The sequence below is a fragment of the Tachypleus tridentatus genome, chromosome 1 (genome assembly GCF_004210375.1).
Source record: "Tachypleus tridentatus isolate NWPU-2018 chromosome 1, ASM421037v1, whole genome shotgun sequence".
In the NCBI taxonomy this organism is placed as follows: domain Eukaryota; kingdom Metazoa; phylum Arthropoda; class Merostomata; order Xiphosura; family Limulidae; genus Tachypleus; species Tachypleus tridentatus.
Window position 1 is genome coordinate 180,722,840 of NC_134825.1, and position 70,085 is coordinate 180,792,924.

The 70,085-nt window shown below is 33.6% G+C and overlaps 2 protein-coding genes across 2 annotated transcripts; both read right to left on the bottom strand.

Moving 5' to 3' along the window:
- Window positions 1-21,865: 21,865 nt before the first annotated feature.
- On the bottom strand, window positions 21,866-46,588 carry LOC143233804 (uncharacterized). Its single transcript, XM_076470493.1, has 7 exons — window positions 45,982-46,588; window positions 45,101-45,349; window positions 40,795-44,892; window positions 36,004-36,129; window positions 29,390-29,568; window positions 24,056-24,154; window positions 21,866-23,313 (listed from the first exon to the last, which is right to left on the bottom strand). Exons 1-7 carry the CDS (start codon window positions 46,586-46,588, stop codon window positions 23,170-23,172), a joined length of 5,502 nt encoding a protein of 1,833 aa, XP_076326608.1. The 3' UTR covers window positions 21,866-23,169.
- LOC143233808 (uncharacterized) lies at window positions 46,588-57,122 on the bottom strand. The gene is made up of 5 exons (XM_076470508.1): window positions 56,970-57,122; window positions 56,493-56,546; window positions 53,416-53,530; window positions 48,601-48,730; window positions 46,588-47,929 (listed from the first exon to the last, which is right to left on the bottom strand). The coding sequence occupies exons 1-5, from the start codon at window positions 57,120-57,122 to the stop codon at window positions 46,588-46,590; spliced, it is 1,794 nt and encodes a 597-aa protein (XP_076326623.1).
- Window positions 57,123-70,085: the final 12,963 nt, after the last annotated feature.

Genomic DNA, 70,085 nt, shown 5'->3' on the forward strand with positions numbered 1-70,085 from the left:
ACACACTGATGGGCATTCCACACACATTACTATGTACTCTGTAGGTCAAGTCAAGACACACTGATGGGCATTCCACACACATTACTATGTACTCTGTAGGTCAAGTCAAGACACACTGATGGGCATTCCACACACATTACTATGTACTCTGTAGGTCAAGTCAAGACACACTGATGGGCATTCCACACACATTACTATGTACTCTGTAGGTTACAACAAGACACACTGATGGGCATTCCACACACATTACTATGTACTCTGTAGGTCAAGTCAAGACACACTGATGGGCATTCCACACACATTACTATGTACTCTGTAGGTCAAGTCAAGACACACTGACTTCAAAATCAAGAAATAAAAACATTTCTTACTCAAAACTTTTGTTTTATTAGTCCTGAAGCAGAACACTTTGACCCGTGTATTGTTCAAAATAGATATAGGGTCTCCAGAAGTGTTCTGCTGACGACGAACACAAGATATTTGTATGAAGTTTTAGTTGACCAGAACTCAGACTTTAACAACGAACTTATATACTGTAATAGTAGTGCTAATAAAGTCAATTTTGTGAAATTATTTTATTGGGCGAAACCACTTACGAGAATTAAAAGACAATAATCAGTATTTAGTGAAACTAATTTGTAGATAAATAATAATTATTTGAAACATGTTAACCCTCATACACACGGTGGGGGTCAAAAATGGGCCCACTTGTGTTTAAGTTGTTATAGAAATATCAAAGGTGTGACTTTCGGGCCTAAAAATGTACATAATTTAATCTATACTAATAACATACTATACTAATACGTTTAACAAATACGTTTAACATGTATTTTATGCAAATGGGGTATTACACCCCTTGTCTAATGTCGAAATTCACGTTTTCCACATTGGGGGTCATTTTTGACCCCCGTTTAAAAAACTCAATTACATATCTGGTAAACAATCAATTAATATATTGATATGAAATTTTGTGTTCTAGAACATTCTAGAACACTCTATAAATGTTCTCGAGTATTCTAGAATATTCTTATCTACGTTGCATAGAGAGCCCTCAATCGATGATGAATCAGGAAAACCTGAAATAATATCATACTATAACTCCACCAAAGGAAGAGTCGATACACTAGACCAAATAATTAGATTCTTTTCCACAAAAAGAAAGACCAGAAGGTGGCCAATGGCACTATTTTATAACATTCTTGATGCTGCCGCATACAATGCTTACCTTCTCTATAGCCAGCGCCATCCAGAATTCGCATCAAAGTACCAAAAAAGAGCAAGACGTGAATTTCTGAAGTTGCTTACTGATGAATTACTGCCTGAAGAAGGTACAAATGAGGTGATCCCTCCAAAAAGACAAAAAGTTACTGAAGAGAACGTTAGGAAATGGTGTCAAATATGCACACGTGATTCAAGGAAAAACACTTATTCAAAGTGTATCAAATGTAGTAAAATGGCTTGCAATGACCATAAAGTTACCCAGAGTGTATGCATAAATTGTATAGAATAAATATTTTGTCCAAATATATACTTTGCTTATGTGAAAATAAATTTTTTAAATATTTTGGTGGGGTCAAAATGACCCCAGTGTGGGCAACGTAATTTTTTTGAGTGTGTACTAGGGTTAAACGTTGACAAAATACTGCATAAAGAGTTTAGCCTCACATGCTAAGCCTAACTAATAGAGTATCTGAAAGAAATTTCTAGAAGGATAGTGTTAGACTAAAACAAGGTATAAACTAGCGGGTTTTTATGTTTCTTCATTAACTGAAGTGGTAACACTGCTATTTAGATTCTTTAGCTACCATGACGACCCAGAAGAACTTTTATTTATCGAAATTTCTAGAAGGATAGTGTTAGACTAAAACAAGGTATAAACTAGCGGTTTTTTTATGTTTCTTCATTAACTGAAGTGGTAACACTGCTATTTAGATCCTTTAGCTACCATGACGACCCAGAAGAACTTTTATTTATCGAAATTTCTAGAAGGATAGTGTTAGACTAAAACAAGGTATAAACTAGCGGGTTTTTTTATGTTTCTTCATTAACTGAAGTGGTAACACTGCTATTTAGATTCTTTAGCTACCATGACGACCCAGAAGAACTTTTATTTATCGAAATTTCTAGAAGGATAGTGTTAGACTAAAACAAGGTATAAACTAGCGGTTTTTTATGTTTCTTCATTAACTGAAGTGGTAACACTGCTATTTAGATTCTTTAGCTACCATGACGACCCAGAAGAACTTTTATTTATCGGTGATAAAAAGAGTGAAGATTATTTATTGGCTCTTTTTTATTTAATCACCAGTGCAGGATCTAAAGAGAAATTGTCTTAATTTTCCTGGTAATAATGTCACCAGAGCGATTTAGTTAAGGAACGTTTCGTTTGTAAGTAAAAACACAATAAAGACGTATGGTGTTTTAATAAGTAGAACTGGACTTGTTAACTTTCTTAAAAAATCACGAGTTTATTACTTATCTAAACAGAAAGGAAATAACACATTGTGCTGATGAATGTGACTGGTGGCTTTTCTTTGTTGTTTATCTGAGCCGAAGACAAGATTTACTTCTCTGTGCCTTAATTAGATCTGGCTGAAAGTGTGTAACATTAGCCTGTTTTTGTCTCTCAGTCAGATGTAACACGTAGAAACTACAATACGGTTATCTAGGTGGCTACTAATTTCTTCATCGAATTCCACGATATGGTGACGAACATATAATGCTGCTATGTCTACTCAACCCTATGTGTAACATACTAAACTCTCTGTATAATGTCAATTCTGTGTATGTCTACTCAACCTTATGTGCAACATACTAAACTCTCTGTATAATGTTGTCAATTCTGTGTATGTCTACTCAACCTTATATGTAACATACTAAACTCTCTGTATAATGTCGTCAATTCTGTGTATGTCTACTCAACCTTATATGTAACATACTAAACTCTCTGTATAATGTCGTCAATTCTGTGTATGTCTACTCAACCTTATATGTAACATACTAAACTCTCTGTATAATGTCAACTCTGTGTATGTCTACTCAACCCTATATGTAACATACTAAACTCTCTGTATAATGTCAATTCTGTGTATGTCTACTCAACCTTATGTGCAACATACTAAACTCTCTGTATAATGTCAACTCTGTGTATGTCTACTCAACCTTATATGTAACATACTAAACTCTCTGTATAATGTCAATTCTGTGTATGTCTACTCAACCTTATGTGCAACATACTAAAGTCTCTGTATAATGTCAATTCTGTGTATGTCTACTCAACCTTATGTGCAACATACTAAAGTCTCTGTATAATGTCAACTCTGTGTATGTCTACTCAACCTTATATGTAACATACTAAACTCTCTGTATAATGTCAATTCTGTGTATGTCTACTCAACCTTATGTGCAACATACTAAAGTCTCTGTATAATGTCAATTCTGTGTATGCCCACTCAACTCTATGTGTAATATACCCAACCCTCTCCATAATGTTGTAACTCCTCAGTATGTCTACTCAACCCTATGTAACATACTAAACTCTCTGTATAATGATGCCAATCCTCAGTATGTCTACTCAACCCTATGTGTGAGATATACCCAACCTTCTCTATAATGTTGTCAATCCTTCAGGTGTGTGCTCAACCCCATGAATAACGTATACATCTATGTGACTTAATTAATGTATGTTTTCAATGAAGCATTTAGTTCGTGAAAACGTATTCAACTCCATGTTTTAATATATGTTTTGACGGCAAATTTAGGTTTATTTATTACAGACGCTTCAGGCTAAAATAATTGAGTAAACGTTTGAAGTAACTGAAATTGTTCTTGATGACTGACAAAGTATCCAAGTGGAAACAGAACAGAAATGTAATTACTCTCCTTGAGTAAGTCCAATAACATTGAAGATTAGATTTTCCTTGGATCACAACTCTCAAGACTTTACTCTCTAAAGACTCTGATTTATCTTTTAAAAGTAAAAATGGTCTAACATGTAAATATCATAATTATCACCTAAAAATTATAATGATTTAAAATCAAAGATAACAATGATTTAAAGTATAAAGATAATAAAGGTTTAATATCTATTGTTAATAATGATTTAATGTATAAAGATAAAAAAAGACTTAATATGTATTGCCAATAACCATGTAACGTATAAAGATAATAATAATTTAACGTTGCAAGATATTAATGATTTAATATCTATTTGTAATAATGATTTAACGTATAATGACAATAATGATTTAATATATATTGGTAATAACCATGTATCGTATAATAATCATAAAGATTTATTATCTATTGTTAATAATGATTTAACGCATAAAAATAATAATGATTTAATATCTATTGATAATAATGTTTTAACGTATAGTTTGTTTGTTTTCGAATTTCGCACAAAGCTACTCGAGGGCTATCTGTGCTAGCCGTCCCTAATTTAGTAGTGTAAGACTAGAGGGAAGGCAGCTAGTCATCACTACCCACCGCCAACTCTTGGGCTATTCTTTTACCAACGAATAGTGAGATTGACCGTCACATTATAACGCCCCCACGGTTGGAAGGGCGAGCATGTTTGGCACGATTCGGGCGCGAACCCGCGACCCTCAGATTACGAAGCGCACGCCTCAACGCGCTAGGCCATGCCGGGCCATTTAACGTATAAAGGTAGTAATGATTTAATATCTATTGGTATTATATCTATAACCATGTAAAGTATAAAAATAATATTGATTTAATATCTATTGGTAATAACCATGTAAAGTATAAAAATAATAATGATTTAATATCTATTGGTAATAACCATGTAAAGTATAAAAATAATAATGATTTAATATCTATTGGTTATAACCATGTAAAGTATAAAAATAATAATGATTTAATATCTATTGGTTATAACCATGTAAAGTATAAAAATAATAATGATTTAATATCTATTGGTAATAACCATGTAAAGTATAAAAATAATAATGATTTAATAACTATTGGTAATAACCATGTAAAGTATAAAAATAATAATGATTTAATATCTATTGGTTATAACCATGTAAAGTATAAAAATAATAATGATTTAATATCTATTGGTTATAACCATGTAAAGTATAAAAATAATAATGATTTAATATCTATTGGTTATAACCATGTAAAGTATAAAAATAATATTGATTTAATATCTATTGGTAATAACCATGTAAAGTATAAAAATAATAATGATTTAATATCTATTGGTAATAACCATGTAAAGTATAAAAATAATAATGATTTAATATCTATTGGTAATAACCATGTAAAGTATAAAAATAATATTGATTTAATATCTATTGGTAATAACCATGTAAAGTATAAAAATAATAATGATTTAATATCTATTGGTTATAACCATGTAAAGTATAAAAATAATAATGATTTAATATCTATTGGTTATAACCATGTAAAGTATAAAAATAATAATGATTTAATATCTATTGGTTATAACCATGTAAAGTATAAAAATAATGATGATTTAATATCTATTGGTTATAACCATGCAAAGTATAAAAATAATAATGATTTAATATCTATTGGTTATAACCATGTAAAGTATAAAAATAATATTGATTTAATATCTATTGGTAATAACCATGTAAAGTATAAAAATAATAATGATTTAATATCTATTGGTAATAACCATGTAAAGTATAAAAATAATAATGATTTAATATATATTGGTTATAACCATGTAAAGTATGAAAATAATAATGATTTAATATCTATTGGTAATAACCATATAAAGTATAAAAATAATAATGATTTAATATCTATTGGTTATAACCATGTAAAGTATAAAAATAATAATGATTTAATATCTATTAGTTATAACCATGTAAAGTATAAAAATAATAATGATTTAATATCTATTGGTAATAACCATGTAAGGTATAAAAATAATAATGATTTAATATCTATTGGTAATAATCATGTAACGTATAAAGATAATAATTATTTAATATATATTGGTTATAACCATGTAAAGTATAAAAATAATAATGATTTAATATCTATTGGTTATAACCATGTAAAGTATAAAAATAATAATGATTTAATATATATTGGTTATAACCATGTAAAGTATAAAAATAATAATGATTTAATATCTATTGGTAATAACCATGTAACGTATAAAGATAATAATTATTTAATATATATTGGTTATAACCATGTATAGTATAAAAATAATAATGATTTAATATATATTGGTTATAACCATGTAAAGTATAAAAATAATAAAGATTTAATATCTATTGGTAATAACCATGTAACGTATAAAGATAATAATTATTTAATATCTATTGGTAATAACCATTTAACGTATAAAGATAATAATTATTTAATATCTATTGGTAATAATGATTTGAAGTATAAAGACAATTATGATTTGAAGATGATTATAATTGAAAATAAAGTATGATAATAATCACTTACTGTTTAAAGATAACGATTTATCTTTTAAAGGCAATAATAGTCTAACATGTGAATATAATAGTTATTTAACATCTAAACATAATAATGATTTAACATTAAGGATAATAAAATCAAAACTTTATTTTATATCTTGTATAATTGTCACTAGAAAATCAAAAACAGACAAAATATGCACCTCGTGGAAAACATTCTTCCTTCCAGCACGTGCAAGTTTCGAAGTAGACAGGCTTAGTTCATGAGTGTTTATGGTATATTAAGGGTGACGTATTCGAGGGTTGAGAGAATCTTGAATCTTACTGGTTGTCGCTCGGGACGAGTTTAATTACTAATTAGTGTTAAATTTCGCTAAGTACTGGTTCTATAACCCGTTTAGAAGTGTCTCAATATCAGATGAAGAACCATGAAAGCTTGTTCAGTTATATGAAATAATGAACCATCAAGCAGTAGTTATAGCTCCAAAGGAACAAGCCAGTAACAGAAGTACATCCATTTATATGGTGTCAAATTCCATGTCTTTAAAAGCTACATTTTGGAGTAACTACCTTTTATGCTTGCTTTGTACCAGCGATAGGAAAACTAGAACTTGTATCCAGTATGTAATTAGAAAATATTACTTTACTATTTTGATCATAAACGACACACTGTATTCTTCATAAAGCACACACACTCTCTATATTCGACGTACATTTTAAGCAGCAACTCTTTCATTGTTGTTGTAATATTTGGTCATCTCACCTCACTGTTACAGGTAACTTGGAATGATAGTACGTTTTACAAACAAAACAATGCTCTTAAGATAAAAACACGAAAATAAAGAACACAAAAATAATATGATAATAATAAACTTGAAGAAATTCAATTCATGTCTACTTTCATAACAAAAACCTTAAAAATACACACACAGGTCTGTTCTCAGAGCACAAATTATTTAAAAAAAACATAAAAATATTTAGAGCACAAAACTGGAAAACACATGACCTGAAAAACCAGAAAAAAGATATGCTCTCAGAATAGAATGTCTGAAAAAGAGACCACTAAAAATTACAATACAGAAGTACCTATAGAACACAAAACATAAATTTAAAACATATAAATATTTATAGGACATAAAACATAAAAGTATTTATAGAACGAAAAACCTAAAAACATAAAACATACAAGTACTCATAGGACATAAAAGCTAAAAAAGCAAAACATAGAAGTTCTTAGAGAACAGAAAACATAAAAAATAAAACATATAATTTGTGTAGTAACATAAAACATTCACATTATGTATTAGTGTAAAATATTCAGTGTATATACATATAATACCATTAATATAAAACATTCAAACTGTATATACATATAATAGTATTTATGTATTAATATAAAACATTCAAACTGTATATACATGTAATAGTATTTATGTATTAATATAAAACATTCAAACTGTATATACATATAATACTATTTATGCATTAATATAAACACATTCAAACCTTACAAATTCAATAGTTTTATAGGCCAATCTAAAGGATTTCAAATTCCAAATAAACGTTTCGCCTTCTTCATATCAACTAACAGTAACACTGTATATCGAAACGGAAAATATGCACTAAATCTATAAAACAGACCACCATAATACGATGTTTAAAGTTTCATCTTAAAACACAATTAACGAAGAGCTAAAAACACCAATTGTACTTTAAAAGAGACGATTATAATTTGAGGTTTAGAATTCACCTTAAAGTTAAATAATTACGGTTGGCGGACTCAGCGTTTATTATAGTTTAAAAAAAGGCTTAGGTACACATAAGATAACAGCTCCGGAAGACATTGACAATGTGACGTCCTCAGATCTGAACTCTCCACGATAAAGGTATCTAATGTTGATTTCCTCACGGGTCAAGAAGCATATCCTCGTCTTGACGTCCATTTTGTTTTCTACTAAAACAGAGACTCGATGTCAAGGATGTGTTAAACACGCTACCAGTGTGTAGTTATGTTTATTACTAGTGTTTCTAACTTAAACCTAATGTTGTAAAATGAAAATATTATCAAAAACAACATACTATATCCGATTCTTCTTTGAATAATGAAATTATTATTTTTGTGAAACTTGTCCACAGGATAAGTATATACTCATTATTTGTTTGTTTTTGAATTTCACGCAAAGCTACATGAGGGCTGTCTGCGCTAACCGTCCCTAATTCAGCAGTGTAAGACCAGAGGGAAAGCAGCTAGTCATCACCACCCACCACCAACTATTGGGGTACTCTTTTACCAATGAATAGGGGGTTGACCGTCACATTATAAAGACCACACGGTTGAAAGGGCGAGCATGTTTTGTGTAACAGAGATTCGAACCCGCGATCCTTAGATTACGAGTTGAGCGCCTTAACACCTGGTCATGCTGGTTTGTTTGTTTTGTCCTGGCCAGAAGAATGAGCATTAGTGCACGCTAATGAGTTGAACGTTAAGGTCATGTAGTGAAGCCTCTATTAATATAATAATAATTATTAATATAATCTGTCATGAAAGAACGTCGAAGTAACTTCATTAATTGGTGAGATTATGATCAGCTAAGTGAACGACCGTACAGTGAAATTTTCTGTCTACAGGTGAGATTATGATCAGCCAAGTGAACGACCGTACAGTGAAGGCTCTCTGTCCACAGGTGAGATTATGATCAGCTAAGTGAACGACCGTACAGTGAAGTTTTTCTGTCCACAGGTGAGATTATGATCAGCTAAGTGAACGACCGTACAGTGAAGTTTTTCTGTCCTCAGGTGAGATTATGATCAGCTAAGTGAACGACCGTACAGTGAAGGTTCTCTGTCCACAGGTGAGATTATGATCAGCTAAGTGAACGACCGTACAGTGGAGTTTTTCTGTCTACAGGTGAGATTATGATCAGCTAAGTGAACGACCGTACAGTGAAGTTTTTCTGTCTACAGGTGAGATTATGATCAGCTAAGTGAACGACCGTACAGTGAAGTTTTTCTGTCCACAGGTAACTGATGTTAACATTTTTTTGTAATGGACTATAAGGTGCAGGAAGGAATCTGTCACCAAGCTGAACAACATCTTTGTAACATGATCTGCAACACGTACATAGTTTTGTACAAAACGAAAGGAAGGTTCAGTATTTCAATGTAATCGTTTTGTTTTAAGGCCTAGAACAAGCTAATGGGGAAAAATAGCTGTTAGACTCACTGTTATTCCAGACTTAAAAGTAATGTTTGAAAACGTAAGGTTACCAGTCATTCAGATTAGGAGATTAAAATATCAATCGTACAAGTTCACTTGGATTAGGAGATTAAGAGATCAGTACTGCCTATATACAACAAGATATTGTTGTATCATATAATTTATCTGTTTTTGTACAGTATGCTGTCTGTATTGGTCACTAGTGTTCTTTCGGAAGACATTATCGTATGATATACTTTATCTGTTTCGGTATAGGAAGCTGTCTGTATTGGTGACTGGTATTCAGGAAGAACATATTGTTGAACGATATAATTTATCTGTTTCTGTACAGGAAGCTGTCTTTTTTTGGTAACTAGTATTCAACATGAAAACATTGTTATACCTTTTCTCTCATTTCTTTGAAGAGAACGACAATTAACAGCATTGTTTGATATTTATCATAAATGTGTATTTTGCTGACATCAGTTTAATGTTGTTGTTTACACAATTAATTTGTTAGTAAAACCACCTTCAAATGTCGAGAAATCTGGACTATTGGTATGAGACAAGAACATGCAAAAGTGACGGAATATGTTATTACTGTAGCACTTGAACTGTAAAGTTACTAATCTGTCTCCTGCACTACGATTTGTCACAAGATTTTTAGGCACGAGTGATAGTTGTACGTATTTTTTCATAACATCTACGCTTTCGCTTCTTACCTATCAGTGACCTCTTTCGGATTGTTTACACCACACGAGCCAAGTTGTCAATTTTATTACGTAAAAGAGACGTTATAGAAAGTTCCGATGTGATAACACCGTTTTGTAGATAATATTGTAGATAATTTACGAACTTAAAGATCTATTTTTTCACTTATTACCAAACCTACGACCTCTTCCATTATAACGATCTGACTGATAGAATCTTTCAATAGTAAGAAAGTGGTGTAACAATATGTCATGCGAATTCATTAATGAAACGAGTGATTAGATATTTTTTCACATTATAGAGTATTAACAGAAGTCTTCAGTTAATGCTTACCACGTTAAACGATTTCTTGTCTATTAATTTAAAGTAAATACTTTAAACTATTTGCATTAAAGCAACTAGATTAAAATCTCGCTGACCCGAAACTTTTAGCGACAGTCGTTTGGTTTGGCTTTATCATAGCGCCATCTAGTATTCAAAGTGCATTAGATTTAATATGATTTAAATTAATTGTAAATCTGTTCTTTATAATTCACTTACCAGAATGTTACTGTTAAAGTCACCCGAGCTAGGTAATTTTTAAACATGGTAAATAAAACTGACTACATCTTTTTAAATAATTTGTTACTTATTTCTCTTCAGTATTTAAATTAACTAGCGGCAAAAGTTTGACTTACTGATGTTTCTTTCACCCATCAAGTCAACTGGAATAAATCAAATTATTTAAGCTAAGCCTCGCTCTGAGGAAATAATCTTACAGGTAACATATGCATTTTGAGTTGTAAGACTCAACCACTTATTTAAGAATAGCTTCGAAAAATGAAAACAAGAAAAGAGAAAATAAAAATAAAAAACGTTTTTAGCATTTAACAAGGAAAATGTGAACACTATGAAATTAACCTAAATACTAGCTCGTCAAAAGTTTGATATGCAAACGCTTATATCGGCCATATCAAAGCGAATGTTTGCAGTTATTCGCAATGACGGTCGTGCAACTCACTACTGAGACCTCTTGTTGGGCATTTCCTACCCTGTTTAGGACTTCATTTTGGTATGGTCTTAAACTTTTGACCAGCTAGTATTTAGGTTAATTTCATAGTGTTCACATTTTCCCTATTAAATGCTAAAAATGTTTTGTTTTTTTTTTATTTTCCCTTTTCTTATTTTCATCTTTCGAAGCTCTACTCAAATAAGTGGTTGAGTCTAACAACGCAAAATGCATATTTTTTCTTTATGTTCATTGGCCTTAAGATTTTGGCCAGCAGTGTATATAATACATCTTTATATATACGGTACATCTATATATATATGTTACATCTGTAGATATATGTTACCTATTTATATATATGTAACATCTGTAGATATATTGTACATCTTTATAAATGTTATATATATATGTTACATCTGTAGGTATATGGTACATCTTTACATAAATGTTACATCTGTAGATATATGCTACCTATTTATATACATGTTACATCTGTAGATATATGGAACATATTTATATGTATGTTACATCTATAGATATATTGTACATCTTTATATATATGTTACATCTGTAGGTATATGGTACATCTATATATATATGGTACATATTTATATGTATGTTACATCTGTAGATATATGTTCCATCTGTAGATATGTTGTACCTTTTTATATATATGTTACATTAATAGGTATATTGTACATCTTTATATATATATGTTACATCAATAGATATATTGTACATCTTTATATATATGTCACATCTATAGATATATGTTACCTATTTATATGCATGTTACATCTGTAGATATATGGTACATATTTATATGTATGTTAGATCTATAGATATATTGTACATCTTTATATATGTGACATCTGTAGATATATGGTACATATTTATATATATGTTATGTCTCTAGATATGTGTTACATCTGTAGGTGAAGATGGAACTGGTGAATAATTATTAACGTGATCACATAAAACTGGATAAATACATTGATATGAGTCAAGAATATATTTGTTTCTTAATTGTCAGGTGGTAAGTTATAGAAGAGAAATATTTGCTGGTTAGGGGTACTTATAAGATTACAGAAAACATGTCCATAAGGCGGTAGGGGTCAAATGACCCCCACTTCAGAAAAACCATATGCTCTCAGAGGGGGATTGAAGAAAAGAAGAGTGGGAGAAAAGGAAAGAAAACATGGAAGGAATATTGGATCGGATAGAAAGAAAACATGGAAGGAATATTGGATCGGATAGAAAGAAAACATGGAAGGAATATTGGATCAGATAGAAAGAAAACATGGAAGGAATATTGGATTGGATAGAATGAAAACATGGAAGGAATATAAATCGGATAGAAAGAAAACATGGAAGGAATATTGGATTGGATAGAAAGAAAACATGGAAGGAATATGGATTGGATAGAAAGAAAACATGGAAGGAATATTGGATCGGATAGAAAGAAAACATGGAAGGAATATTGGATTGATAGAATGAAACATGGAAGGAATATTGATCGATAGAAAGAAAACATGGAAGGAATACGGATTGTATAGAAAGAAAACATGGAAGGAATATTGGATCAGATAGAAAGAAAACATGGAAGGAATATTGGATCGAATAGAAAGAAAACATGGAAGGAATATGGATCAGATAGAAAGAAAACATGGAAGGTATTGGATCAGATAGAAAGAAAACATGGAAGGAATATTGGATTGGATAGAAAGAAAACATGGAAGGAATATTGGATCGGATAGAAAGAAAACATGGAAGGAATATTGATCGAATAGAAAAGAAAACATGGAAGGAATATTGATCAGATAGAAAGAAAACATGGAAGGAATATTGATCGATAGAAAGAAAACATGGAAGAAATATGGATCGATAGATAGAAAGAAAACATGGAAGGAATATTGATCGATAGAAAGAAAACATGGAAGGAATATTGATCAGATAGAAAGAAAACATGGAAGGAATATGGATTGGATAGAAAGAAAACATGGAAGGAATATTGGATTGGATAGAATGAAAACATGGAAGGAATATGGATCGGATAGAAAGAAAACATGGAATGAATATGGATTGGATAGAAAGAAAACATGGAAGGAATATTGGATTGGATAGAATGAAAACATGGAAGGAATATGGATTGGATAGAAAGAAAACATGGAAGGAATATTGGATCAGATAGAAAGAAAACATGGAAGGAATATTGGATTGGATAGAAATAAAACATGTAAGGAATATGGATCGGATAGAAAGAAAACATAGAAGGAATATTGGATCGGAGAGAAAGAAAGCATGGAAAGAATATGGATCGGATAGAAAGAAAACATGGAAGGAATATTGGATCGGATAGAAAGAAAACATGGAAGGAAAACGGATTGTATAGAAAGAAAACATGGAAGGAATATTGGATCAGATAGAAAGAAAACATGGAAGGAATATTGGATCGAATAGAAAGAAAACATGGAAGGAATATGGATCAGATAGAAAGAAAACATGGAAGGTATTGGATCGGATAGAAAGAAAACATGGAAGGAATATTGGATCGGATAGAAAGAAAACATGGAAGGAATATGGATCGGATAGAAAGAAAACATGGAAGGAATTTTGGATCGGATAGAAAGAAAACATGGAAGGAATATTGGATCAGATAGAAAGAAAACATGGAAGGAATATGGATTGGATAGAAAGAAAACATGGAAGGAATATTGGATTGGATAGAATGAAAACATGGAAGGAATATGGATCGGATAGAAAGAAAACATGGAAGGAATATTGGATCAGATAGAAAGAAAACATGGAAGGAATATTGGATTGGATAGAAATAAAACATGTAAGGAATATGGATCGGATAGAAAGAAAACATGGAAGGAATATTGGATCGGAGAGAAAGAAAGCATGGAAAGAATATGGATCAGATAGAAAGAAAACATGGAAGGAATATGGATCGGATAGAAAGTAAACATGGAAGGAATATGGATCGCATAGAAAGAAAACATGGAAGGAATATGGATCGGATAGAAAGAAAACATGGAAGGAATATGGATCGGATAGAAAGAAAACATGGAAGTAATATTGGATCGGATAGAAAGAAAACATGGAAAGAATATGGATCGGATAGAAAGACAGAGAAATCACAGTAAGAATATTAAGTTTAAAATTTAACTTTTCTTCACTCATTTCTTTACACAATTGACCACTGGATCGAGCAAGATGATGCACTCACCAGTGTAATTCTGTATCTTTTTTTTTTCTTTCACGTCTCGTTATGGTTGAATAATGAATATGTAGAATTCCTTTTCTAAACAGAATAAAAGTTTCTTTTCTGATAATTAATATTTATCTGGTGAGAAAGTTGTTTTATAAGAAAAATACTTTTTCTAAGTTTTCGCATTTTAATTGGATAATAAAAAGTTGTTTTGAATTAACCACAAAGCTACACAATGGGCTATCTGTACTTTGCCCACCACGGTTATGAAAACCCACTTTTTAGCGTTTTAAATCCACAGAAATACCGCTGAGCCACTAGGGGGCGTTGTAAAAGTATTCTTAACTCTATTATTAAATGTTTATTTTGATCTAAAATATATTTATGTATTTATATTTTGTGAATAATTTAATAATATTTAGAATATTAATCTCTGGTCATCATTTGTGTGTGTGTTTTCTTATAGCAAAGCCATATCAGGTTATCTGCTGAGTCTACCAAAGGTAATCGAAGCCCTGATTTTAGCGTTGTTAATTTGTAGACTTACCGCTGTACATCTTTTGCGTACTTTACGCCATTTTTTTTTGCATATTTAGCCTGACCTGAATATTGAATACTGATTTATTTTTTAAGACTACACTACTACCTTACTATCTTACTACACTACTACCTTACTACACTACAACCTTACTACACTACTATCGTACTACACGACTATCTTACTACACTACTACCTTACTACACTACAACCTTACTACACTACTATCGTACTACACGACTATCTTACTACACTACTACCTTACTACACTACAACCTTACTAGACTATCTTACTACACTAGTATCTTACTACACTACTACCTTACTACACTACAACCTTACTACACTACTATCTTACTACACTACTACCTTACTACACTACTCATATTCAGTTCAATGATTTTTCTCCCCATTTTTGAACTAATCAGTTTTTACCTTTTCCTGTTCTAAGTCTTTTTCGTAATAAGTACAAAGATGCTGGGAAAAGACACGCACGCGATTGTCACAAAGTCATATGCCAAAATTGTTACAAAGTCATGGACAATGACTATAGAAACAGAAATATACAAAGACCCCACAGTGATATATTGAAGACCGGTAGAAGTTCAAAGTTTTCCGCTATACCAAAAGAAGATATCAAATTTTTTTGTTCTAGTCTATCTACATCATCATTTGTGATGGAAATCAAAATAATGAAGAGTCAGTAGAAAGAAGTATAGACTGGTTGAAATTCTCAAGAAATCAGTTTGACTGACTCAGTTTTGACAAAAGTCGAAAGCACTGTTTCAAAAGAGGCACACGATTTTCAGGAAGAAACTCTTTTGGAAAAGGTGGAACCTCTCAGAGTAAATTGTGATTCGTCCAGTAACGATTCAGGTGATCAAAATGAAACTATTCAGAAAGATCAGTCGGCAGAAAAAGTTAGTAGTTCAAAACCACATCGGGTTATCTACAGGATTCGCCGACCATTTCACGCTAAGTGGTATATAAAATTCCCTTGGGTATCTTATCATTAAGATTCTGATTCTGCAGCTTGTTACCCTTGTGAAAAATTTGCTCCAAAATATTGTAAGACATTCACATTTGTTAGAGATTGCTAAAACACGCTAAAAGTGTAAGCCATCAAAATTCAATGATAGCATGGATCCGTTCAAAAGCAACAGAAATTCGCCAGAGCTCTGTACTAGTTCAAGCCAAAAAACAAAGGGAAAATAAAGTACAACTGAGCAGACTTTATCTTTCAGAAGTGATAGAAACAAAACATTGCCATCAGGGGTGACCATGAAGAAAGTCTTAATGTATGTGATTCTTATGATGTAAATTTTCTTCAACTTCTACACCTGCAGAATAAGAATCTTCCACGGTTTAAGGAAAAGTTCACAAAGCTTGTTGGTCGACATAAACAATGGTTGAGTTGGGAAAATTAAAAGCTGATGAAGTAAAATCCAGTGTTCCGTCATTGCAGATGAAACCATGGATGCCAGTCATGACGAGCAACTTTTTCTCTACGTTTGAGAAAGTGTCATTAAAGAAAAGTGTTTAGGTTTGGTGAAGCCAACAAAAAATAAATTGATTACAGGAACCACAGGGTCTCGATCTTTCTTTGATAGTTGGCCAAGAATACGACGACACCAGTAACATGAAGGGTGAACATGTTGGGCTTTAAAGTCTAATCAAAACTGTGTCCCCCAAATCACTTTATGTCCATTTGTTTTGGTCACTTGCCTAATCTTGCCATTCAAAACACTAAAGATCACAGAGGATCACACAAGGAACAATACAATCATTTTGTACACAAGGAACAATACAATCATTTTGTACACAAGGAACAACACAATCATTTTGTACACAAGGAACAATACAATCATTTTGTACACAAGGAACAATACAATCATTTTGTACACAAGGAACAATACAATCATTTTGTTCTTTTGTCGAGGGAAGTTTCAAGCGCTACCAACTTTTTAAGGAAATTCAAAAAGTCACTGAGAGAAAGTCTCAGAGTGAGGCCTAATGGTCCTTAAGACATGCCGTAGCGGCGGCATTGAAGAAATGCATTGAAGCTAGAATTATCTCCTTAAAATTGTTTCAAACGATACCAGCACTTCGGCCACGGGTAAAGACCTTTTCGTTTCAATCTGTAGCTTAGAATTCATCTTCACTCTCCTAATCCTGGAAAAAAATGTAAGTGAAACTTTGTTTTTTTTTCAACTTACCTTTAATCAGAAAAAATGGATGTCTTTTTGGTGAGAAAATCTGCTGATGCAACAGTCAACAACCTTAAATCACCAGAGACAAATGAAAAGTTTTCGAAGCCACAAATCTGATGAGAGACATAAAAGAAATAATTACTGAAGAGCAAGATATTAGTTTCAAAGGACTGACCACTCCTCGCCGCCGAATACTGACAGAACGTGCCTTAGAACTGTATATGCATCTGCTACTGCAAATTTTGATTGTCCAACTCTTATACAACAGACGCCATCTTCTTTCTCACTGTTCAAATTTTAAAGAGCAAATTCAATCTCGTTTCGACGAAAAGTGATCAAAATATTTTTGTGTCATGACGTAACGGTTTGAACACCAAACACGCCATTTCAGCCGTGGGGTCGTTATAATGAGTGTAAATCCTCATAACGTAACGGTTTGAACACCAAACATGCCCTTTCAGCCGTGGGGGCGTTATAATGAGTGTAAATCCTCATAACGTAACGGTTTGAACACCAAACATGCCCTCTCAGCCGTGGGGGCGTTATAATGAGTGTAAATCCTCATAACGTAACGGTTTGAACACCAAACATGCCCTTTCAGCCGTGGGGGCGTTATAATGAGTGTAAATCCTCATGACGTAACGGTTTGAACACCAAACACGCCCTCTCAGCCGTGGGGGCGTTATAATGAGTGTAAATCCTCATAATGTAACGGTCTGAACACCAAACTTGCCCTTTCAGCCGTGGGGTCGTTATAATGAGTGTAAATCCTCATGACGTAACGGTTTGAACACCAAATATGCCCTTTCAGCCGTGGGGTCGTTATAATGAGTGTAAATCCTCATAACGTAACGGTTTGAACACCAAACATGCCCTCTCAGCCGTGGGGGCGTTATAATGAGTGTAAATCCTCATAACGTAACGGTTTGAACACCAAACATGCCCTTTCAGCCGTGGGGGCGTTATAATGAGTGTAAATCCTCATGACGTAACGGTTTGAACACCAAACACGCCCTCTCAGCCGTGGGGGCGTTATAATGAGTGTAAATCCTCATAATGTAACGGTCTGAACACCAAACTTGCCCTTTCAGCCGTGGGGTCGTTATAATGAGTGTAAATCCTCATGACGTAACGGTTTGAACACCAAATATGCCCTTTCAGCCGTGGGGTCGTTATAATGAGTGTAAATCCCACTGTTTGTTGGTAAGAATCGCCCAAGAGTTGACGGTGGGCGGTGATGACTAGCTGCCTTCCCTCTAGTCTTACCCTGCTAAATTAGGGACGACTAGCGCAGATAGCTCTCGTGTAGCTTTACACGAAATTCAAAACAAACCAGACCATAATGTAACCATGATGATGTCTCGTTACTTTGTGACTTTCATGAACTGAATAAGAATCAGTTATCTTCAAGAAGAAAGATTCTGGTTGGTCTTCTGGATCATGAAAAACAAATTCCCATTTGTCTTCAGGATATAATTTGTCAAAATGTATTTCTGAGAATGGCATTTCTCAACTCTTTCCATCTTATTATCAGTTGGAAATATTCAACACTGTTCCAGCCACATCCTGTTCTGTTGAAAGATCATTCTCGAATCAAAACTTACGTTCTATAATTGGATAAGAAAGACTGTCTCATATCGCCATTTTGATAGTGAACGGGAATGCACAAATTTTGTGATGAAGAACAAAATGGAAGAGATAATCAGTGCTTTCGCTCATCAGAAGAATCATGAACACTTATTGCATCCCGCGCTGGTACAGCGGTAAGTCTACGTATTTACAACCCTAAAATCAGGGGTTCGATTCTTCTCGGTAGACTCAGTAGACATCCCGCTCTAGTTTTGCTATAAGGAAACATACACACAAACACTTATTGCTTATTTCAATTGTATTGGGTCTTTATGTTACATGCGTTAGAAAAATAAAAACACTAGTTGCAATGAAACATTTGTTTACGGTTTTTGATCCTTACAATCAGATATATGTTCTTACTTTTTCGGAGTAATCAGAGTACTGAAAATTCATGCTTCATTTTTTTAATTCTAAATAATAAAGACATGATGTTACTTTTTCGGAGGGGTCAAGGTACTGACCTCCAGTTGGGAAATCTGCCCTGCGGGCGTGATATGAAATGCATATTTGTTAATAATTTTTATTGTATAAAATTTAACTGAGAAATGTCGGATAGTTTATTGTATAAAATTTAACTGAGAAATGTCGGATAGTTTATTGTATAAAACTAGGCTTAGGAAGCGAGAGTGTATAAATTAGATTAAAAATTGTTTGAAGGACGTCTAATTCAATAATTTAAGATTATTCTCGACCTCAAGTTCGTGTTATCTGTTGCGAATTATTTTCTACCTCAAACTAAATTTTTGAAATTAACAGTTTCGAAGTTGATTCTTAATCTAATCTAACATTAAAGAATTTCAAGATTTCTGGAGTCGCAACTTAAAACATAAGAGAAAGCTACGTCTCTTTTTTTTTTGTCATAGCTTCTTTATTAAAGTGTATCTCACAGAACTTGTGAAGTAAGTATTGTTAAAAACGCTAATCATAGAGTTACCGTGTTAGTGACTATGGCTAGGCCTCATATCTACCCGGGCCCGGCATGGCCAAGCGTGTTAAGGCGTGCGACTCGTAATCTGAGGGTCGCGGATTCGCATCTCCGTCGCGCCAAACATGCTCGCCCTTTCAGCCGTGGGGGCGTTATAATGTGACGGTCAATCCCACTATTCGTTGGTAAAAGAGTAGCCCAAGAGTTGGCGCTGGGTGGTGATGACTAGCTGCCTTCCCTCTAGTCTTACACTACTAAATTAGGGACGGCTAGCACAGATAGCCCTCGAGTAGCTTTGTGCGAAATTCAAAACAAATAATCATATCAAACTATTAAAATTAATTTATTAAACACTATGCAATTCTACCAGTAGTGACATTTTAATATATGTATTATATTTCGTATACAGTCGTAGTCTGTTTTTTTTATTCTATGACATACTTAAACAGTAATTTACCTGTAGTGTGTTTCGTACAGATATTACGATTCAGCTCAGGAAATGATTACATGATAGTCACTTGAGTGTTTCATTTTAAACTAGAGGCTTAATCACTTAACTAAAGAGCTTGAATTTAAAAGTAAAAGTTTTTATTAACAAGGATCCATTTTGAGTTTTCCTAGCTTACACGACACGATATGAATTGATGAGTGTCTATCTTTCAGCTAGGACTCGTTGGTTAACAAACTATTGTAATTACTAACCCTAACAGTTATTTTAATTAGCTTTGAAATAAGAATTGATAAGGCTGCATATTTATGAGGAAGGCGGTTTTCTATACTCATCTCAGTACTGTATTAGCTATATAACCATGAAACAGTAAACGTACAGTTAATAACGGCTTTTATTTAGTATATTCATAAGTACAACAAACATATTTATGCACCAATCACACACCTGCTCTATATTATGTACAGTATAGCGGCTTGCTGCTTACGTATTCAGTGCATATAGTTTTAGTAACTGTTACGAACGGGTAATACGAAACTGAAAAATACTGCTTTATTCTAGAGTCAATTAAGTGTTTGAAACGTTTACGATTGATGTTAAAGGATTATAGAGGGTTCAGTAAAGCCATCTTCTTTTATATATTTTACTTATTTGATGTCTCTTCACTTAAACAAATATCACAAAACTGAAATCAGAATTTGCACGAAATATTAAAAATAACCGTTAGACTGCGCTATACAAAAAAAAAAAAAGTGACCGTGCTACATTCTAGTGAGTTGGAGAATATTCCAACAAAATATTAAAATATGAACATAACATTAAACTATGTTGTTTTCAGAACAAAGTACATCTTAACAAAATGTTAAACTATGTTTTTTCAGAAGAAAGTACATACATGTCCGCACAAAATACATACGTTTTTAACCAAATGTTAAACTACGTTGTCTTCAGAACAACGCACATGTTCGAACAAAATGTCAAACTATGTTCTTTTCAGAACAAAGTACATGCCCGAATAAAATGTTAAACTATGTTCTTTTCAGAACAAAGTACATGCCCGAATAAAATGTTAAACTATGTTTTTTTCAGAACAAAGTACATGCCCGAACAAAATGTTAAACTATGTTCTTTTCAGAACAAAGTACATGTTCGAACAAAATGTTAAACTATGTTATTTTCAGAACAAATTACATGCCCGAACAAAATGTTAAACTATGTTCTTTTCAGAACAAAGTACATGCTCGAACAAAATGTTAAACTATGTTCTTTTCAGAACAAAGTACATGTTCGGACAAAATGTTAAACTATGTTCTTTTCAGAACAAAGTACATGTTCGAACAAAATGTTAAACTATGTTATTTTCAGAACAAAGTACATGTTCGGACAAACTGTTAAACTATGTTCTTTTCAGAACAAAGTACATGTTCGGACAAAATGTTAAACTATGTTCTTTTCAGAACAAAGTACATGTTCGAACAAAATGTTAAACTATGTTCTTTTCAGAACAAATATATGCCCGAACAAAATGTTAAACTATGTTCTTTTCAGAACAAAGTACATGTTCGGACAAAATGTTAAACTATATTTTTGCTCTGTACAGAAGGTTTTTAAATTCCCACATGTTTCATGTTAACTGGACTGTTGTAATATATATATATAATCTTAAAACAATTTTAGACTAATAAAACTACGTAACTGTTTATTACTGTAAAACAGTATTATTATTTTTTCCTTATTTGTGAGTTATTGAGTAAAGAAACCCTAACACAACTTTATGGACTGTTGATACAACTAGTCCTTAATACAACTTTATGGACTGTTGATACAAGTCCTTAACACAACTAAATGGACTGTTGATACAACTAGTCCTTAATACAACTTTATGGACTGTTGATACAACTAGTCCTTAATACAACTTTATGGACTGTTGATAAACTTATCTTAACACAACTTTATGGACTGTTGATAAACTTATCTTAATACAACTTTATGGATTGTTGATAAACTTGTGTTAGTACTTAATGGACTGTTGATACAACTAGTCCTTAATACAACTTTATGGATTGTTGATAAACTTGTGTTAGTACTTAATGGACTGTTGATACAACTAGTCCTTAATACAACTTTATGGATTGTTGATAAACTTGTGTTAGTACTTAATGGACTGTTGATACAACTAGTCCTTAATACAACTTTATGGATTGTTGATAAACTTGTGTTAGTACTTAATGGACTGTTGATACAACTAGTCCTTAATACAACTTTATGGATTATTTAGAAACTAGTCTTTAATAAAAAGTTATGGACTGTTTTAAAACTAGTCCTTATTATAACTTTATGGACTAACGTTACAAAACCGTGCAGCAAGTCTTTCCTGGAGAAGAAACATTGAAGTAAAATGATATTATAAATGTATTACTACTTCAAAAAAGTTAGAAACAGCCATTTTAAATCTGAACGAAACTTCTGGAAACTCGGGTCGTTATTTTCAACGATTTCATCAGTTTTATTTTACACCTGTTTTTATTTTGTAACAGTTTCCGGAACTCCTGATTTTTGGTTTATGTGATATTTCGCGGACATTCTTGGTGTTACTCTATAAAAATATCGTGCCACATTACACCATCTTTTATGAGTGGTCCGACACCCTGGTTGCTGTATTTCATCACGTGTGAGCCTCAGTGAAATGTATTTGGACTGATTATTCTTAATTAATTTGTTAAAAATATAAATGAAAACGTGTTCGCATTCTATTTTTAGCAAAAATATACGAAAATATAAAAGTACCAGAGGTCAGTAATGTTTTGTATAAGCAGTAGTTGAAATAACTAACAACTTAGTTCTTTAATTAAGGTCAGGTGAACCGGAATGAACTACATGGCACTGATGAAGTGGACATCTCTCAAGGTTGACCCCAGAGCTGATTGTTCTTCGTTTCTCGTGAGGGTCACTTGAATCTTTTTCTTCATGAGCTCTTCACGTAGTGCCTTCACGTCCATCTCGGCTTGTATTCTCAACTGTAACAACACGTTACATTGTCAACTATATATAGTGAAGTCAGCTATGATCACAACTAAGGCCTAAAATATTTCTTATTGGCTGTAATTATGTATCATGGTGCACTTACCAAATTGTTCTAAGTGGCATGGTGCACTTACCAAAATGTTCTAAGTGGCATGGTGCACTTACCAAAATGTTCTAAGTAGCATGGTTCGCTTTCCAAAATGTTCCACTTGGCATGGTTCACTTACCAAAATATTCTAAGTTCCATAGTTACATTCAAAACTGTTCTAATTGATATGATGCACTTTATAAACAGTTCTAATTGGGATGGTACACATTCCAAACTGTTCTAAGTGACATGGTATACTTCTCAAAGTGTTCTAAATAATATCTTGTATTTTCCGAACTGTTTTAAGCAGGAGGGTGTACTTTCGAAACTTTTCCTAGAGACATTATGTACTTTCAAAATGACACAAATCAAACATATATTTTCTGTTTAAATAAAAATGGCAAAGCAGTTAGCTGAGTAATTGCATCTAAAATCATACCTTAATTAGCCCTAAATCAGTTTTAATTGTAACACTATTTTATTAAATTCTAAAATAAAACCACCAAAGAAACTATCAAGTTTGATTTTGAATTTGAAGAAAACTGTAATTAGCAGAAGTTTAAAATAAATATTTGTTCATTTCAAAATTGTATTCAGTTTTATTCAACTAGGTGTCGTTGTTCTAAAAGGATTTTAACAGTGCCTACTTTGGCTTCGGCGGATAACCTCATCCGGGTAGATTCGAGGCGACCTCTCAGATCTTGGATTTCTTGAAGCAAACGTGCAATAACGATCTTTAAACTAAGCTAGAAAAATAATTAAATTTGTTGAATAATTATGTGGCAAAAGAGAAATTATAATTTGAACACGTCATTTGTTATAACTTAAAATCTAAGTACAGTGATATCGAGTTAACATCTCTAACTCGTTACAGAATTCTTGAAAATCCTTCAATGAAATATGTAGGGCATGTTTATCTCCGAACTAGAAAGAGTGTATTACCATAGCCCCTAATCTGTGAAATCTACTGCTAAGGAAAAGGCTCTGGCTGTACTAACGAATGAGGCATAAAAATGATGTTGTTAAAAAGGTCTTAGAAGAAGAAGAAGTGTTGCCTGGAGATCGTGATAACTTAGAAGAAGTGTTGCCTGGAGATCGTGATAACTTAGAAGAAGTGTTGCCTGGAGATCGTGATAACTTAGAAGAAGAAGTGTTGCCTGGAGATCGTGATAACTTAGAAGAAGAAGTGTTGCCTGGAGATCGTGATAACTTAGAAGAAGTGTTGCCTGGAGATTGTGATAACTTAGAAGAAGAAGTGTTGCCTGGAGATTGTGATAACTTAGAAGAAGCGTTGCCTGGAGATCGTGATAACTTAGAAGAAGAAGTGTTGCCTGGAGATCGTGATAACTTAGAAGAAGAAGTGTTTCCTGGAGATCGTGATAACTTAGAAGAAGAAGTGTTGTCTGGAGATCGTGATAACTTAGAAGAAGAAGTGTTGCCTGGAGATCGTGATAACTTAGAAGAAGAAGTGTTGCCTGGAGATCGTGATAACTTAGAAGAAGAAGTGTTTCCTGGAGTTCGTGATAACTTAGAAGAAGTGTTGCCTGGAGATCGTGATAACTTAGAAGAAGAAGTGTTGCCTGGAGTTCGTGATAACTTAGAAGAAGCGTTGCCTGGAGATCGTGATAACTTAGAAGAAGTGTTGCCTGGAGATTGTGATAACTTAGAAGAAGAAGTGTTTCCTGGAGTTCGTGATAACTTAGAAGAAGTGTTGCCTGGAGATCGTGATAACTTAGAAGAAGAAGTGTTGCCTGGAGATCGTGATAACTTAGAAGAAGAAGTGTTTCCTGGAGTTCGTGATAACTTAGAAGAAGTGTTGCCTGGAGATCGTGATAACTTAGAAGAAGAAGTGTTGCCTGGAGTTCGTGATAACTTAGAAGAAGCGTTGCCTGGAGATCGTGATAACTTAGAAGAAGAAGTGTTGCCTGGAGATCGTGATAACTTAGAAGAAGTGTTGCCTGGAGATCGTGATAACTTAGAAGAAGAAGTGTTGCCTGGAGATCGTGATAACTTAGAAGAAGAAGTGTTTCCTGGAGATCGTGATAACTTAGAAGAAGAAGTGTTGCCTGGAGATCGTGATAACTTAGAAGAAGAAGTGTTGCCTGGAGATCGTGATAACTTAGAAGAAGTGTTGCCTGGAGATCGTGATAACTTAGAAGAAGAAGTGTTGCCTGGAGATCGTGATAACTTAGAAGAAGAAGTGTTGCCTGGAGTTCGTGATAACTTAGAAGAAGAAGTGTTGCCTGGAGATCGTGATAACTTAGAAGAAGAAGTGTTGCCTGGAGTTCGTGATAACTTAGAAGAAGAAGTGTTGCCTGGAGATCGTGATAACTTAGAAGAAGAAGTGTTGCCTGGAGATCGTGATAACTTAGAAGAAGCGTTGCCTGGAGATCGTGATAACTTAGAAGAAGAAGTGTTGCCTGGAGATCGTGATAACTTAGAAGAAGAAGTGTTGCCTGGAGATCGTGATAACTTAGAAGAAGAAGTGTTTCCTGGAGATCGTGATAACTTAGAAGAAGTGTTGCCTGGAGATCGTGATAATTCTTTTCCATTAGATAATTTAGTTTCCAGTTTCATGATTTTACAAATTGTTGCCACCTTGTAGCAGCCTTAAAAAATTAAAGGAATATATATCACACTCGATGGCTTTGGTGTAAGTAACGACCCTAGGAGCATTAGATAATTGTATTTATCACCGCTTGGAGGCTTTGGTGTTAGTAACAAATAAAAGCATTAAATAATTGTATTTATTACTGCTTGGCGGTTTTGGTGTTAGTAGCAAACAAGAGCATTAAATAATTGTATTCATTACCGCTTGGTGGCTTTGGTGTTAGTAATAAACAAGAGCATTAAATAATTATATTTATCACCACTTGGTGACTTTGGTGTTAGTAGAAAGAAAGAGCGTTAGACAATTAGAATTGTGATCATATGGCGGCTCTGGATATTACTGAAGTGTTACGAATCAAGTATTGTGGGATTAAAACACAGCACACAGCTGACCTTTTGTGTTAAAAACAGCTCTCCTAAAGAAGTGTTTGCTATTTCTGTTCGCAGATCTCCACTAAACGATTAAAATAAAAAAGATATTTTTATTGTAATCGCTTATTCCACCTCAACTTGAGAAGTTATTTTATGTTACTTGTCAAATAAAACGTCCAGTGTTCGCCACTTACAAGTTCAAAGTTATCACAATACTAGTAAAGGCGCTTAGCAAAGCTGGACTTAAACTGTTGTGCTTGTTTCTTTGTTTGTTTTTTAATTTCGCGCAAGCTACTCTAGGGCTATCTGTGCTAGCCGTCTCTAATATAGCAGTGTAAGACTAGAAGGAAGGCAGCTGATCAGCACAGACCACCGTCAACCCTTGGGCTACTCTTTTACCAACGAATAATGGGATTGACCGTGACATTAACGCCCCCACGGCTGAAAGAGCGAGCATGTTTGATGCGACGGGGATTCGAACCCGCGACCCTCAGGTTATGAGTCGAATGTGTTAACATACCTGGCCATGCCGGGCTATAAAAGAGCCTAACAATATAAACTATAATTTAGTGCTGGGCACGGTAAAGAGTTCTAATATTTTGAGCCATATCGCAAAAACCTTCGTCGAATGAAAAGATATCCATGTTTTATGTCACTTTCAAATATTTTACCTCAAACGTTTCATTCAACTTAGCCCTCATTGATAGTACTAAGGTAGTAGAGAAATAGGTTAGCCCACTTTGATAGTACTAGGGTGGTAAAATTGTTGCCTTTTTTGATGGTACTAAGGTGGTAAAATGGTTAGCATTCTTTGATGGTACTAAGGTGGTAAAATGGTTAGCATTCTTTGATGGTACTAAGGTGGTAAAATGGTTAGCCTTCTTTGATGGTACTAAGGTGGTAAAATGGTTAGCCTTTTTTGATGGTACTAAGATGGTAAAATGGTTAGCATTCTTTGATGGTACTAAGGTGGTAAAATGGTTAGCCTTCTTTGATGGTACTAAGGTGGTAAAATTGTTAGCCTTCTTTGATGGTACTAAGGTGGTAAAATGGTTAGCCTTTTTTGATGGTACTAAGGTGATAAAATGGTTAGCCTTTTTTGATGGTACTAAGGTGGTAAAAGGGTAGCCTTTTTTATGGTACTAAGATGGTAAAATGGTTAGCCTTTTTTGATAGTACTAAGGTGATAAAATGGTAATCCTTGTTTGATGGTAGTAAAGTGGTAAAACTGCTGCCAAACTTAGAGTGCTCATTAATTACTTCTATGTTCATATGTCCTTTAGTGGATAATTGTTATAGAGATAGGTTTGAGAAACGCTTCATATTAACAAATGACAACAGACACTTTAAATATAATCCCCATGCTACTTTAGGCTACATAACCACATTAGGGTTTCTACATTCATACTGCTTTAGGCTACATCACCACATTAGGGTTTCTACATTCATACTGCTTTAGGCTACATCACCACATTAGGGTTTCTACATTCATACTACTTTAGGCTACATAACCACATTAGGGTTTCTACATTCATACTGCTTTAGGCTACATAACCACATTAGGGTTTCTACATTCATACTGCTTTAGGTTACATCACCACATTAGGGTTTCTACATTCATACTGCTTTAGGCTACATAACCACATTAGGGTTTCTACATTCATACTACTTTAGGCTACATCACCACATTAGGGTTTCTACATTCATACTACTTTAGGCTACATCACCACATTAGCTTTTGAACATGCATACTACTTTAGGCTACATAACCACATTAGGGTTTCTACATTCATACTACTTTAGGCTACATAACCACATTAGGTTTTCTACATTCATACTGCTTTAGGCTACATAACCACATTAGGGTTTCTACATTCATACTGCTTTAGGCTACATCACCACATTAGGGTTTCTACATTCATACTACTTTAGGCTACATAACCACATTAGGGTTTCTACATTCATACTGCTTTAGGCTACATAACCACATTAGGGTTTCTACATTCATACTGCTTTAGGTTACATCACCACATTAGGGTTTCTACATTCATACTGCTTTAGGCTACATAACCACATTAGGGTTTCTACATTCATACTACTTTAGGCTACATCACCACATTAGGGTTTCTACATTCATACTACTTTAGGCTACATCACCACATTAGCTTTTGAACATGCATACTACTTTAGGCTACATAACCACATTAGGGTTTCTACATTCATACTACTTTAGGCTACATAACCACATTAGGATTTCTACATTCATACTACTTTACACTACATCACCACATTAGGGTTTCTACATTCATACTGCTTTAGGCTACATAACCACATTAGGGTTTCTACATTCATACTACTTTAGGCTACATAACCACATTAGAGTTTCTACATTCATACTGCTTTAGGGTACATAACCACATAAGGGTTTCTACATTCATACTACTTTAGGCTACATAACCACATTAGGGTTTCTACATTCATACTGCTTTAGGCTACATAACCACATTAGGATTTCTACATTCATACTGCTTTAGGCTACATCACCACATTAGGGTTTCTACATTCATACTGCTTTAGGCTACATAACCACATTAGGGTTTCTACATTCATACTACTTTAGGCTACATAACCACATTAGGGTTTCTACATTCATACTGCTTTAGGCTACATAACCACATTAGGGTTTCTACATTCATACTGCTTTAGGCTACATCACCACATTAGGGTTTCTACATTCATACTACTTTAGGCTACATCACCCCATTAGCTTTTGAACATTCATACTACTTTAGGCTACATCACCACATTAGGGTTTCTACATTCATACTGCTTTAGGCTACATAACCACATTAGGGTTTCTACATTCATACTGCTTTAGGCTACATAACCACATTAGGGCTTCTACATTCATACTACTTTAGGCTACATAACCACATTAGGTTTTCCACATTCATACTACTTTGGGCTACATAACCACATTAGGTTTTCTACATTCATACCTTGTTGGACGGTTGTTCGGTTCTACTGTTGAAAACATCTAGTTCGAGTCCATCCTCTAACTTAATCAACAATTCTCTATGAAGTTTTTCCAGGTCATCACGAAGCCTGCCGCTTTCTTCTTCAAGCACAGGAGTCTTTTTCCTTGTCTCCAAGAATCGTTTCCTCCAGACATCTCGAACTGAAATAAGAATGGACTTCTGTCACAATGGTCTCTATCAGAAGACTTCGATTATTTTGAAACAAAATAACAAGAATAGTGTTAAATTTACGTACAGGTGAGGTTAATATACGGAGCAACAACACAGAAGGTAAAATAAATGAGTCAGAAAACTAGGGCAAAAGAAAAATTAGGCAACAAACAACGGTGCCACTTATCAGAAGAAAACAGACAACGGTGCCACTTATCAGAAGAAAACAGACGACGGTGCCACTTATCAGAATAAGACAGACAACGGTGTCACTTATCAGAATAAGACAGACAACGGTGCCACTTATCAGAAGAAAATAGACAACGGTGCCACTTATCAGAATAAAAGACGACGGTGCCACTTCGAGTCTTCCATCAAGTGAAGGACAGCAAAAAGAAACATTGAGTAACTCTATCTGTCTACAAGGACAGGCTATAAAAATATTAACAAAATGTTATATTTAGACAGGTTAGAATAATTAGGTTGAAGAAGTTATAGAAACATTTTAAAGGAGTCTACATATCACTATATATATGTACAATATGTGTCAGGTTTTGTATTCAGTAGTCACATATTGCGTAGAGAGTAACATGTTAAGGTTAAGTGTGGCGTTATATGAGTGTTACCCCTGAAAGTGTTTAGTCACTGGTCTAAGATAAAATAGTGAGGATGGTAGGTACATTCAAAACAAGCCAAATCTTCTCTAGTCTTACACTGCAAAATTAGGGACGGCTAGTACAGATATCTCGTGTGTAGCTTTGCGCGAAACAGCTAGTCATCACCACCCACCGCCAATTTTTGGGCTACTCATTTACCGACGAATAGTGGGATTGACAGTTACATTATAACGCTCACACGGCTGAAAAGGCAAGCATGTTTGGTGTGACGGAGATTCGAACCTGAGATCCTCGGATTACGAGCTGAGTGCCTTAACCACCAGGCCCTGCCGTGGCCTTTAGGGAAAGGACATTATGTGCAATATTAACTAGAACGTAAATACTCATACGATATTTTGTTTGTTTTGTCTCAAGTTCTCCGAGGACTATCTGTGCTAGTCATCTTTAACACACAATAAATTGTTTTTTAAATTTCTCTTTAACGTGAATTCCTAACAACATTCTGGACACGTGCGAACGAGGAAGCGCGCGAAGCTGTATGAAAAGTATACAAACGATTGATACAGTTCACTAAAGTGTTTGTTTGTTCTAAAACACACACTGTTCAACGGTGCTGTGTCGTCCGCGGGTATTGAAACCTTGATTTTAGCTCACAAGTCAAATCAAATGAGAACATCTAAACACTCCTCTATTATATAAAACTTTAACCTTGATATGACAGACGGCAGGATTCAAGTGTGGATATATTTGTTTTGTCGTACATAATACAACCTAACACTCGCACATAATACAACCTAACACTCGCACATAATACAATCTAACACTCGCACATAATACAATCTAACACTCGCACATAATACAATCCAACACTCGCACATAATACAATCTAACGCTCGCACATAATACAATCTAACACTCGTACATAATACAATCTAACACTCGCACATAATACAATCTAACACTCGCACATAATACAACCTCATTTGAAGTTTCTACGTAATAAAGTGTAAAGAAACAACTGTTTTGTCAGTTAAAGGTTGTATACTTAGTTAACCCTAAAAGGATGAGATTATAATACTTAATATTTGTCAGTTAAAGGTTGTATACTTAGTTAACCCTAAAAGGATGAGATTATAATACTTAATATTTATCAGTTAAAGGTTGTATACTTAGTTAACCCTAAAAGGATGAGATTATAATACTTAATATTTATATGTTAAGAAAAATGTTACCTTTAGTGAGACTTCAGTGTACTTCTTATTGACACAGATTACGCTGTTGGACAAACTTATTGTACGGAGATACAAATCAGCCTTTGGTCAGTGAATCACGTGACAAAAGGTAAAATGAACGGCGTAAGAAACTACCCCTTTGAGCCACGTTACATTTGACGTGTAAGTAAAATGTCTAAAGTTTTAAATTGATCCTAATTGGTGTATATTTATGACCTTATATGTAAAAATAGAACATAATGAGTAATTATAATAAAGGATTTCCTATAGAACTTAAGAACTTGAAAATGAACACAGGAATATACAGATAATTAACAGTTTAACGTGTAAGTTGTGGAATCACACTTTATTATATGATTACCAGTAGTTAGTGTGACACACGGTAAAAGAAGATACGTGGCCTGACATTAGGTTTTCTACATTCATACTACTTTAGGCTACATAGCCACATTAGGGTTTCTACATTCATACTACTTTAGGCTACATAACCACATTAGGGTTTCTACATTCATACTACTTTAGGCTACATAACCACATCAGGGTTTCTACATTCATACTACTTTAGGCTACATAGCCACATTAGGGTTTCTACATTCATACTACTTTAGGCTACATAACAACATTAGGGTTTCTACATTCATACTACTTTAGGCTACATAACCACATTAGGTTTTCCACATTCATACTACTTTAGGTTACATAACCACATTAGCTTTTGTACATTCATACTACTTTAGGCTACATAACCACATTAGGGTTTCTACATTCATACTACTTTAGGCTACATAACCACATTAGGGTTTCTACATTCATACTACTTTAGGCTACATAACCACATCAGGGTTTATACATTCATACTACTTTAGGCTACATAACAAGATTAGGTTTTCCACATTCATACTACTTTAGGCTACATAACAAGATTAGGTTTTCCACATTCATACTACTTTAGGCTACATAACCACATTAGGGAGACACGTGGCCTGACATGGCCACGTGGTTAGGGAGCTTCACTCGAAATAAGAGGGTTGAGAGTTCGAATCCCTGTTCCACCAAACATGCGCTTTCAGCTGTGGGGGCGTCATATTGTATCCAGCAATCCCATTATACATTGGTAAAAGAGTAGCCCAAGAGTTGGCGGTGAGTGGTGATGACTAGTTCTTCTCATTGCTACATGAGGACAGCCAGCGCTGATAGTCTTCGTGTAGCTTTGGGCAAAATTTAAAACATACCAAAAGAAAGTATGTACGTTCTGAATGTTTAATAACCAAAACAAAGTATGTGCTTTCCGAATGTTTAATAACCAAAACAAAGTATGTACGTTCTGAATGTTTAATAACCAAAACAAAGTATGTGCGTTCTGAATGTTTAATAACCAAAACAAAGTACGTACGTTCTCAATGTTTAATAACCAAAACAAAGTATGTACGTCTTGAATGTTTAATAACCAAAACAAAATATGTACGTTCTGAATGTTTAATAACCAAAACAGAGCATGTACGTTCTGAATGTTTAATAACCAAAACAAAGTATGTACGTTCTCAATGTTTAACAACCAAAACAAAGTATGTACGTTCTGAATGTTTAATAACCAAAACAAAGTATGTGCGTTCTGAATGTGTAATAACCAAAACAGAGTATTACGTTCTGAATGTTTAATAACCAAAACAGAGTATGTACGTTCTGAATGTTTAATAACCAAAACAGAGTATGTACGTTCTCAATGTTTAATAACCAAAACAAAGTATGTACGTTCTGAATCTTTAATAACCAAAACAAAGTATGTACGTTCTCAATGTTTAATAACCAAAACAAAGTATGTACGTTCTGAATGTTTAATAACGAAAACAAAGTATGTACGTTCTAAATGTTTAATAACCAAAACAAAGTATGTGCGTTCTGAATGTTTAATAACCAAAACAAAGTATGTGCGTTCTGAATGTTTAATAACCAAAACAAAGTATGTACGTTCTGAATGTTTAATAACGAAAACAAAGTATGTGCGTTCTGAATGTTTAATAACCAAAACAAAATACGTACGTTCTCAATGTTTAATAACCAAAACAAAATACGTACGTTCTGAATGTTTAATAACCAAAACAAAGTATGTACGTTCTGAATGTTTAATAACCAAAACAAGGTATGTACGTTCTCAATGTTTAATAACCAAAACACAGTATTACGTTCTGAATGTTTAATAACCAAAACACAGTATTACGTTCTGAATGTTTAATAACCAAAATAGAGTATGTACGTTCTCAATGTTTAATAACCAAAACAGAGTATGTACGTTCTGAATGTTTAATAACCAAAACAAAGTATGTACGTTCTGAATGTTTAATAACCAAAACAGAGTATGTACGTTCTGAATGTTTAATAACCAAAACAGAGTATGTACGTTCTAAATGTATAATAACCAAAACAAAGTATGTGCGTTCTGAATGTTTAATAACCAAAACAAAGTATGTGCGTTCTGAATGTTTAATAACCAAAACAAAGTATGTGCGTTCTGAATGTCTAATAACCAAAACAAAGTATGTACGTTCTGAATGTTTAATAACCAAAACAAAGTATGCGCGTTCTGAATGTTTAATAGCCAAAACAAAGTATGTACGTTCTGAATGTTTAATAACTAAAACAGAGTATGTACGTTCTGAATGTTTAATAACCAAAACAGAGTATGTACGTTCTCAATGTTTAATAACCAAAACAAAGTATGTACGTTTTGAATGTTTAATAACCAAAACAAAGTATCTACGTTCTCAATGTTTAATAACCAAAACAAAATATGTACGTTCTGAATGTTTAATAACCAAAACAGAGTAGGTACGTTTTGAATGTTTAATAACCAAAACAAAGTATGTGCGTTCTGAATGTTTAATAACCAAAACAAAGTATGTACGTTCTGAATGTTTAATAACCAAAACAAAGTATGTACGTTTTGAATGTTTAATAACCAAAACAAAGTATGTACGTTCTGAATGTTTAATAACCAAAACAAGGTATGTACGTTCTGAATGTTAATAACCAAAACACAGTATTACGTTCTGAATGTTTAATAACCAAAACACAGTATGTACGTTCTGAATGTTTAATAACCAAAACACAGTATTACGTTCTGAATGTTTAATAACCAAAACAGAGTATGTACGTTCTGAATGTTTAATAACTAAAACAGAGTATGTACGTTCTGAATGTTTAATAACCAAAACAGAGTATGTACGTTCTCAATGTTTAATAACCAAAACAAAGTATGTACGTTTTGAATGTTTAATAACCAAAACAAAGTATGTACGTTCTGAATGTTTAATAACCAAAACAAAGTATGTACGTTCTGAATGTGTAATAGCCAAAACAAAGTATGTACGTTCTGAATGTTTAATTTCATATGAAAAGGTATCCTTTTCAGGTCTGTGTATGCGTGTAAATAGCTACATCTATATAAATTGGGACAGGTCAGCATCCACTGGTTTCAACACATGGGTAATACCCTGAAGATATTCAAGAAACTATTCATCTCTCTGGTAGCATATGCTGGAACTAAAAGTCCCCAGGAGCACATATTGGAACTATCTTATCCCTATTAACACACATAAAACAATCTATCCACAGTGGCATATTTTAGAAGAATCTGTCCTTTAGGCACTGTGTTCAACTGTTTGCTTATTACGTCACAGGTTGTGCGACCAATATTGTCTTCCCCTCTTCCCTCTTGGTCACCATCTTACAGATAACCACTGACACTGTCACAGCTAAAGAGCTCTTGGCAGTTACCTCAGTTGGTGGACTGCAGATTGGAGTCCCGTCTCTTATTAATTTTCATTTCTTGAGAAAACTGAAAGACGTGTCACTGTTCAAAATGCATCAGAATCACAAAGTGGGAATGATGACATCACTCACGTGAAACATTACGTCAAGAAGACTAAACTAATTACATAATGATATATGTAATTATGGGAGATTATAATACTATCGTTTTATCAGGAATAAAAACATTAACAGATTGATATTACCTTGATCTTATGTTATAATATTGTTGTTTTATCAGGAATAAACACAAACAGATTGATATTACCTTGATCTTAGGTTATAATATTGTTGTTTTATCAGCAATAAACATATTAACAGATTGATATTACCTTGATCTTAGGTTATAAATTGTTGTTTTATCAGGAATAAACACATTAACAGATTGATATTACCTTGATCTTAGGTTATAATATTGTTGTTTTATCAGGAATAAACACAAACAGATTGATATTACCTTGATCTTAGGTTATAATATTGTTGTTTTATCAGGAATAAACACATTAATAGATTGATAGTACCTTCATCTTAGGTTATAATATTGTTGTTTTATCAGGAATAAACACAAACAGATTGATATTACCTTGATCTTAGGTTATAAATTGTTGTTTTATCAGGAATAAACACATTAACAGATTGATATTACCTTGATCTGAGGTTATAAATTGTTGTTTTATCAGGAATAAACACAAACAGATTGATATTACCTTGATCTTAGGTTATAATATTGTTGTTTTATCAGGAATAAACACAAACATATTGATATTACCTTGATCCTTCTTCTGGTTAGCTTGGGATTGGAGCTGTTTAATTCTCTTCAAGAGCGCGTGCCGCCTGACGTCAAGCTTACGTCTCTGTACTCTGTTCTCTTCTAACAAAAGGGTTAGCTGTTCTCCTAGAATCACAGGAGATCGAGACCTTATAACAACTAATTATATGCGTAACACCGTAAAGTGTTTGAGTTTCACTTTTAAACATAAAAGTAAATATCAAATTTATGTTTCTGACTATTTGCTGTAGATAATTTTTACTGTTATAATATGCATTAGAAGTATTGGAACTTACGTATTTGTTGGAGGGATCTGGGGTAGTAATGATCTTACGTGCCGTGACAGAGACATAACAAATAGAGAAAAGTATAAATATTTTGCGTCTTGTAAATTTGAGGGTACGTTATAAATACAACACACTTGAAAAATTGTAGACTCATTTATGGCCAGTAAAATGTATCAGTAAGAGAGATTCATCCTTTCGTATCAAACATGAAGTGATACAAGTAAGTTCACATTTTACGTCACCGTGGTGCAGTTAGCGTCATATTTAAACGTGGCCTACAACTGTCTATGTGTAATTGTTCTTCAGATATATTAACATTACGAAAATAAATACGTATCATAGTGTGTAAAAACCAAGTAGTATCAACAGTTGTTTATATAACGAAAATAATCAACAGTTGTTTATATAACGAAAATAATCAACAGTTGTTTATATAACTAGTAGTATCAATAGTGGTTTGTATATCTCGTAGTATCAACTGTTGTTTGTATAACTAGTAGTGTCAACAGTTGTATACATAACTAGTAGTGACAACAGTTGTATATATAACTAGTAGTATCAATAGTGGTTTGTATATCTCGTAGTATCAACTGTTGTTTGTATAACTAGTAGTGTCAACAGTTGTATACATAACTAGTAGTGTCAACAGCTGTATATATAACTAGTAGTGTCAACAGTGGTTTGTATATCTCGTAGTATCAACTGTTGTTTGTATAACTAGTAGTGTCAACAGTTGTATATATAACTAGTAGTATCAATTGTGGTTTGTATATCTCGTAGTATCAACTGTTGTTTGTATAACTAGTAGTGTCAACAGTTGTATATATAACTAGTAGTATCAATTGTGGTTTTGTATATCTCGTAGTATCAACTGTTGTTTGTATAACTAGTAGTGTCAACAGTTGTATACATAACTAGTAGTGTCAACAGTTGTATATATAACTAGTAGTATCAATAGTGGTTTGTATATCTCGTAGTATCAACTGTTGTTTGTATAACTAGTAGTGTCAACAGTTGTATACATAACTAGTGTCAACAGTGGTTTGTATATCTCGTAGTATCAACTGTTGTTTGTATAACTAGTAGTGTCAACAGTTGTATATATAACTAGTAGTATCAATTGTGGTTTGTATATCTCGTAGTATCAACTGTTGTTTGTATAACTAGTAGTGTCAACAGTTGTATACATAACTAGTAGTGTCAACAGTTGTATATATAACTAGTAGTGTCAACAGTGGTTTGTATATCTCGTAGTATCAACTGTTGTTTGTATAACTAGTAGTGTCAACAGTTGTATATATAACTAGTAGTATCAATTGTGGTTTGTATATCTCGTAGTATCAACTGTTGTTTGTATAACTAGTAGTGTCAACAGTTGTATATATAACTAGTAGTGTCAACAGTTGTATATATAACTAGTAGTGTCAACAGTGGTTTGTATATCTCGTAGTATCAACTGTTGTTTGTATAACTAGTAGTGTCAACAGTTGTATATATAACTAGTAGTGTCAACAGTGGTTTGTATATCTCGTAGTATCAACTGTTGTTTGTATAACTAGTAGTGTCAACAGTTGTATATATAACTAGTAGTATCAATTGTGGTTTGTATATCTCGTAGTATCAACTGTTGTTTGTATAACTAGTAGTGTCAACAGTTGTATATATAACTAGTAGTGTCAACAGTGGTTTGTATATCTCGTAGTATCAACTGTTGTTTGTATAACTAGTAGTGTCAACAGTTGTATATATAACTAGTAGTGTCAACAGTAGTTTGTATATCTCGTAGTATCAACTGTTGTTTGTATAACTAGTAGTGTCAACAGTTGTATATATAGCTAGTAATGTCAACAGTGGTTTGTATATCTCGTAGTATCAACTGTTGTTTGTATAACTAGTAGTGTCAACAGTTGTATATATAACTAGTAATGTCAACAGTGGTTTGTATATCTCGTAGTATCAACTGTTGTTTGTATCTAGTAGTGTCAACAGATGTATATATAACTAGTAGTGTCAACAGTGGTTTGTATATCTCGTAGTATCAACTGTTGTTTGTATAACTAGTAGTGTCAACAGTTGTATACATAACTAGTAGTGTCAACGTTTCGACCTTCTTCGGTCATCGTAAGGTTCACAAAAAAAAGAGGTTACTGACCGGTAGCTAACCTCTGTTTGAAGGCGTTGTGTTATTGAGTGTAGGAATGTAGAGGGCGTGCTTTATTTTGGGTTTGAGTTGTTGTATAAGTAAGGCTTCTTTAATTTTTGCGTTTATTTATGTTTGTTTCTTTATTTAGCATTTGAGTGTTTTCTATGAACCGAGACCATCAACTGGCATGCTGCATTAAACCAGAGATTTACGGACTTATACAACGAAACATAAACCAAATCAATACTAAAAACGACAGTGACAAAAAGATCTGCCACAACAAAAAACTAGAGAAACTAAGATGCAAACAACAGAAAAGACTCCAAAACAACAAACCGTTGACTAACCTCATAATTAACAGATCCGACCGACAATTAAACACAGACGAGATACATCTACTTAACAAAGGACTCAACTTTGCAATAGCACCTAGGTACATTTCAACCATAGAAATCAAAACATGTTTAGAAGATCTAGCCAGGAGACTTGTGATACTTTCTACAGAAAACAACCAACAGGAAGAAGACAACTTAGACGATTATATTGACATTCAACAGCCAAACTTCCTAGACAAAAATTACTAGTTAATATTTTCCAGAAACAGTTAAAAACAACATCTTAAACGATTTTATCAAAGAATTTTCTCACAAAACCATCAACATAATTTCACAAAACAGAAAGCTGAAAAATAACCTTACAAAAAGAGAAATTAATTTCATTGAAAACCTAAAACAAGACAAAAACATAAAAATTCTGAAAGCAGATAAAGGTAACGCTATAGTCAAAATAAACACGAATGAATACATCCAAAAATGAAGAACATCCTAACAGACACGAACAAATTTAAACCAATACACACAAATATTGAGTTTCCAGTCTGGTCTAGAATTGAATATTTTATCCACAATCAAAGTCCACGACGAAAAAATTAGGTCTAGCATGACCAGGTGGTTAAGGCACTCGACTCTTAATCCGAGGATCGCGGTTTTGAATCCCAGTCGCACGAAACATGCTCGCCCTTTCAGCCGTGGGGTCGTTATAATGTGACGGTCAATCCCACTATTCGTTTGTAAAAGTGTAGCCCAAGAGTCGGCTGTGGGTGGTGATGATTAGCTGCAATCCCTTTAGTTTTACACTGCTAAATTAGGGACGGCTAGCGCAGATAGCTCTCGAGTAGCTTTGCGCGAAATTCAAAACAAACAAACGACCAATAATGTCCACATATGAATCGTTTAATTACAATTATATCATTTCTTAACCGCAAAATTACAAGAACCGATAGACAACTTAAAACAGGAATCCACCAAAAAAATCACACATACTGGACTATACATTCCTTGGGACTCAGCACATGAAACAAAATAAAAACTCAACATACTAAAAAAAACAAATAAACACAGCCATACAACTATGTTCACCAGATAACATTAACGACGAATTAGACAAAATAAAACAATACTTCATCAACATCAATATGTTTCCTCCACAAACCGTAGAAAACATTATACACACACACCTAGACAGAAAGCAAAATCAACCAACTAAAGTAAATATATCTCACGAATCAAAAAATCACGAAACCATATACTGCTGCATACCATATATTCCTGATATCAGAAGAAAAATAACCAATATTTTCCAAAAACTAGTAACAAAATATGACATTCCAGTTAATACCAAATTTATTCAAAAACCAGGCACAAAACTGAGGTCTATACTATGTAAAAACTACACTGACAAACACCATACCAACATTATTTATAAAATACAATGTGATAACTGCCACGACTTCTATATTGGAGAAACAAGTAGAAAAATGGAAACCAGATTCAAAGAACATGAAAAGCCACTTTCACACGTTTTCGAACACTGCAAAGCAAATAAACACAACATAACCATAGAAAACACTCAAATACTAAATAAAGAAAGAAACATAAACAAACGCAAAATTAAAGAAGCCTTACTTATACAACAACTTAAACCCAAAATAAACCAATATAAAGGAACGCCTTTATACCTATATTAATAAATGTATCCAACATCTAAGCTCGCCCTCTATATTCCTACACACAATAACACAACCGCCTTCAAACATGTGGTCATGTACCGGTCAGTAACCTTTTCTTTCTTTGTGAACCTGACGATGACCGAAGAAGGTAGAAACGTTGTTCGCTCCTCTATTAGTGCCTCTCCTAACCATACTAACCGTTGTTAAGTGTATTAGTATCAACAGTTGTTTATATAACTAGTAGTATCAATAGTCGAAGCAAATTCACAACGAGTATTATAATAATAAAACGATGTAATAAGAAACACACATCCCTACAATATAAGACAACTGTCTAGTTTGAAGACACTTACTAGATCTGTGTGACTCTTCGTCTTCTAATGATAAGGTGGAAGTTGTCTGGTAAACTCTTTTGGTTCCCTCCATTTTGTTTTTCTCCGTCGTGTCAAGTCTAGCCAGGCCCTGCCCATCTGATCGAGATCTTCTCAGTCTGAAATTTCCAGTAGCCTCCTTCCTTCTAGTTATTCCCCAACCAGATCCCGGTTCCTGAATCCTACCTCGTTTTGATCCAACAGAACGATCATAAATATATTCCCACCTTCCTCTTGTTCTCGAAATATCACCAGTTTCTTGTGGCTTTCCACGCTGCGTCTGTGAAAGTTTCTCAAAATAAGAGTTCCTTCCACGTTTTGTCTTCCTATTTTTGTTGTCCCATCCTTTATTATGTCCATCTGCTGTCCAACCAAGCCTTTCTCCTGGACTATCATCAATTCTAGAAATATTTCCTTTGGACGAACCATGTTGCTTATTTATTTCAGGTTGTCGTAGATTAGGGTCCAAATTGACAATATTTTTAAGAGTACGTTTAGACTTACTCTGGATTCCGTTTAACATTTCATGACTAATGCCTGCTTCTTTTTTCTTGCGTCTTCTTTCGACTTCCAAATCATGATGCTTGACGTCTTTATTGGATGGAATATTTTCTCCAAATAATCCTCCTTGTTTGCTGTCTTTAGGTACATCTCCAAACGTATTTCCACTTTTTACTGTGTAAATAAATTCGGCTTCTGTTCCCGCAGTTCCAAATCTATTTTGTAAAGGACCTTCCTGTTTTGATGTTACATCCACGTTCTTAAGAGCATGTTTATTTGTGTCTATTGTATCTTCTGTGTCATCACTATTCACATACCCACTTAATGTTTTTATAGTTTCTGATCCATCACCAAATAACTGTTCTCCTGTTTCTCTTGTAGTTTCTGATCCATCACCAAATAACTGTTCTCCTGTTTCTCTTGTAGTTTCTGATCCATCCCCAAATAACTGTTCTCCTGTTTCTCTTGTAGTTTCTGATCCATCACCAAATAATTGTTCTCCTTTTTCTCTTGTAGTTTCTGATCCATTACCAAATAACTGTTCTCCTGTTTCTCTTGTAGTGTCTGATCCATCACCAAATAACTGTTCTCCTGTTTCTGTTGTAGTTTCTGATCCAGTACCAAATAACTGTTCTCCTTCTACTCTTATATCTTCAGATCCACCACCAAATAACTGTTCTCCTGTTCCTCTTGTAGTTTCTGATCCAGTACCAAATAACTCTTCTCCTGTTTCTTTTGTAGTGTCTGATCCATCACCAAATAACTTTTCTCCTTCTAACCTTTTAGTTTCTGATCCATCACCATATAACTGTTCTCCTCCTACTCTTGTAGTGTCTGATCCATCACCAAATAACTTTTCTCCTTCTAACCTTTTAGTTTCTGATCCATCACCATATAACTGATCTCCTCCTACTCTTGTAGTGTCTGATCCATCACCAAATAACTGTTCTTCTGTTTCTCTTGTAGTTTCTGATCCATTACCAAGTAACTGTTCTCCTGTTTCTCTTGTAGTGTCTGATCCATCACCAAATAACTGTTCTCCTGTTTCTTTTGTAGATTCTACTCCATCACCAAATAACTGTTCTCCTTCTACTCTTGTAGTTTCTGATCCATTACCAAGTAACTGTTCTCCTGTTTCTCTTGTAGTTTCTGATCCATTACCAAATAACTGTTCTCCTTCTACTCTTATAGTTTCTGATCCATCACCAAATAACTGTTCTTCTGTTTCTCTTGGGGTTTGTGATGCAACACCAAATAACTGTTGCACTTCTACTCTTGTAGAGTCTGATCCATTACCAAATAACTCTCCTCCTGTTTCTCTTGTAGTTTCTGATCCATCAACAAATAACTGTTCTCCTGTTTCTCTTGTAGTTTCTGATTCATTACCAAGTAACTGTTCTCCTGTTTCTCTTGTAGTGTCTGATCCATCACCAAATAACTGTTCTCCTGTTTCTTTTGTAGTTTCTTCTACATTACCAAATAACTGTTCTCCTTCTACTCTTGTAGTTTGTGACGTATCACCTAATAACTGCTCTCCTTCTGCTCTTTTAGTTTCTGATCCATCACCAAATAACTGTTCTCCTGTTTCTTTTGTAGTTTCTTCTCCATTACCAAATAACTGTTCTCCTTCTACTCTTGTAGTTTGTGATGTATCACCTAATAACTGCTCTCCTTCTGCTCTTTTAGTTTCTGATCCATCACCAAATAATTGTTCTTTTGTTTCTCCTGTAGTTGCTGATCCATCATGAAATAATTTTTCTCCAGTAGTTTCTGATCCATCATCAAATACTTGTTCTCCTGATTCTCTTGTAGTTTCTAATCCATCACCAAATAACTGTTCTCCTGTTTCTCTTGTAGTTTCTGATGAATCAGCAAATAATTGTTCTTCTGTTTCTCTAGTGGTTGCTGATCCACCACGAAATATCATTTCTCCTGTTTCTCTTGTAGTTTCTGATCCATCACCAAATAACTGTTCTCCTTCTACTCTTATAGCTTCAGATCCATCACCGAATAACTGTTCTCCTGTTTCTCTTGTAGTTTCTGATCCATTACCAAATAACTGTTCTCCTTCTACTCCAATAGCTTCAGATCCATCACCAAATAACTGTTCTCCTTCTACTCTTGAAGTATGTGATCCATCACCTAATAATTGCTCTCCTTCTACTCTTTTAGTTTCTGATCCATTACCAAATAATTGTTCTTCTGTTTCTCTTGTAGTGTTTGATCCATCACCAAATAACTGTTCTCCTGTTTCTTTTGTAGTTTCTGATCCATTACCAAGTAACTGTTCTCCAGTTGCTCCTGTAGTGTCTGATCCATCACAAAATAACTGTTCTCCTGTTTCTTTTGTAGTTTCTTCTCCATTACCAAATAACTGTTCTCCTTCTATTCTTGTAGTTTGTGATGTATCATCTAATAAGTGCTCTCCGTCTGCTCTTTTAGTTTCTGATCCATCACCAAATAATTGTTCTTCTGTTTCTCTTGTAGTTGCTGATCCATCATGAAATAACTTTTCTCCTGTAGTTTCTGATCCATCACCAAATACTTGTTCTCCTGATTCTCTTGTAGTTTCTGATCCATCCCCAAATAACTTTTCTCCTTCTACTCTTATAGCTTCAGATCCATCACCGAATAACTGTTCTCCTGATTCTCTTGTAGTTTCTGATCCATTACCAAATAACTGTTTTCCTTCTACTCCAATAGCTTCAGATCCATCACCAAATAACTGTTCTCCTTCTACTCTTGAAGTATGTGATCCATCACCTAATAATTGCTCTCCTTCTACTCTTTTAGTTTCTGATCCATTACCAAATAATTGTTCTTCTGTTTCTCTTGTAGTGTTTGATCCATCACCAAATAACTGTTCTCCTGTTTCTTTTGTAGTTTCTGATTCATTACCAAGTAACTGTTCTCCAGTTGCTCCTGTAGTGTCTGATCCATCACCAAATAACTGTTCTCCTGTTTCTTTTGTAGTTTCTTCTCCATTACCAAATAACTGTTCTCCTTCTATTCTTGTAGTTTGTGATGTATCATCTAATAAGTGCTCTCCGTCTGCTGTTTTAGTTTCTGATCCATCACCAAATAATTGTTCTTCTGTTTCTCTTGTAGTTGCTGATCCATCATGAAATAACTTTTCTCCTGTAGTTTCTGATCCATCACCAAATAACTTTTCTCCTTCTACCATTTTAGTTTCTAATCCATCACCAAATAACTGTTCTCTTGTTTTTGTTGTAGTTGCTGATCCACCACGAAACATCTTTTCTCCTGTTTCTCTTGGAGTTTCTGATCCATCACCAAATAACTGTTCTCTTGTTTTTGTTGTAGTTGCTGATCCACCACGAAACATCTTTTCTCCTGTTTCTCTTGTAGTTTCTGATCCATCACCAAATAACTGTTCTCCTTCTACTCTTATAGCTTCAGATCCATCACCGAATAACTGTTCTCTTGTTTCTCTTGTAGTTTCTGATCCATCACCAAATAACTTTTCTCCTGTTTCTCTTGTAGTTTCTGATCCATTACCAAATAACTGTTCTCCTGTTTCTCTTATAGCTTCAGATCCATCACCAAATACTTGTTCTCCTGTTTCTTTTGTAGTTTTTCTCCATTACCAAATAACTGTTCTCCTTCTACTTTGTAGTTTGTGATGTATCACTTAATAACTGCTCTCCTTCTGCTCTTTTAGTTTCTGATCCATCACCAAATAATTGTTCTCCTTTTACTCTTGAAGTTTGTGATCCATCACCAAATAACTCTTCTCCTGTTTCTCTTGTAGTTTCTGATCCATTACCAAGTAACTGTTCTCCTGTTTCTCTTGTAGTTTCTTCTCCATTACCAAATAACTGTTCTCCTTCTACTCCTATAGCTTCAGATCCATCACCAAATAACTGCTCTGCTTCTGCTCTTTTAGTTTCTGATCCATCACCAAATAATTGTTCTTCTGTTTCTCTTGTAGTTGCTGATCCATCATGAAATAACTTTTCTCCTGTAGTTTCTGATCCATCACTAAATACTTGTTCTCCTGATTCTCTTGTAGTTTCTGATCCATCACCAAATAACTGTTCTCCTGTTTCTCTTGTAGTTTCTGATCCATCACCAAATAACTGTTCTCCTGTTTCTCTTGTAGTTTCTGATCCATCACCAAATAACTGCTCTCCTTCTGCTCTTTTAGTTTCTGATCCATCACCAAATAATTGTTCTTCTGTTTCTCTTGTAGTTGCTGATCCATCATGAAATAACTTTTCTCCTGTAGTTTCTGATCCATCACTAAATACTTGTTCTCCTGATTCTCTTGTAGTTTCTGATCCATCACCAAATAACTGTTCTCCTGTTTCTCTTGTAGTTTCTGATCCATCACCAAATAACTGTTCTCCTGTTTCTCTTGTAGTTTCTGATCCATCACCAAATAACTGTTCTCCTTCTACTCCAATAGCTTCAGATCCATCACCAAATAACTGTTCTCCTTTTACTCTTGTTGTTTGTGATCCATCACCTAATAACTGTTCTCCTGTTTCTCTTGTAGTTTCTGATCCATCACCAAATAACTGTTCTCCTTCTACTCTTGTAGTTTTGATCCATCACCTAATAATTGCTCTCCTTCTACTCTTGTAGAGTCTGATCCATCACCAAATAACTGTTCTCCTGTTTCTCTTGTAGCTCCTGATCCATCACCAAATAACTGTTCTCCTGTTTCTGTTGTAGTTTCTGATTTCTCGTCAAAACCACTTTCTTTTGCTTCGTTTCCAATAGCTAATCCAGCAGTAAGTCTATTTTCTTCTTTTGTCTTTTTTCTAATGTCTGGACTATCACCAAATTCATCTTCTGATACATAACCACGTCTACGTTCTATCCCTGTCCCAAAATCTGATCTCTCACCAACACCACCTTCTTTTGAAATTTCAGAGTTACTGGCCATTTCACGTGCTTGTCCATCTTTTATAGTTGTTGGTACATCACCATATCCAACTCCAGTTTCTCTTACATTTTCTGATAAATCTGTAAAGAATCGCTCTTCAATTTTTCCACTATCTAGTTTATCATCAAAGCCACTATTTTCTTCTTCTTTTCTAATATCTGGATCATCAATGAATCCACTTTCTTCTATTCTGCTTATCCTTTCTGTTTTGTAACTAAATATATTTTCGTCTGCTTCCTTTGCAAATTCTGATTTATCTCCAAATCCACGTCCTTCTGCTTCGCTTGTAACATCAACCTCACCTTTCTTAGTTCTTTTTACGTGTCCTAATTCATTATCCAAACCACTTTGTTCCTCTGTCATCACAACTCAGATCCAGTTTCTCGTGTTTCTGTATCATGATGCTTTAAAATCTCATCGTTTTCTCCAATACTTGACTTATTTCCTTCTGTTATGTTATCTGTTCCCACACTGTCTGTCTGTGTTGTTGTTTCACCAAGTTCCTTCACACACACTTCAATTCTTATTCGACCTCGTTTATTTTCTTCAGGGTATTTTCCAGGACTAGTCTTTAAGTTTTCGTTTCCAGGAGCACTTAGAGCCACTTCTGATTCTTGCTTCTCATCATCACGATGGTGATATAATCCTGAGATATCATTTTCAACCAATTTTTCAGTCACATAATGTACTTCTTTTGGCACCTCTTCACTGTTGCTTGTAAGCTTCCTACTTCTTGTTTCCGTTCTCTTTTCTCGGGTCACGGTTTGCTTTATAGCATAGCCATTAGATCCTTTCTCCTTGACTGACCAAGTAATATCACTTTCCACATCTGTAATCTTTGGGTTTGGTTCTGTGGGAGTACTGTTATGGCTTGCTTCATCTTTTGTACCATCCTTAGTTAGGTCATAAGGTATTCCTTCTGAGTTATTATTCTCAATCCATTCTTCGTGATACTCGGTCACAAAGGTCATCGATCCGTCAGGTTCGTTGTTTCTGTCATTTGGTTCCTCATCAGCAGTACTTGAAACTTTCTTACTTCTCTCGGTTACTGTTTTTGTAACAATGTAACTATCTTTATATCCATCTTCCTCTGATGTCAGATTGCGCTCTTGAACCAAATCTGCTCCATTCTCTACTTCTGGGTCATTTTCTTTACCTTCTATAAACTTAACCATTTCGCGAATGTCATCATTAGACATATTTCTTCCATCGGAATCAAGAAGTTTTATACTGGTTTTTTCAATAACAAACTTATCATTTGTGTTTCCAGAAGACGACCCTCTGGCACTGTCCACAATAGATTGTTCTTTAACAGACTTGTCTAAACTGCTACTCTGGGCCAGTCTTTTCTGTTTTCGGTTCTTACGTTTCTCACTACTTTTTACTCGTTGTCTGTTCGGTGAAGAACCTTCTACTGTTTCTTTCTTGTTAGTTTCATCACATTCAGATATTTCTTTTATTGGTTGTGTTCCACTGTTTCTAAGGTTTTGGTTTGTAGATTGAGACTTCAGATCGACATTTTCCTTTCTATTAGAAGAAAGTCCATGGTGTTTACCCCTTATTTCAGTTCGTTTCTCTCTTTTATCCAATCTTGTTTTGCCTTTCATATCTTCTACATCGCTGTATTCTCCTCGGTTCCGGTATTCAAAATGGCGTCCTTTACTGTTCAAGATGTCTCGTTCTTCCGTTTCTTCGTCTTTTACTCTTGAAACCAAAATAAATAAATACATTTATTTTAAAATATTTTGATGTTACTCCAATCTTTGAATCCAAGAGAAGAAAATTAAAATCAAAGAGAATATTATGTGATACATGAAGACGAATTCGGTTACTAAATAGATGTATATCTGGTTATTATAAAGTTATATATCTGGTATTTAAATAGGAATATATCTGATTCTTAAATATTATATATTTTGCTATTAAATATATATATATGTAGTTATTAAATAAATATATATCTGGTTATTAAATAGATATATACTTGGTTATTAAATAGATATATACTTGGTTATTAAAATATATATATAGATATATCGTTATGAAATAGATATATCTAGCTATTAAATACATGCGTATTTGGTTATTAAATACATATATACTTGGTTATTAAATATATATATAATTCGTTATGAAATAGATATATATCTGGCTAGTAAATACATATATATACTTACAACGGACTTTGTTGTACATAAAGAGATAGTATTATATCTAGCTAGTAAATACATATATATACTTACAACGGACTTTGTTGTACATAAACAGATAGTATTATATCTAGCTAGTAAATACATATATATACTTACAACGGACTTTGTTGTACATAAACAGATAGTATTATATCTGGCTAGTAAATACATATATATACTTACAACGGACTTTGTTTATTTCCTTTAACTTCCTCTGAACCGTGACGAAAATCTGAAGTACTTCTCGTACCACCTATTACACGCCTGGTTCTCCGTTTCGAGGCTTTCCATTCCATATCAGAACAGGCTATATCTTCAGTAGCGAAATTTGTATGTTGTTCAGTTTTCAACGATGTGATAGTGTTCGAATGAATAGAACTATTACAGTCTACTGAGTATAAACATACATACAGTTACAGTTCTAGAACTATTACAGTCTACTGAGTATAAACATACATACAGTTACAGTTCTAGAACTATTACAGTTTACTGAGTATAAACATACATACAGTTACAGTTCTAGAACTATTACAGTCTACTGAGTATAAACATACATACAGTTACAGTTCTAGAACTATTACAGTCTACTGAGTATAAACATACATACAGTTACAGTTCTAGAACTATTACAGTCTACTGAGTATAAACATACATACAGTTACAGTTCTAGAACTATTAAAACAACCAGTTACAGTATAAAGTTACATACAGTTTTAGTTGTGGAACAGTTACAATCTACAAAGTATGAAGATAAATATAATTAATTATAGTTGTGGAACAATTACAGTCTACCAAGTATAAAGACAGATACATTTATAGTTACAGTCTACTAAGTAAGAAGCTACATACAACTATGGTTCAAGAAGTAATACAGTATACTGAGTATAAACCTACACACAGTTATAGTTCTAGAAGTATTACAGTCTACTTAGTATAAAGCTACATACAGTTATAGTTCTAGAAGTATTACAGTCTACTTAGTATAAAGCTACATACACTTATAGTTCTAGAAGTATTACAGTCTACTGAGTATAAACATACATACAGTTACAGTTCTAGAACTATTACAGTCTACTGAGTATAAACATACATACAGTTACAGTTCTAGAACTATTACAGTTTACTGAGTATAAACATACATACAGTTACAGTTCTAGAACTATTACAGTCTGCTGAGTATAAACATACATACAGTTACAGTTCTAGAACTATTACAGTCTACTGAGTATAAACATACATACAGTTACAGTTCTAGAACTATTACAGTCTACTGAGTATAAACATACATACAGTTACAGTTCTAGAACTATTACAGTCTACTGAGTATAAACATACATACAGTTACAGTTCTAGAACTATTACAGTCTGCTGAGTATAAACATACATACAGTTACAGTTCTAGAACTATTACAGTTTACTGAGTATAAACATACATACACTTACAGTTCTAGAACTATTACAAACAACCCAGTATAAAGTTACATACAGTTATAGTTGTGGAACAGTTACAATCTACAAAGTATGAAGATAAATATAATTATAGTTGTGGAACAATTACAGTCTACCAAGTATAAGACAGATACATTTATAGTTACAGTCTACTAAGTAAGAAGCTACATACAATTATGGTTGTTGAACAATTACAGTCTACTAAGTGAGAAGCTACATACAACTATGGTTGTTGAACAATTAGAGCCTACTGAGTATAAACCTACATACATTTATAGTTCAAGAAGTAATACAGTATACTTAGTATAAAGCTACATACAGTTATAGTTCTAGAAGTATTACAGTCTACTTAGTATAAAGCTACATACAGTTATAGTTCTAGAAGTATTACAGTCTACTTAGTATAAACATACATACAGTTACAGTTCTAGAACTATTACAGTCTACTGAGTATAAACATACATACAGTTACAGTTCTAGAACTATTAAAACAACCCAGTATAAAGTTACATACAGTTTTAGTTGTGGAACAGTTACAATCTACAAAGTATGAAGATAAATATAATTAATTATAGTTGTGGAACAATTACAGTCTACCAAGTATAAAGAGAGATACATTTATAGTTACAGTCTACTAAGTAAGAAGCTACATACAACTATGGTTCAAGAAGTAATACAGTATACTGAGTATAAACCTACACACAGTTATAGTTCTAGAAGTATTACAGTCTACTTAGTATAAAGCTACATACAGTTATAGTTCTAGAAGTATTACAGTCTACTTAGTATAAAGCTACATACACTTATAGTTCTAGAAGTATTACAGTCTACTGAGTATAAACATACATACAGTTACAGTTCTAGAACTATTACAGTCTACTGAGTATAAACATACATACAGTTACAGTTCTAGAACTATTACAGTTTACTGAGTATAAACATACATACAGTTACAGTTCTAGAACTATTACAGTCTGCTGAGTATAAACATACATACAGTTACAGTTCTAGAACTATTACAGTCTACTGAGTATAAACATACATACAGTTACAGTTCTAGAACTATTACAGTCTACTGAGTATAAACATACATACAGTTACAGTTCTAGAACTATTACAGTCTACTGAGTATAAACATACATACAGTTACAGTTCTAGAACTATTACAGTCTGCTGAGTATAAACATACATACAGTTACAGTTCTAGAACTATTACAGTCTACTGAGTATAAACATACATACAGTTACAGTTCTAGAACTATTACAGTTTACTGAGTATAAACATACATAAACTTACAGTTCTAGAACTATTACAAACAACCCAGTATAAAGTTACATACAGTTATAGTTGTGGAACAGTTACAATCTACAAAGTATGAAGATAAATATAATTATAGTTGTGGAACAATTACAGTCTACCAAGTATAAAGACAGATACATTTATAGTTACAGTCTACTAAGTAGAAGCTACATACAATTATGGTTGTTGAACAATTACAGTCTACTAAGTGAGAAGCTACATACAACTATGGTTGTTGAACAATTACAGCCTACTGAGTATAAACCTACATACATTTATAGTTCAAGAAGTATTACAGTATACTTAGTATAAAGCTACATACAGTTATAGTTCTAGAAGTATTACAGTCTACTTAGTATAAAGCTACATACAGTTATAGTTCTAGAAGTATTACAGTCTACTTAGTATAAAGCTACATACAGTTATAGTTCTAGAAGTATTACAGTCTACTTAGTATAAAGCTACATACAGTTATAGTTCTAGAAGTATTACAGTCTACTTAGTATAAAGCTACATGCAGTTATAGTTCTAGAAGTATTACAGTCTACTTAGTATAAACCTACATACATTTATAGTTCAAGAAGTAATACAGTATACTTAGTATAAAGCTACATACAGTTATAGTTCTAGAAGTATTACAGTCTACTTAGTATAAAGCTACATACAACTATGGTTGTTGAACAATTAGAGCCTACTGAGTATAAACCTACATACATTTATAGTTCAAGAAGTAATACAGTATACTTAGTATAAAGCTACATACAGTTATAGTTCTAGAAGTATTACACTCTACTTAGTATAAAACTACATACAGTTATAGTTCTAGAAGTATTACAGTCTACTTAGTATAAAACTACATACAGTTATAGTTCTAGAAGTATTACAGTCTACTTAGTATAAAACTACATACAGTTATAGTTCTAGAAGTATCACAGTCTACTTAGTATAAAGCTACATACAGTTATAGTTCTAGAAGTATTACAGTCTACTTAGTATAAAGCTACATACAGTTATAGTTCTAGAAGTATTACAGTCTACTCAGTATAAAGCTACATACAGTTATAGTTCTAGAAGTATTACAGTCTACTTAGTATAAAGCTACATACAGTTATAGTTCTAGAAGTATTACAGCCTACTTAGTATAAAGCTACATACAGTTATAGTTCTAGAAGTATTACAGTCTACTTAGTATAAAGCTACATGCAGTTATAGTTCTAGAAGTATTACAGTCTACTTAGTATAAAGCTACATACAGTTATAGTTCTAGAAGTATTACAGTCTACTTAGTATAAAGCTACATACAGTTATAGTTCTAGAAGTATCACAGTCTACTTAGTATAAAGCTACATACAGTTATAGTTCTAGAAGTATTACAGTCTACTTAGTATAAAGCTACATACAGTTATAGTTCTAGAAGTATTACAGTCTACTTAGTATAAAGCTACATACAGTTATAGTTCTAGAAGTATTACAGTCTACTTAGTATAAAGCTACATACAGTTATAGTTCTAGAAGTATTACAGTCTACTTAGTATAAAGCTACATACAGTTATAGTTCTAGAAGTATTACAGTCTACTTAGTATAAAGCTACATACAGTTATAGTTCTAGAAGTATTACAGTCTACTTAGTGTAATCATACATACAGTTATAGTTCCAGAAGTATTACAGTCTACTTAGTATAAAGCTACATACAGTTATAGTTCTAGAAGTATTACAGTCTACTTAGTATAAAACTACATACGTTTATAGTTCAAGAAGTATTACAGTCTACTTAGTATAAAGCTACATACAGTTATAGTTCTAGAAGTATTACAGTCTACTTAGTATAAAGTTACATACAGTTAGAGTTCTAGAAGTATCACAGTCTACTTAGTATAAAGCTGCATACAGTTATAGTTCTAGAAGTATTACAGTCTACTTAGTATAAAGCTACATACAGTTATAGTTCTAGAAGTATTACAGTCTACTTAGTATAAAGCTACATACAGTTATAGTTCTAGAAGTAATACAGTCTACTTAGTATAAAGCTACATACAGTTATAGTTCTAGAAGTATTACAGTCTACTTAGTATAAAGCTACATACAGTTATAGTTCTAGAAGTATTACACTCTACTTAGTATAAAGCTACATAGAGTTATAGTTCTAGAAGTAATACAGTCTACTTAGTACAAAGCTACATACAGTTATAGTTCTAGAAGTAATACAGTCTACTTAGTATAAAACTACATACAGTTGTTGTTACACACCTGTACTTCTGTGACTTTTATTGTGTGTTTTATCTTCTCCACTTTCTTCTTCTGGTGAACAGTTAGGGTTACCAATGTAACTTCCTTCTTTCAAGTAGATCTCAGGTTCAGAAACCTTCAAGGTCAAAATTCCATCCATAAAGGTATATATAAGGTATATAAAAGGTATATATAAGAAAGCGATTTCAATCTCTATTTCATTTGTTCATTACTGCTACTTTAACTAGTTCGTTGTTATAAAACCTTTAACTGTTTTCAACTAGCGATCTAAACAATCTATTAATATTAAGAAAGTAATGTTATCGTTTATTGTTGTTTCCAGATACCATTACCAGCGATTCAGATTTGAAGCGACCAATCGAAATCGACAATAAATCTTCTCGCATAGCTATCAGAACGACTGCAATATGGGCAGTTTGACTTCAACTTCTGAGAGAACAATCGATGCCAAAAAACACGAAAGGAAAAAAAATTAAAACTCAATTTGAGTAAAAGCGAAGAACATCGATTAGAGTCACTATGACGCAACAGCACCCTGTATTATACCGATAAAACCAGGAGATATGACAACAGCTTATCCTGTATTATACTGATAAAACCAGGAGACATGACAACAGCTTACCCTGTATTATACCGATAAAACCAGGAGATATGACAACAGCTTATCCTGTATTATACCGATAAAACCAGGAGATATGACAACAGCTTATCCTGTATTATACCGATAAAACCAGGAGATATGACAACAGCTTACCCTGTATTATACCGATAAAACCAGGAGATATGACAACAGCTTACCCTGTATTATACCGATAAAACCAGGCGATATGACAACAGCACCCTGTATTATACCGATAAAACCAGGAGATATGAGAACAGCTTACCCTGTATTATACCGATAAAACCAGGCGATATGAGTTATAGAACTACAAACAAAAGAACCTCTGGTTCTGATGAAAACTCAGGAGATATGAGTTACAGAACTATAAACAGAAGAACCTCTGATTCTGATAAAACAAGAGACATGAGTTATAAACAACTATATGGTTTTATACAGGATATTAAACCTGTACTGACAATGGTTTCACATAGGATCTTAAACCTATAGCAACTGTGGTTTTATACAGGATCTTAAACCTATAGCAACTGTGGTTTTATACAGGATATTAAACCTATAGCAACTGTGGTTTTATACAGGATATTAAACCTATAGCAACTGTGGTTTTATACAGGATCTTAAACCTATAGCAACTGTGGTTTTATACAGGATATTAAACCTATAGCAACTGTGGTTTTATACAGGATTTTAAACCTATAGCAACTGTGGTTTTATACAGAATATTAAACCTATAGCAACTGTGGTTTTATACAGAATATTAAACCTATACCAACAATAGTTTCGTACAGAATATTAAACCTATAACAACAATGGTTTCGTACAGAATATTAAACCTATACCAACAATGGTTTCGTACAGAATATTTAAGCTATACCAACAATGGTTTCGTACAGAATATTAAACCTATACCAACAATGGTTTCGTACAGAATATTAAACCTATACCAACAATGGTTCCTTACAGAATATTAAACCTATACCAACAATGGTTTCGTACAGAATATTAAACCTATACCAACAATGGTTTCGTACAGAATATTAAACCTATACCAACAATGGTTTCGTACAGAATATTAAACCTATACCAACAATGGTTTCGTACAGAATATTAAACGTATACCAACAATGGTTTCGTACAGAATATTAAACCTATAACAACAATGGTTTCGTACAGAATATTAAACCTATACCAACAATGGTTTCGTACAGAATATTAAACCTATAACAACAATGGTTTCGTACAGAATATTAAACCTATACCAACAATGGTTTCGTACAGAATATTAAACCTATACCATCAATGGTATCGTACAGAATATTAAACCTATAACAACAATGGTTTCGTACAGAATATTAAACCTATACCAACAATGGTTTCGTACAGAATATTAAACCTATACCAACAATGGTTTCGTACAGAATATTAAACCTATAACAACAATGGTTTCGTACAGAATATTAAACCTATACCAACAATGGTATCGTACAGAATATTAAACCTATACCAACAATGGTTTCGTACAGAATATTAAATCTATACCAACAATGGTTTCGTACAGAATATTAAACGTATACTAACAATGGTTTCGTATAGAATATTAAACCTATACCAACAATGGTTTCGTACAGAATATTAAACCTATACCAGCAATGGTTTTGTACAGAATATTAAACCTATACCAACATTCTGAATATAGCTGAACAACTATATTTACACACTGCGAACTATTTTACTACAGAGAGACTTCATTTGTAAGTTGTTTTTTTTAGTTTATTTTACTTTTAGTTTTGTCAACCGAGCCTCATGTGTTATTAAAATGTGCTTCAAATGTTCCAGTTTTGTCTTTGTACTTAATATGAGCTCATTACTATAGTTATTAAGGGCTGATATAAGACTGTAAAATTCTGTGAGTTACTGGACCAGGCCGAATACGTTAGGAAAATTACGTCTATGATTATCAGAGATATCTCTACAGTTAAATTTAACTATGACCCTTACACATTCATATATCCAGTAATACCAAAATGTCTTAGTTTCATGACATTAATATACCCAGTAATACCAAAATGTCTTAGTTTCATGACATTCATATACCCAGTAATACCAAAATGTCTTAGTTTCATGACATTCATATACTCAGGAATACCAAAATGTCTTAGTTTCATGACATTCATATACTCAGGAATACGAAAATGCTTTAGTTACATGACCTTGAGATGTCACTTGTTAGTTTTGTAAAGAACCAATACTTTTCTTTCATATGTTACTTCAAATGTCATCTGTTACATAGAGGCTAAGGTTCATGTTCCTGAGTTTTGCTAACTATTACACAACAGGTTAACGTTTATGTTACTGACTTTTGTAAGCTGTCACACAGAAAACCAGAGAGAAAAACACAACAAATAATAAATAACAAACAATTAAAGAAATATATATATATATATAAAATAAAACTTACTACTGGTGGCATATAATATTTGGCTTTCAAATCTTTTTCTTGCTGAGGAGTTACCTGGAAGAACAGACAAGTAAAATTATTTTACTAAAAAAAACTTTTTTTACCGTATAGGAATTAGTACTGAGACACAAGTGTATTGGTATAAAACATGCAAGAAGACTGGTAGTTAACACTAGGGGTTTGAAACAATAATTCATCAGAAAAATATTTCTTAAAAAATACATCTTTTCTAATTCTTGTTATATAATCGAATATACATTCAACGTTTCATACGGTTGATTTATCAAAGATAATAACAGAATAATACAAACAATGCTTTTATTGAACAAATGAATTATTTTTACAACATATAAATATAATTATATATAAATATAACAATAGTTTTACTAAACACTGTTGACACTAACAATATAGGACCTATATCATAAAAATAGTTTCACTGAACAATAACAAATCTACTTATAAAACAACACTAACCTGTGTGAAATTCCGTCCGACACTTCTTAAGAAAACGTAATTTTCAGGAACAACGTCGAAGCCTAATTGACTACTAATAATCTTCCTTAAGTCGGTGAGTCGAGCTGATGCTAACACTCTGTCATAACAGATAGTATAGAAATCATCACACATTCAACATCTGAGTATGATGCTTTTTATGTTAGGAAAACTTGCATCATTAGAATAGATTTATAACAGAATAAATTCTACTATTTAATGGTATAGTGAAAGCATTTTACTCTCTGTAGCTGTCCTGGTTCTATGGGCACTTATAATAACTAATAAAAATAACTTGACTAGGTTCTACATCCAATGATGTTTCACTGCTATTGGTACACTGGTGATTTGTTCCTTACTGAACAGGTTCTACATCCAAAGATGTTTCGCTGTTATTGGTACACTGGTGATTTGTTCCTTACTGAACAGGTCCTACATCTAAAGATGTTTCACTGTTATTGGTACATTGGTTATTTGTTCCTTACTGGACATGTTCTACATCTAAAGTTGTTTCTCTGTTATTGGTACACTGGTGATTTGTTCATTACTGAACAGCTTCTACATGTAAAGTTGATTCACTGTTATTGGTACACTGGTGATTTGTTTATTACTGAACAGGTTTTACATCTAAAGTTGTTTCTCTGTTATTGGTACACTGGTGATTTGTTTATTACTGAACAGGTTTTACATCTAAAGTTGTTTCTCTGTTATTGGTACACTGATGATTTGTTTATTACTGAACATGTTCTACATCTAAAGTTGTTTCTCTGTTATTGGTACACTGGTGATTTGTTTATTACTGAACATGTTCTACATCTAAAGTTGTTTCACTGTACACAGATGGTACACTGGTGATTTGTTTATTACTGAACAGGTTATACATCTAAAGATGTTTCACTGTTATTGGTACACTGGTGATTTGTTCCTTACTGAACAGGTTCTACATCTAAAGATGTTACTCTGATACTGGTACACTGGTGATTTGTTCATTACTGGACATGTTCTACATCTAAAGATGTTTCTCTGTTATTGGTACACTGGTGATTTGTTCCTTACTGAACAGGTCCTACATCTAAAGATGTTTCACTGTTATTGGTACATTGGTTATTTGTTCCTTACTGGACATGTTCTACTTCTAAAGTTGTTTCTCTGTTATTGGTACACTGGTGATTTGTTCATTACTGAACAGCTTCTACATGTAAAGTTGATTCACTGTTATTGGTACACTGGTGATTTGTTTATTACTGAACAGGTTTTACATCTAAAGTTGTTTCTCTGTTATTGGTACACTGATGATTTGTTTATTACTGAACATGTTCTACATCTAAAGTTGATTCACTGTTATTGGTACACTGGTGATTTGTTAATTACTGAACAGGTTTTACATCTAAAGTTGTTTCTCTGTTATTGGTACACTGATGATTTGTTTATTACTGAACATGTTCTACATCTAAAGTAGTTTCTCTGTTATTGGTACACTGGTGATTTGTTTATTACTGAACATGTTCTACATCTAAAGTTGTTTCACTGTACACAGATGGTACACTGGTGATTTGTTTATTACTGAACAGGTTATACATCTAAAGATGTTTCACTGTTATTGGTACACTGGTGATTTGTTTATTACTGAACAGGTTCTACATCTAAAGATGTTTCACTGTTATTGGTACACTGGTGATTTGTTCCTTACTGAACAGGTTCTACATCTAAAGATGTTACTCTGATACTGGTACACTGGTGATTTGTTCATTACTGGACATGTTCTACATCTAAAGATGTTTCTCTGATTCTGGTACATTCATTATTTGTTTCATACTCGATAGTTAATAATTATGTAAATAAGTACAGTTAACAATTATGTAAATAAGTACAGTTAATAAAGATCCGTGATGATGAAAACCCACTTGTATAGAAATATATATGTAAGAACAGCTGGTTTGAATAGAAAACTCTATGTAGAGGAGCGAACAACGTTTCGCCCTTCTTCGGTCATCGTTAGATTCACAAAGAAAGAAAGGGGTAACTGACCGATAGCTGACCACATGTTTGAAAGGGGTTGTGTAACTGAGTCTAGGAATGTAGAGGACGTGCTTAAATGTTGGATACATTTATTAATATATATATAAAGGTGTTCCTTTATATTGGTTTATTTGGGCTTGAGTTGTTGTATAAGTAAGGCTTCTTTAATTTTGCGTTTGTTTATGTTTCTTTCTTTATTTAGTATTTGAGTGTTTTCTATGGTTTATGTTGTAATTGACTTGCAGTGTTCGAAAACGTGTGAAGGTGACCACTAGTTTCCCAGTAACTCACATATCTTATGTATTACTGTTACACAAAATAATATACCACTAGTTTCCCAGTAACTCACATTCCTTATGTATTACTGTTACATAAAATAATATACCACTAGTTTCCCAGTAACCCACACATCTTATGTACTACTGTTACTAAAAATAATATACCACTAGTTTCCCAGTAACCCACATACCTTATGTATTACTGTTACATAAAATAATATACCACTAGTTTCCCAGTAACTGACATACTTTCTGTATTACTGTTACATAAAGGTAATATACCACTAGTTTCCCAGTAACTCACATACCTTATATATTACTGTTATATAAAATAATAATCACTAGTTTCTCGGTAACTCACATACCTTATGTATTACTGTTACATAGAATAATATACCACTGGTTTCTCAGTAACTCACATACCTTATGTATTACTGTTACATAAAATAATATACCACTGGTTTCCCAGTAATCCACATAACTTATGTATTACTGTTACATAAAATAATATACCACTAGTTTCCCAGAGACTCACATACCTTATGTGTTACTGTTACATAAAATAATATACCACTGGTTTCTCAGTAACTCACATACCTTATGTATTACTGTTACATAAAATAATATACCACTGGTTTCTCAGTAACTCACATACCTTATGTATTACTGATTATATAAAATAATATACCACTGGTTTCCCAGTAATCCACATAACTTATGTATTGCTGTTACATAAAATAATATACCACTGGTTTCCCCAGGACTCACATAACTTATGTATTACTGTTACATAAAATAATATACCACTGGTTTCCCAGTAACCCACATACCTTATATATTACTGTTACATAAAATAATATACCACTGGTTTCCCAGTAACTCACTTTCCTTATGTATTACTGTTACATAAAATAATATAGCACTGGTTTCCCAGTAACCCACATACCTTATGTATTACTGTTACATAAAGATAATATACCACTGGTTTCCCAGTAACTCACTTTCCTTATGTATTGCTGTTACATAAAGATAATATACCACTGGTTTCCCAGTAACCCATATCTTATGTACTACTGTTACTAAAAATAATATACCACTGGTTTCCCAGTAACTGACATGCGTTCTGTATTGCTGTTACATAAAGTAATATACCACTGGTTTCCCAGTAACTCACATACCTTATATATTACTGTTACATAAAGATAATAATCACTGGTTTTCCAGGTAACCCACATGCCTTATGTATTGCTGTTACTAAAAAATAATATACCACTAGTTTCCCAGAAACTCACATACCTTATGTATTTTGCTGTTGCATAAAATAATATACCACTGGTTTCCCAGTAACCCACATAACTTATGTATTACTGTTACATAAATAATATACCACTGGTTTCCCAGTAACCCACATAACTTATGTATTACTGTTGCATAAAATAATATACCACTGGTTTCCCAGGTAACTCACATGCCTTATGTATTACTGTTACATAAGATAATATACCACTGGTTTTCCCAGTAACCCACATAACTTATGTGTTACTGTTACATAAAATAATATACCAATGGTTTCCCAGGGACTCACATACCTTATGTATTACTGTTGCATAAAATATATATACCACTGGTTTCCCAGTAACCCACACATCTTATGTATTACTGTTACTAAAATAATATAACTGGTTTCCCAGTAACCCACATACCTTATGTATTACTGTTACATAAAGTAATATAGCACTGGTTTCCCAGTAACCCACATACCTTATATATTACTGTTACCTAAAATAATATACCACTTGGTTTCCCAGTAACTCACTTTCCTTATGTATTACTGTTACATAAAATAATAATCACTGGTTTTCCAGTAACCCACATACCTTATGTATTGCTGTTACTAAAGATAATATACCACTGGTTTCCCAGGAACTCACATACCTTATGTATTTCTGTTACATAAAATAATATACCACTAGTTTCCCAGTAACCCACATAACTTATGTATTGCTGTTACATAAAATAATATACCACTGGTTTCCCAGTAACCCACATAACTTATGTATTGCTGTTGCATAAAATAATATACCACTGGTTTCCCAGGTAACTCACATACCTTATGTATTGCTGTTACATAAAATAATATACCACTGGTTTCTCAGTAACTCACATACCTTATGTATTACTGTTGCATAAAATATATATACCACTGGTTTCTCAGGTAACTCACATACCTTATGTATTACTGTTACATAAAATAATATACCACTGGTTTCCCAGTAATCCACGTAACTTATGTATTGCTGTTACATAAAATAATATACCACTGGTTTCCCAGACACTCACATTCCTTATGTATTACTGTTACATAAAATAATATACCACTGGTTTCCCAGTAACCCACATAACTTATGTTTACTGTTGCATAAAATAATATACCACTGGTTTCCCAGTAACCACATGCCTTATGTATTACTGTTGCATAAAATAATATACCACTGGTTTCCCAGGTAACCCACATACCTTATGTATTACTGTTACATAAAATAATATACCACTAGTTTCCCAGTAACTCACATTCCTTATGTATTACTGTTACATAAAATAATATACCACTAGTTTCCCAGTAACCCACATATCTTATGTACTACTGTTACTAAAAATAATATACCACTAGTTTCCCAGTAACTGACATACGTTCTATGTTACTGTTGCATAAAGTAATATACCACTGGTTTCCCAGTAACTCACATGCCTTATATATTACTGTTACATAAAATAATGATCACTGGTTTTCCAGTAACCCACATACCTTATGTATTGCTGTTACTAAAATAATATACCACTGGTTTTCCCAGGACTCACATGCCTTATGTATTTCTGTTGCATAAAATAATATACCACTGGTTCCCAGTAACCCATAACTTATGTATTGCTGTTACATAAAATAATATACCACTGGTTTCCCAGTAACCACATAACTTATGTATGCTGTTACATAAAATAATATACCACTGGTTTCCCAGTAATTCCACATACCACATGTGTATTACTGTTACATAAAATAATATACCACTGGTTTCCCAGTAACCCACATAACTTATGTATTACTGTTACATAAAATAATATACCACTGGTTTCCCAGTAACTCACATACCTTATGTATTACTGTTACATAAAATAATATACCACTGGTTTCCCAGTAACTCACATATCTTATGTATTGCTGTTACATAAAATAATATACCACTGGTTTCCCAGTAACTCACATTCCTTATGTATTACTGTTACATAAAATAATATACCACTGGTTTCCCAGTAACCCACATACCTTATGTATTACTGTTACATAAAATAATATACCACTATTTCCCCAGTAACCCACATACCTTATGTATTGCTGTTACATAAATTAATAAACCACTGGTTTCCCAGTAACCCACATAACTTATGTATTGCTGTTGCATAAAGATAATATACCACTAGTTTTCCAGTAACCCACATACCTTATGTATTGCTGTTACATAAAATAATATACCACTGGTTTCCCAGTAACTCACATGCCTTATGTATTACTGTTACATAAAATAATATACCACTGGTTTCCCAGGTAACTCACATATCTTATGTATTACTGTTACATAAAATAATATACCACTGGTTTCCCAGTAACCCACATACCTTATGTATTGCTGTTACATAAAATAATATACCACTGGTTTCCCAGTAACTCACATACCTTATGTATTACTGTTACAAAATAATATACCACTGGTTTCCCAGTAACTCACATTCCTCATATTACTGTTACATAAAATAATATACCACTGGTTTCCCAGTAACCACGTACCTTATGTATTGCTGTTACATAAAATAATATACCACTGGTTTCCCGGTAAACACATGCCTTATGTATTGCTGTTACATAAAAGATAATATGCCACTGGTTTCCCAGTAACTCACGTTTGCCTTATGTATTGCTGTTACATAAGATAATATACCACTGGTTCCCAGTAACCCACATGCCTTATGTATTACTGTTACATAAAATAATATACCACTGTTTCCCAGTAACCCACATACTTGTATATATTACTGTTACCCTAAAGATAATACCACTGGGTTCCCAGTAACTCACATACTTTCTGTATTACTGTTACATAAAGTATATACCACTGGTTCCCAGTAACTCAAATACCTTATGTATTACTGTTACTATAAAATATTATCCACTGGTTTCCCAGTAACTCACATACCTTATGTATTACTGTTACATAAAGATAATATACCACTGGTTCCCAGTAACCCACACATCTTATGTGCTGCTGTTACTAAAATAATATACCACTGGTTTCCCAGGTAACCCACATACCTTATGTATTACTGTTACATAAAATAATATACCACTGGTTTCCCAGTAACACGCACCTACCTTATGTTGTATTTGCATAATAAAATAATAATACCACTTCGTTTCCCAGTGTACCCATGTACCGTATGTATTGCTGTTACATAAAAATAATATACCACTGGTTCCCAGTAACTCACATACCTTATGTATTACTGTTATATAAAGATAATATCACTGGTTTTCCCAGGTAACCCACATACCTTATGTATTGCTGTTACTAAAAATAATATACCACTGGTTTCCCAGTAACTCACATACCTTATGTATTTCTGTTATAAAATAATATACCACTGGTTCCCAGTAACCCACATACCTTATGTATTGCTGTTACTAAAATAATACCACTGGTTTCCCCAGGACTCACATACCTGTATGTACTGTTACATCAAATAATATACCACTGGTTTCCCAGTAAGTCCACATTCCTCATGTATTTCTGTTACATAAAATAATATACCACTGGTTTCCCAGGTAACCCACATACCTTATGTATTGCTGTTACTAAAAATAATATACCACTGGTTTCCCAGGGACTCACATACCTTGTATGTGTTACTGTTATAAATTACCGTTGCGTCGATAATATATGCCACTGGTTTCCCAGTAACTCCACATATATGTATTGCTGTTGCATAAAATAATATACCACTGGTTTCCCAGTAACCTCACATACCTTATATTATTGCTGTTACATAAAATAATATACCACTGGTTTCCCAGTAACCCACATGCCTTATGTATTACTGTTGCATAAAGATAATATACCACTGGTTTCCCAGTAACCCACATACCTTATGTATTACTGTTGCATAAAATAATATACCACTGGTTTCCCAGTAACCCACATACCTTAGCCAGCTGTGTGATGTTGCATAACCCGATAATATACCACCGCTGGTTTCCCGGTAACTCATATTACTTATGTATTTACTGTTACATAAATAATATACCACTGGTTTCCCAGTAACTCACATACCTTGTGTGTGTGCTGTTGCATAAAATAATATACCACTGGTTCCCCAGTAACTCACATGCCTTATGTATTGCTGTTACATAAAATAATATACCGCTGGTTTCCCAGTGAACTCACGTACCTTATGTATTGCTGTTGCATAAAATAATACCACTGGTTTTCGGGGTAACCCACGCCAGCCTATATTGCTGTTACAGTAAAGATAATATACCACTGGTTTCCCAGGACTCACAACGCTTATGTTGTTACTGTTGCATAAAATAATATACCACTGGTTTCCCAGTTAACTCACATGCCTGTATGTATTGCTGTTACGTAAAATATTAATACCACTGGTTTCCCGGTAACCCATGTACTTATGTGATGCTGTTACATAAAGATAATATACCACTGGTTTCCAGTTACCACATACCTGTATGTAATTGCTGTTGCATAAAGATATATATGCCACTGGTTCCCAGTAACTCCGCATACCTTATGTGTTCTGTTGCATAAATATATTATGCCACTGGTTTCCCCAGTAACTCACATGCCTTATGTATTGCTGTTGCCATAAATATAATATACCACTGGTTTCCCGGTAACCCACATACCTTATGTATTGCTGTTACTAAAATAATATCACCACTGGTTTCCCAGTGACTCACATACTTGTATGTGTTGCTGTTTACATAAAATAATATACCACTGGTTTCCAGTAAGGTCACGTGCCTTATCGTATTACTGTTACATAAAATAATATACCACCAGTTTCCCAGTAACCACATACCTTATGTATTGGTGTTACTAAAATATAATATGCCACTGGTTCCCATGACTCACATACCTTATGTGTTACTGTTACATAAATAATATTTCCACTATTATTTCCCAGTAACTCATAACTTGTGTATTTGCTGTTACATAAAATAATATACCTGGTTTCCCGGTAACCCACGCCTTAGCGTAATGTTGCTGTTACTAAAATAATATACCACTGGTTCCCGGGACTCCACATACCTTATGTGTTACTGTTGTCATAAATATATGGTTTCCCAGTAACCACTGGTTTCCCGGTAACTCACGCCAGCTTCCCATGTATTGCTGTTGCTGTAAGATCAAATATGCCACTGGTTCCCGGTAACTCACATGCTTATTGTATTGCTGTTGCATAAAATAATGCCACTGGTTTCCCGGTAACTCCGCATAGCTTTATTCTGTTGTTGCATAAGTATATACCACTGGTTTCCCAGTAACTCACATACCTTATATATTGTTACCATAAAGATAATATACCACTGGTTTCCCAGTAACTCTGCGTACCTTATGTATTGCTGTTACATAAAGTGATAATATACCACTGGCTTCCACGGTGACTCACATGGCATAATATTCTGTTTGCATGTAACTCATATTATGCCACTGGTTTCCCAGGTGACCCAGCGCAGTACCTTATGTATTGCTGTTTACATAAAGATAATATGCCACTGGTTTCCCGGTAACCACATGCAGCTTGTGTATTACTGTTACATAAGATAATATACCACTGGTTTCCCAGTAACTCCATACCTTATGTATTACTGTTGCATAAGATAATATACCACTGGTTTCCCATTCACACCTTATGCTAAATGTTGTTACATAAAATAATATACCACTAGTTTCCCAGTATTTCTACGTATGTATGTATGCTGTTCCATTATTTCCATACCATATTTATAAAATACCACTAGTTTCCAGTAACCCACATACCTTATGTATTACTGTTACATAAATATAATATACCACTAGTTTTCCCAGGTAACTCACACATACCATATGTACTGCTGTTACAAAACACTTATGTCCACTGGTTTCCCAGAACTCACATTCCTCATGTGCAACTGTCATTACATAAAGATAATATACCACTGGTTTCCCAGTAACCACATTTGCCTTATGTATTACTGTTACATAAAATAATGTACCACTGGTTTCCCAGTAACTCACATTCCTATGTATTACTGTTACATAAATAATATGCCACTGGTTTCCCAGTAACCCACACACGTCTTATGTACTACTGTTGCTAAAAAATATATACCACTGAGTTTCCCAGTAACCCACATACCTTATGTGTTGCTGTTACTGTAAGATATTATAGCGCTAGTTTTCCAGTAACCACATACGGTATATTACTGTTGCATAAAATAATATACCACTGGTTTCCCAGTAACCCACATGTACATATTGCTGTTACATAAGATAATATACCACTGGTTTCCGGTATCTCATGCCTATATGTGTTGCTGTTACATAAGATAATATACACTGGTTTCCCAATAACTCACATTCCTCATGCATTACTGTTACTTAAGTTGAAATGTCACTGGTTCCCGGTAACCACGTGGCTTATGTGTTACTATTGCATAAAGATAATATACCACTGGTTCCCACTAACTCACGTACCTTATATATTATTACTGCTAAAGAATATTATGCCACTGGTTTTCCCGGTAACCCACATACCTTATGTGCACTGTTGCATAAGGTATTATACCACTTGTTTCCCAGTAACCCACGTATCTTATGTATTACTGTTACATAAGATAATATACCACTGGTTTCCCGGTGACTGACATACTTTGTGTATTACTATTACATAAAGATAATAATCACTGGTTCTCCCCGTAACCCGCCTTACACTGTGATTGCTGTTGCGTAAAATAATATGCCACTACTTTCCCAGGTAACTCCACGTTCCTTATGTATTGCTGTTACATGAAATAATATACCACTGGTTCCCCGGTAACCCACATACCTTATGTATTTGCTGTTACTAAAGAATAATATACCACTAGTTTCCAGAGACTCACATACCGTATGTATTACTGTTATAAAATAATATACCACTATTTCCCAGTAACCCACATACCTTATGTGTTACTGTTGCATGGATTAATATACCACTGGTTTCCCAGTAACCCACATGACTTGTGTAATTGCTGTTACGTAAAAGTAATATACTACTAGTTTCCCGGTGACTCAAATACCTTATACATTACTATTACGTAAAAATAATGATACGCTAGTTTCCCAGTAACTCACGTACCTTATGTGATTACTGTTACATAAAGTATTATACCACTGGTTTCCCAGTAACCCACATAACCTTGCGTTGGTGTTACATAAAATAATAACAAGGTTTCCCAGTAACTCACATACCTTATGTATTACGGTTACATGGAAATAATATACCACTAGGTTTCCCAGTGACTCACAATAGCTATGTAACACTGTTACATAAAATAATATACCACTGGTTTCCCAGTAACTCCATCCGCCCCATGTATTGCTGTTACATAAAATAATATACCACTGGTTTCCCAGTGACCTCACATACCTTATGTATTACTGTTACATAAAATAATATACCACTGGTTCCCAGTAACTCACATACTTATATATTACTGTTACGCAAAATAATATACCACTAGTTTCCCAGGTACCCACATACATGTATTGCTGTTACGCCAAAATAATATACCACTGGTTTCATGGTAACTCACATACCTTATGTATTGCTGTTTACATAAAATAATATACCACTGGTTTTCAGAACTCACCATTCCTCATGTATTGCTGTTACATAGAATAATATACCACTGGTTTCCCAGTAACCCACGTGCCTATGTATTAGCATTGCCATAGATAATTAATACCACTAGGTTCCCAGTGAACCAAATTTCAGCGTATATGTTGCGTACTGACGCATAAAGTAATATACCACTGGTTTCCCCGGTACCACGTCTTATGTGCTGTTGCTACTAAAAATAATATACCACTAGTTTCGCAGTAACCCACATACCTTATTGATTACTGTTGCATAAAGGTATATACCACTAGTTTCCCAGTTAACCCACATACATTATATATTGCTGTTGCATAAAATAATATACCACTAGTTCCCCGGTGACCCGCTGCCATGTATTGCTGTTACATAAAGATAATATACCACTAGTTTCCCAGTAACCCACATCTTATGTATTACTGTTACTAAAGAATAATATACCACTAGTTCCCCAGTAACTGACGCGCTTCTGTACATTACTGTTACATAAAAATAATAATCCACTGGTTTTCCAGTAACCCACATACCTTATCTATTGCTGTTACATAAAATAATATACCACTAGGTTCCCAGTAGACTCACATACTGTATGTATTACTGTTGCATAAAATAATACCGGTTTCCCAGTAACCACGCACCATGGTATTACTGTTACATAAAATAATACATCAGTTTCCAGTAACCCACACCTTATGTATTACTGTTACATAAAATAATATACCACTGGTTTGGTGAAACCGTTGCTGGTGCATGCTGATGCATATACGGTGGTAACCCCTTGTATGTATTGCTGTTACATAAGATAATATACTAGACCCGGTGAAAGCTCCACATTCCTTATGTATTGCTGTTGCTAAAAGATAATATACCACTGGTTCCCAGTAACCCACATGCCTTATGTGTGCTGTTACGTAAAGGTAATATACCACTAGTTTCCCCGGTAACCCACATGTACCTTATCTGCGTTGCTGTTACTAAAAGATAATATACCACTAGTTTCCCAGGAACTCACATACCTTATGTGTTACTGTTACATAAAGATAATATACCGCCAGGTTCCCAGTAGCCCCGCATAACTTGTATGTGTTATGTTACATAATATGCTGGTTTTGAGTGACCACGCGCTTATGTGTGCACTGCAAAATAATATACCACTAGTTTCCCAGTGAAACCACATTCCTGCTGTATGTATTGCTACATATAATAATGTACCACTGGTTTCCCAGTGACCCGCGTACCATATGTATTGCTGTTGCGTAAAAAATATTATACCACTAGTTTCCCAGTAACTCACGCATGCCTTATGTGCTGTTACATAAAGATAATATGCCACTGGTTTCCCGGTGGCACCGCATGCGTATCTGTTGCTGTTGCCGGAAATATTATGCCGCTAGTTTCCCAGAGACTCACGTTTCCATAATGTATGCGCTGTTACATAAAGATAATGTACCACTAGTTCCCCAGTAACCCACATAACATGTATTACTGTTACGGGGAAATAATATACCACTTCGGTTCCCAGTAACCTCACATACTGTATATATTGCTGTTACATAAGATATTATACCACTAGTTTCCCAGGTAACTCACATTCTCATGTGCTATATTTACAGAAGATAATGTATACCACTTGGGTTTCCCGAGTGACCCCACGTGCCTTATCCGATTACTGTTGCGTAAAGATAATATGCTTCGGTTCCACGGTGACTCACACGCTTCTTTGTGTTGCTGTTGCATAGATATATTATACCACTGGTTTCCCAGTAACTCACATTCTTATGTATTGCTGTTACATAAAAATAATATATGCCACTAGTTTCCCAGTAACCCACAT

Bases quoted from the DNA above. Each gene is read 5' to 3' on its own strand.
- LOC143233804 (XM_076470493.1), bottom strand. From the start codon at position 46,588: ATGACAGAGGAACAAAGTGGTTTGGATAATGAATTAGGACACGTAAAA. The intron at 45,350-45,981 runs GTGATGGATCAG...GTGATGGATCAG, and splicing joins AACAGGAGAACAGTTATTTG to AAACTACAAGAGAATCAGGA. The intron at 44,893-45,100 runs GTAATGGATCAG...CAAAAGAAACAG, and splicing joins AACAGGAGAACAGTTACTTG to GAGAACAAGTATTTGGTGAT.
- LOC143233808 (XM_076470508.1), bottom strand. From the start codon at position 57,122: ATGTGTGATGATTTCTATACTATCTGTTATGACAGAGTGTTAGCATCA. The intron at 56,547-56,969 runs GTTAGTGTTGTT...CTGTTCTTCCAG, and splicing joins TCGGACGGAATTTCACACAG to GTAACTCCTCAGCAAGAAAA. The intron at 53,531-56,492 runs GTAAGTTTTATT...TTGACCTTGAAG, and splicing joins AATATTATATGCCACCAGTA to GTTTCTGAACCTGAGATCTA.